Here is a 72,089-nt window from a genome sequence, read left to right on the forward strand (position 1 = left end):
ACCCACATGTTTTACATTTTTCTGATTTTAAGCAACCAAAGTAGAACGGGAAGCAGAAGGCTGGCTACTTTATATTCTACTTTCCTTACTACTTTCGAGCGTTTTGAATCGCTTGGGCAGAAGGTCTGAGTCACCGGCAAGCAGGTACTTCGTCTTCGTCGCATTGATTATTGGTGCATTGACAACGTTAATTGCACTTTGAGTAGTAGTATCCCATTAGTTAACAGACAAATTTTGACACCTCTATCAGTCGAACTCTAATCATGATGGCCAAAAAAGTGAATCAAAAGCGTGCGCGATCAAAGAATGGCACCCCGTAGCGTCCAAAATTGACTCCGTGCGCAAGTTTGTGGAAGTCGTATATAACCGTTTTGGCATTTTGGTCGCTAACATCTTGGCACTATTAGGCAACAATCAAAGCATCGAAAGAAAACCCAGGTTAATTTTTGAGGTTTCATAAGAAGCTAAAATGAAGACAGAGGCCAAGTGGCTACATTACTGCGTTAGCTGAACCGGGATATCGATCCAACCCACCAAACAGTAAAATAATACCTGGGAAACATGAAGAAACAGATCAGGAATTAGAAATCGAATCCACTGGCTTCGTAGTGGCAAACAATTACGCAAAAACTCAATGCAATCATTTCAGGTTAATTTCGACAAAATTTCGATATAACACCCTAGTCTGCAAACTGGTCTAACATCCGTCACCTGTGTCCCATCGATTTTTTTTCTACGCCAACGTGATGTAAAAACTCTACTCTAACAATTTTGTAGCGAAAACTTTGGAGGAATTGATGAAAAACGAAGGTAGAACTTAAATCATGCATGTCTTCGTCCACCATGGTGAAAATTCCTAATAATTGAACACATGAACATATTTGTGCAAGTAATCTGGAATAATTCCCTTTGAACAGATGTAAATGTAAAGAAATTATCTTTCCTAGTTTTTTTCTACAGTCAGTCGAAAATGGCATATTTTTTCAAGTTACGGGAATATTGACCTCGAGTTCGAACCATTGTACTTTTTTAACGTTTAATTAAACTACTTTGGAATGATGGACCGTTTAATTAAAAGTTGAAAAAGTACGATGGTTTAATATAGTATACTAAAAGATCTTCAGTAATTTGTGTACGAATCGTTTCTTCCCAACTTTCAAAATCAGTCAAATCCTTTCGCGGGCCGGATTGAATGTTGCGGTGGGCCGCATTTGGCCCGCGGACCGGACTTTGCCGACCGCTGCTATAAATAATAGTTCAAGGTTATTGTATTTAATCTTTGCTTAGTTTTCTCTTACTTTTCAAATGCGAAACTAGAATTGATTATGTTACTCGACAATTCTAAGTAATCTGTTATACAATTAACGTTCGCGATTATTAATTCCATAACGAACGTGTCAAACTGTGAATTCGCGAGGTGCCGGATCACCTTAAACTAGAAACCGGGTACGCTGCGTGTAAAAGCGTAATAAATATGCGACACAAATACTAACATGGGACACTCATGCATACGTACACTTATGTACTAATTATCCCCGGAAAGGATACACTAACTCTCGAAAATGTATGGGCTTCCGGGGGTATGAAAGGGACCGAGCATTGAAAAAAGATAGCATTCGGATTTTGCCACTCTAAGAAACTTCGCCTTTTTTAATTTGCATATTCGGATCACGAAAGAAATCTCTCTTCCCTCTTCACCCCATTCTGCGGCATAGGCTACTCAAATTACTTGAGAGAGCAACTAGCGGGAAGGTTAATTATTGGTGTCGAACGGTTGAGAAGATTGCTGTTACTCTCAAGGCCGCATCCTTCGCGGGGCCCACAGATCCGTTCGCCGTCGTAACACTAACAATATGGATAACTTAACTTTACTAAAAAATGTCTTCTATATTAGATAAAATAATATGTGATGTAACAAACTCAGTGTTGTTAAACATTCACATTTATTAAATTCAATAGCTAAATATTTGTTTAAGTGGGCATGCTTTTTAGATGAACGCTCGATATTTTGCTGACAGTTCAATCATAGAGCATGTGTTTGTATGGGAAAACCCAAGGTCCTTGAAAGAGAACAGGTCGAAGCGTTTAGAGTAAAATGACAGAAAGCCATGGGAAAATTTTGACAGTTAAAGTGAACATTGTTTATGTTTAGCGATGGACGTTGCTATGGAGCGAATGGAAGTTTTGTTCAGCATTTTGCACTCATTTCCTTTTAGAATATTATCAGAAATAGAAACTAATAAGAATATTACATGGCTGATTGAATCCATGGATCTCATTTATCATTCGTCGCCGGTTTATAAGTAAAGGACGGTATGCATATTGTATCAGTGTGTGTCGATTGGATGTTTCATTTTACTCTCAGTGTTTCATTGAATGTAAATAGGACTTCTTTTACCCAGTTGGAACATGTTAAACTTTTCGTTTTCCCAGCAGGACCGTTGAAAACGGTAGTGGTTTGTGGTCACGGAATGGCAAACAATCAAAAAGGTTATCAATGTTTCTGAATACAAAGTAAACTGCAATTACCTCTCCTTTATTCTCCAGCAGTGATTAACCGCAAGAAATTTAACCAATATAATCTTCCTAATAGTAAATTTGTCCATTTTTCCGCGTTAACTATTAGCCGTTTGTTTGTAAACACTTTTTCATGAAACTGTCAAAAGCGAGCTGAAAATGGCAACCTAGCAACGGGCTTTGCATCGACCTGTTCTCCTTAATAGATCTTGGGGAAACCCGATTCCAAAAAAAAATCATGGCCTGTTGAGAATAAATTCAAAACTTTTTTTGTATAGAAAAACGTGCCAAATAAACAGCTTTTATTCAATCGTTAACAAGGAATCAAAGTTCAACCAGTGAATTCAGTGTGTATTATTGAATACATCGATAACATGCAGCTTTGCACTTTCTTACTTAATATAGATAAAGTTATAAACACTTTTAGTTATCTATAAAATTGTTAAAAAAAATGCTTTGAAATTTAAGTATCGCACAAGGTTATCAACTACGAGCACATGAAGTGTAATGAACCTGGATAACTTATGAAAAATCCGGCATAAACCGGGAAAAACCGGGGAAAATTGAGAATTTCAAACCCTGCATCGAGTGGCCACCCTGTAATTTGTATCGCATACGTTCTTAACGATTGTTTATTTAACGACGGGCATAGGACCCGTCGTTAAAATTAACAAATGAATTCAATGCATTCGTGATACCAAATTCGAGCAAGTTTTAACGACTCTGGTTAATTTTTAACGACTGTCATTTTTTAACCATTTGTTTCGCGAGTCCGGCTAATTTTTTTATTTTCGTGTTTACACCTTTCGTAACATACACAGCTATTCTATTGCGCCATCTATTGGCTCTTGTTGTAATCTTGAGAAAACAGAAAGATTCTGCGAAAGTTTAACTCGAATCAGCTCTAATGGGTCACAAATTCGATTTTAGACAGCTTTGGTGCTCCTGGTGTGGTGCTATAAAATGGCTACTGAGCAATTGCTATGGCTTTACCTGTGCGAAGGATTGATATAACCTTTTTAAATACATGCATATTTGGGATTTTATAAATAAAATAAAGGTACACAGCACCATACAGTGTGACTAATCTAGTGCAAATGATTCTATTTTGGCCATTGTAACTATTTAACTTACGACAGTTGTTTTCTACTACATAATAGGTTGAATTTTCGGATACATCTTGTGTAGGTCGGTAAAACATTTGTTACAACAAATATCGTGTAAACAAATGAAATTTAAGTCATAGCATCGTAGCATTTTTTCTTGTCGCCGAAAAATCAATAAGTAAATTTGACAATATTGATCTTGTGAATATATATTGTGAAAATATTGTGCTGGAGAAGTGATTAATTATTTAACAGAAATAAAATGTATGATTTCACAGTATTGTAAATAAAACTAATTAATTTGGATTCAATGTAATGGCAGGAATCAACAACATTTCCAATATGAGTCAAGCAGAGATAAATCCCAATGAAAGTGTTAAGTCTTCGGGAGGCGACGAAATCGAAAATGTGAATTTAACCATGCTACACCTTTGCAAATTGTTTGAAGAATACATCAATTTGAAAAAAATATTGTCCGAAAATGAACGAGATGCAAGACTGTATCAGATGCTACCATTATATTGCAATGTGGCGAAAAATGAAAATCTGGTGAACGAAAAAACTCCAACTTTTGGATCGCCTCGCTTATTATCGTGGGAAGGACATGCCGTATTTTGTCAACAAATCAGTCAGTTGTTGGCCAGGGAAATCAAAACAAGGTAAGCAGATAACAATAGAATCTAATATAACTGCTGGTACTACAGTTGACTTGAATTTTACAGTTGTACTCTTCCTTGCTAATACTAGTTAATTTGGCCCACTAACAGTAAATGTAATTTTCTATAAATGTAATTTTCAATCAACCCATATGACCGTGTTGCTATTTTGGTACAAGTTTATATTCAATTTTTATTCATGTATTTATGTATTCCGTAAATTTAAAATAATAAGATTATATTTATTTATTTATTTAAATGGACGTAGGGGCCCCGTGCTAGTCGAACTCTGAGCCCCCCCACCCTCCCCCAGGTACAAAATTTAAGTACAATTCTTATTGCTTAGGGCCCCCGACACAGTAGATAAGATCAACACTTCGCCGTTTTAGTACTTATAGAATTTTTGGAAAAAATTGTACATCCTACTTATGTTAACTGTTTCGAAAATTCGAGTCACTCTTCACTGATCATAATCCTGCCAATTATCAAAATCAACAATGAAACAAAAACAATAAAAACAAAAAAAACAACATTTTTATTTCATGGACTTAAGGAATTGTGGCGTTTATTCAACAAAATTATAGTTTCCGTGTTATTAGTATTGTTTTATAAACACCGTTGATTAGTTCAGTATCAAAGAGAGCATTTTTTTTAAATAAAACTATATCGTATGAAATGTCACCAAAACTAATGTGGCCAATGGAGGTAAAATCGGCACCACACTTGGTAGTAGTTCAATGCTTATTTGTAATATGTTAACATTAGCCGGTCTCATAGTACAGTCGTCAACTCGTACGACTTAACAACATGCCCGTCATGGGTTCAATCCCCAAATAGACCGCGCCGCCATACGTAGGACTGACTATCCTGCTATGGAAGGGGGGAATCAATTGGTCACTGAAAGCCAAGCCCATAAGTGGGTACAGGCAGGCCTTGACCGACATCGGTTGTTGAGCCAAAGAAGAAGAAAGAAGAAGAAGCTGTTTTACCCGGTTTCACACGGGATGAAATTAATGTCTTGTTATAATTCAAAATAGAAGAATTTGCAATCCGAGGAGTACAAAACAAAAGATTACAATGATTATTACGATTTTATCCCAAAGCATCGATTCTTCTTATCTGTCGTAATAACAGTAGGTAGTTAAGATCTGCTATCACAATCATCCTTTTGGGTACCACTTAGTTTTTGGTTTATCACGGAGTTTATTGAACCCATATACCATATACAGGCACACCCCGATATATGCTATTGATGCGGAATGGAGGCAATCGCGTATCTCGATTATTAGCGTAGGTCGAATTTCGATGTTTTCGGTCAAATTATACCTAATTTTTGTATCATTCTACTTGAAAAGGTAGGTTTTAGCCATTAAATTAAATATTTGATCTAATTTCAACTAAAAAAAGTAAAATTTTGTACCATTTAATATGGTTTTAAAATTCGACGTAGAACTGTCAAATTAAGCGTATAGCGAAATTGCGTATATCGTGAATGGCCTATATCGAGGAATACCTGTACCTTTTGAAATGGTTTTTAAAATTCGACCAAAAGGGAAGTTATTTTGCTTTTGACATTCGACAAAATAACATACCGTATACGAAAATCGCGTATCTCGAATATGGCGTATATCGGGGAATATCTTTACCCATATACCAGCGCTAAAAAGCTATACCAAGTTCCTGATCCATACCGGTCGTGAAGTTGATCCCATTCCCATACTGGATCTGAAATATATCTTAAACCTATAGGGTAAACATATCTATAGTGGTGTACTACCAATAGTGGTGGTATGGCTCTAAAATGCGCTCTATACTATAATTTAAGAGCAATTAAGTTATGTATGTAATTGTTTAATGTACTTTGTTTTTTTTTTAAATGGCTATTAAAGTTCAATTGGGCCATTCCATTACAGTGATAGAAACACCCCATATTTTATGAAATTTGTTTATTTTCTAACATCTTCCTAAATCCTTAGGATTTCATAACAGAACTCATATTTTTGTGAACGCTTTAAATGACCTCATAACAACGCAATATTTATTGTTTTAACAATGCCTTGATGAAATGTTATTGATTTACCAAACTTCATTGCCTTTTGACCATATTTTCGCATTTTTATGAGTCTTTTGCCATAGTGCCATTATAGGTACACAAAATAGGGATGTTCTTATAGTGGGCATAGTCATGAAATTAGTGAAAACAGGACATTTTAGATATTTTCTGATGATATATTATTGTTAACACTTAATATTGTTTTTTTTTTTACAAAAATAAGCAACAGAAATGAGTTTCTTGTAAGTAATTTACCAACAAAAAAGTCCAAAATTTGCACATCCAACTGAGTGAAAAATCGACTTCGAATCAAGCATACTCTTCCCGGCTTTTGAAGACTACAGTTTTTATGGTCAAATTATGTAAGAAATCAATATTACGGATATGATTCTTACTATTAATATGAAAACAGCTTCAAACTAAGTTGCATGTATAATATACACAGTTCTTGAGGTATCTTTGTTTACCAACACTATAGTAACACCATACGACGACTATGGGAACCATACCACCATTAGAAGAGTGCGGGGGGCGGTCCCGTGGTACAGTCGTCAACTGTAGTCGAACGACTCAAAAACATGCGCATCATGAGTTCAAGCCCAGAATGGACCATCCTCCCGATGCAAGGATTGACTATCTGGCTACGTGGTAATGAATTAAGTCTCGAAACCCTGTACAGGCCGGCATGTCCGCGCAGGACTTTACGCCAAATACAGGAAGAAGACCACCATTATTGTTTTGTATTACCACCATTATACAAATTATATACAACGAAGTCGTCACAAACATATGATTTTTGTGTAAATTTGTTGAATCCGTGACAATTTTGTGATTACGAAATTAAAACGTGTTCCAATTGATATGTGTTAAAATTTTCATTTCCTGATACTTTTAATCTACTAAAGCACATCTGTACCCCAACACATTGCACCACTATCGATACATTTACCCTACCGGTACTGAAATCGTATACGTATCGTTATAATGGCTCGAAGAACCGTACCAGCCTTGGAATTGATCGCTAACCCACACCAGAACTTACACTGAACCCATAACGGTCCTGAAACTGATCCTGACCCTATGCAGATCCTGCAACATATACCTTCCAGTTCTGGAAGTGAACTCCACACTGATCCTTGAATTGATTAAGATATTTCATGGAACTGAGCATATCAGTCATGGAACAGATCCTGATTCCATACTTTTCTAAACACTAAAAACTAAGTCGGCGTTGCGTTTTCTATAGTCGATGTGGTTGCCATTGTATGGATGTAGACTAAGCAAGAACCATCCAAGCTACCGCTGGAAAGTAATGCTGATCAGCCTTTACTAGAATTTTATAATAGAGACTAGTTAATTTGGCCCAGTTACAGGGTTTTGTAAGATAGTTTCCAGGGTATTTAATAACTTTAGGGTGCGTGCTAAGGATTTTTGAAAGGGCAACGCAAATTCCAGGTGATATTTAGTTCCAAGGGATGCATTAAAAAATACTGATTCAAAATTCATACCGATCCTGGGACTAATCCAAAACCCATGGCCATCCTGAAATTTTACAGAAATCGTTCTGGTGCTGGAATTGATTCCAATCCCATATACCGTCTGAACTCACAGGTTGAACTTCGATTCCCTGCCAACTGTTGAATATGTGCTTTTTGTTGGCACGTTTTTCGTTACACAAAATTACTGAAATTTTTCTCATCAAGCCATGAGAAATTTATATTTTTTTCAAAAAACATAAATGTCTCATGGTCTCACGGAGTTTTCTATACAAACGCATGCTCTGTAATTGAACTGTCAACCAACTATCGAGGTTTCAATTAAAAAGTATGCCAACAAAAAAGCATTCAATTATTGAATTCTGACTGTATGTATTAAAATTAGTCTTAAACCTGGCCATGAAACTAATCATAACACATGATCGATCTTTCAACTGATCCTGACACCATACAGGTCGTGGAATTGGTCCCGATCCCATACCGCAGTGGTCTCCAACCTTCTTAGGATCACACATCAAATGACTTTGAAAACACATTAGCTGCGGATTTACAGGGATTACATTTTTTGAACTTAGTTCAAAGCTTTTAGATCAAAAATATGTTAAAAATTTTTTCTAGACATTCCTGTTGAAATTTTTATGGCTCGATTATGGCGAAAAAATGCACGATGTGTATTAAGCTTTTCTTTTCAAAAAATCTTTCGTGGACCATTTTTTTTCACGCCACGGACCACAGCTTGAATAACTGCATTAAAAACCATACCGGATCCCGAACTCATACCGGAACTTACTCTAAACCCATAACGATGCTGGAACCGATCCTGACCTCATGCAGATCCTATTACATATACCTACGGGTACTGGAACTGATCTCAAACCCATACTGCTCGCTTTTATAATTCGGGACTTAAATAGTATCTGAATCTGTTCATCTGTTCATGCCTCGTATGGACTGTTGCCCTGAGCCATGATTGACTATTTGGCTGCGTGGTACTTAATAAGTATCGAAAGCCTATTATTGCGGGTATGAGCTGTTACCCATAAAAAAATGTAACTTTTTTGTAAAAATGTGTCCGTGATATTTTCATTTACAGTTCACGCTCGGTAATCCGTATTTGAATCGAGTGCGGATTATCGAGTGAAGTTTTGATGTGTTTTTTTTTTAAATATTTTAGTCACAGTTCTTCAGTTGTTTATTACATTACCTACTTTTTCATGTTGTACGAAGAATGTTTATAATATAAAAAATAGAAGGATATTTATCTCTTTAATCATATTTCACTACTTTTGCCCAAACATTGTTTCATCTCATGAATTTGATTGTCAAAAGAGCGGATTACTGAGCATATACAGTATCTGAACCTACAGTAGCGGCTACCTAAATATTCTGATTTTGAGGCATCCTCGACAGTTTCTCTGTACACTTATTGGAAAACTATCCTAACACATCGTTGATGACATTGTTTAGCTCTGTTTTAGCTAAAAATTAGACCAATATACGAAAAAATCCCAAAAATTACGCAAAAGTGTGCAAGTATAGAATTCTGACTGGAACTTGCATCCAGTGCTGCAAAATGTCATGCGTATCACGAGATTTTCACTAACGAAAACAATGAACAAATCCGTGGTAGCTTGATGTTCAGGAGTGTCCGAAACCGCTCACGGTCTCGCGCCTTCGTCTGCCAGTCCGTTATCCCGGCCTTAATTGCGGAAGCCTCCACGCCATCTTGCCACCTCAATTTGGGCCTACCACGCCTCCTCTGTCCTTGTGGACGGCCTAAAAAGACTTTACGGGCTAGGTCATCCGTTTCCATGCGTATAACATGGCCAGCCCACCGGAGCCTAGCGAGCTTTATACGCTGTATGACAGTGAGGTCGCCGTACATCTCGTTTAGCTCGTCATTTTAGCGGCTCCTCCATTGTCCTTCCACACATACGGGGCCAAGTATCCTTCTGAGCATCTTCCTCTCGAACGCGGCTAAGAGGGTTTCGTCAGATTTGGACAGTGTCCATGTCTCAGAGGCGTATGTGAGTACCGGGACTATATAGGTACTATATAGTCCCAGCTTCGTTCGTCGCGACAGGTTCTTTGAGGTGAACTGCTTTTTCAGGCTGTAGAATGACCGGTTGGCAGCCAGCATCCTTGCGCGCAACTCAGCTTCCATGCTATTGTCGTTGCTGACCTTTGACCCAAGATAGATGAATCGTGGGACGACTTTGTGCGTTCACCTATCTGCACGTCACGCCTACATAGATTCTGATTATTTATTGGTAGGCCCGCTGATTTTGCCACCATCAGTTGGGTCTTTGCCACGTTTATCTGCAATCCGAGGTTCTCTGCCGCCTGATCGATACCTTGGTAGGCTTCTGCTACATAGGAGAGCCGCAGACCAATGATGTCTATATCATCAGCATATGCCAGGATCTGGGTTGACTTATAGAAGATGGTTCCCATAGTCTCCACCCTCGAATCACGGATGGTCCTCTCTAGCGCCAGGTTGAATAGGAGACAAGCAAGCCCGTCTCCCTGGCGCAGAACTTTGGTGGTAGCAAAAGATCCTGAGAGTTTTCCATCCACCCTCACCTGGCAAGTGACGTTGGTCATAGTCATTCTAACTAGCCTTATCAGTTTGGCCGGGATTCCAAAAGAGCTCATAGCGACGTACAGTTTTACCCTGGCTATGCTATCGTATGCGCCTTTGAAGTCAATGAAGAGATGGTATGTGTCGTTTCTGTATTCAGCCATCTTCTCCAAGATCTGCCGCATGGTGAAGATCTGATCAGTGGTTGATTTTCCGTTTCGGAATCCTCTTTCATAATTTCCGACTATCTCTTCGACGTGCGGGACAAGGCGATCTTGAAGGATCAGGGAGAATATTTTATAGGCGGTATTCAACACCGTAATACCCGTGTAGTTGTTGCAGTCTAACCTGTCTCCCTTCTTGTATATGGGGTAGATGATGCCAAGATTCCAATCACAAGGCATCGATTCGCTATCCCACACCTCAGTGACAATGTGATGAATCTCGTTTTCTAGTCGTGCACCTCCATTCTTGACCAGTTCAGCTGCAATTCCGTTGGTTCCGGGTGCCTTGTTCTATCTAGGATAGCCTTTCGTGTTTCTTCTATGCTAGGTGGCAGTAGCATGACACTATCTGCTAGTGGCGCTTCTAGCTGTTCGTTTAACTGGTCGTTGAGTAATTCATCAAAGTACTGAGCCCACCGCGAGAGGACCTCTGGCTGGTTACTAACCAGATCTCCATCCATGTTGCGACAGCAGGCTACCTTAGGTACAACGTTGTTTCGGTGACCTGCTATCGCTTGGTAAAACTTTCGAGTCGGTCCGTACGCCTCTCTGGTTTGATCGAGTTCCCACATGTTTTGCTCCTCCAAAGCATGCTTCTTGGAGCGGTGAACTCGTTTCTCTTCGCGTCTGAGCCGTGAACATTCCTCTGCGCATGCCCGCGTTCTGTGCCATTGCTGCATTGCTCGATATGCAGTATTCTTACGTTCGGTCACTTGTCTGCATTCATCGTCGAACCAGCCAGATTTGGTGTTGCCACGACGTGGTGGGAGTATATTTCTTGCACAGTTTATTATTTTTGTTTTTAGAGCGTTCCACCTCTCGCTCGTAGTTTCATAACTGTTTTCTGGTAGTATAGACTCGTCTAAAGCGGCTTTGAATTCCTGTTGGACAGTAATGTCCCTTAGAGCGTCCGTGTTGAGCCGAGGCTGCGTGTTTTCTCCGCCCCCATTGTCGCGGGGGCGGGCGATTCTACAACGTATTACTAAGCCAACCAAGTAGTGATCGGAATCGATATTGGCTCCTCGATATGTTCTGACATTTAACAGACTCGACTGTCGTCGGCGGCTTACTAACACGTGATCGATCTGGTTGAGGTTTACTCCATCCGGGTGCGCCCATGTTACCTTATGGATTTTTTTGCGCGCAAATTTGGTACTTCCTACAATCAGATTGTTCGCTGCGGCGAACTGGACCAATCTACTACCATTATCGTTACTGTGCTCATGCAGACTGTGACAGCCAGTGTGTTGAAGTCCCCCAGGATGATTTTGAGGTCATGCCTGGGGCACGCATCTGTAGTTCTAGCGAGGCGGCCGTAAAAAAGGTCCTTCTTCTCTTCCTGTTTCTCTTCGGTAGGGGCGTGAACGTTTATGAGGCTTGTATTAAAGAATTTGCCTCGCATGCGCAGGGTGCATAGCCTATCGTTTATAGCCTTGAAATCTATGATTACGGATTTCAGCCGGGGACCTACGGCGAAACCCGTACCGAGCACGCGCTGGCGGTCGTGGCAGCTGTAGTATATGTCGTAGCAATGCTTACCACGCCTGTTTTGCACAACGTTCCCTAGCCACCGAATCTCTTGTAGAGCTACGAGGTCCATGTTCAGTGTGGCTAGGGCATCATCAAGTTTTTTCAAGGCTCCGGCTTCGCTTAGAGTGCGTACGTTCCATGAGCCCATTTTAAGAGTAGTCCTGGGGCATTGCGTAGGGTCGGTATCGTTGGTTCCGTTTCGATGATTCCTGGTGCTTTCTGTAGTCTGTAAATGCATGGGACTGGGTGACTGGCCCCGCGCCCACGTGACCGCTTTGTTTAGCGTAGGGTTGCCCCCCCCTGACGTTCAGGAACCCGGTTTCCCGGGATACCCACACCCCTCCTGGTTCGCCATATGCCACCATCCGCAAAAGGGGTTGGATCAAGCCTGTGTACCCAAGCTTGGATATATGGTGACACATGTTACCACTCTGCACGACGAGGACGTGTCGGAATAGGAGTTGGATGGGAGAGCCTGTATTATCCCTCACTGGGGCTTCGGATCCCATCCCATTACAGAGCAACCACGAGCTGAACACGACATGTGAATTTTTGAGTCCAACGCGATACTCTGACTGACAAGCTTAGCTTAATGCCGGCGCAAGCATAATCATGACTCTGACGTCTGACGTCTAACTGCTCGGTCGCATATCGCTGTGCTCCGCGTTTCTCCAAAAATATTTAAGTGTATTTTCTAACGTACCCAGTTAATACTCGTTCAATTGACTACCAAACTGCTTCCTGTTACTGTTGCGCGTTAGTGTGTTATTTCATTGACCCACGACTGTGTATTAACGTTTTTAATCCGGGTTAACGGTGGTGTGATCAAAACCGCGCATAATTTCGCGATGGCGGCTATCTGTTTCGCGTGTGCTATGCCACTGGGTGCTGCCGACTGTATCGTCGGCTGTGCGTACTGTGAGGCTACTTTTCACCGCGGTTGTTGCAGGCTGCCTTCCGAGCTGATTGATGCGGTCCTGACTCACATCGATCTGCACTGGAGCTGCACTGGGTGCACCAATATCCTGAAAAATCCGCGATGCCGATCAGTCAAAGAGATCGGGGCTCAGGTCGGTTTTCAAGCTGCTCTCACCTCAACTGTTGCGGCTGTGGGGAAGCTTATTGAACCGATTATCGCCGAGGTGCGCAGTGGATTTACTCTACTGCAAAATGCACCCATACCTCAGCTTTGCAATACCGATCCTCGGCCCGTTGCGGGTAGAAAGCGGCGGCGTATCATCGAGGATTCTATGTCCCCTGATGTCAACAAAAACGTAAACATTCGTCAAAATAACATGTATTCAGCGTCATCGCCAAGCGCGTACACTAACACTACAGTCGGCATCCCACCCCCGTCTACGCTACCGGAAGAACTCATGGGAACCGATACGCTATCGTCACCGCTTCGAGCAGCGTTTCCCCAGCCGGCCACAGACAGAATATGGATCCGACTATCTCGCTTGTCCACTGCCGTCACCGTGGAGCGAGTGGTCGCTTCTGTGAAACGCCGTTTAGCCACCGATGACTAGCATACTGCTTGCTGAGGAAGGGAGTCAGTGTTGACAGCGTAAACTGGCTTTCTTTCAAAGTGAGAGTACCGGCCGCCCTTCGTGACGCAGCACTCGCCCCATCGTCCTGGCCTGTCGGTATTGGTGTACGTGAATTTTTACAATCCCGTCAACGAGAGCATGGACACTCATCGTCACCAATCACCATCAAACACCGTTCTCTCACACGCACACCTGTTGTTATCGATCGCCGTTCGATGCCTCGCACACCAACATCCACTATCTATCACTCACCGGCACACGCATCAACTTCACAGGCTCAAACACTATCATCACCACAATTGGGAGAACACACGCTGAATGACACCACTCATGGTCCTAATTCAACACTCATTGACGGCCCGCTTCTAATTCGCCGCACTTCCAACACCAACTTACAACAGACCACACTTGACCGTTTCTTTCACGAATAGACGAACCTCTGTTAAGTCTGCACAAACACCTACCTGTTATGTTCCTGCTGCTAATGCGATTCGCACTGCCCGTTCCACTGCCTCTGTTTACTATCAAAACGTGCGGGGACTGCGCACGAAGGTCGATGAGTTTCGCCTGTCGGTGTTGGAATCCAATTTCGATGTAATAGTGCTTACGGAAACCTTGCTCGATCCTAGTCTACCTTCGGCTTTGCTGTTTGACGATAGCTTCCGAGTCTACCGATGCGATCGTAGTGTTGACAACAGTACATGTTCCCGCGGTGGAGGTGTGTTGATTGCGTGCTCTCAGTCTCTGACGTCACGGGAACACACAACGGTGCATCCATCGCTTGAGCTAGTGTGCGTTGTAATACAACTAGGCAATTCCCGACTATTCATCATTGCTGCATACCTCCCGCCTAGACTTGCCGCAAATGCTGCCACGCTCCGTGAAATCGAAAACTGCATTCGCTCATTATGCTCAACTATGCATCCCGGAGACGGTTTACTCCTGTTAGGAGACTTCAACCAACCTCTCGTCTCCTGGTCAGCCGCTCAGCATGATCCGGATTTTCCATTTCTGCATTATGAGCCACGTACGCGATCGGCTCTCTCCGCTCTGTTTATGGACGAGATGCATCATAGCGGACTTTTCCAGATCAATGGTCATCTTAACATCAGCGGACGCGTCTTAGACCTGGTGTTTGCAAATAATGCTGTTGCTTCTGTTTGCCTTCCGCTTGAACTTTGCCTCACCCCGCTGTTAGCAATTGACACCTATCACCCTGCGCTTGAGTTGGCCATCCCGCTACCACGAGAGGAATCAGCCGTTCCTGCGCTAACATCACGCCTTGACTACGCGCGGACGGACTTTAACAGGCTCCTGCCGATGATCGCCTCGTTCGCGAATGTCTTCGATTGTTCCCGTTACGCCACTCTTGACCTCGCTGTGAAAGATTTTGAGCGGTTCATGTTGCAAGCCCTGAATGAATGCACGCCGGTGAAACGACCTAAACGAGGCCCCCCTTGGGGTGACAGAACGCTGCGCAGGCTCAAAACGGCTAAAGCTGCCGCGTATCGCGATTATTTGTTGCGTAGGTGTCCCGCTGCATTGCGCAACTATAATACTGCGCACTCTCTTTATCGGCGCTATAACAGGTTCCGCTACCTGGGGCACGTACGGCGTACGGTTTTGCGCTGCCGCGGCAATTCACGTGTACTGTGGAACTTCGCAAACAATCGTCGGAAATCCTCTGGTTTTCCTAGCTCCGTCAGTTACAACGGGCACAACGGCAACAATCCGTCTGCTGTATGTGATATTTTTGCCTCGCGCTTTGCCGCCACCTTCCTTCCAGCTGTAACTGATGAGAGGCAGATAGCCGACGCATTATCAAACGTACCGGTGGATGCTATGGCCGATATAAACTTGCCGATCATCGATGAGTATTCAGTCTCGAAAGCGATTGACAGGCTGAAATCTTCGTTTGCTCCAGGGCCTGACGGGATCCCGGCTTCCACGCTTAAGCGTTGTGGCACCACCATCGCGCCTATCCTGGCCTCGATTTTTCGCGACTCGCTGCGTTCGGGCATCTATCCTGCCTGCTGGAAAACTTCGTGGCTTGTTCCAGTGCACAAAAAGGGGGAAAAATCAAATGCATGTAATTACCGTGGCATTACATCGCTTTGTGCCTGCGCTAAGGTCTTCGAGCTCCTGGTGTACGAACCTCTCCTCGCAGCTGCCTCGAACTACATTAGCACAGCTCAACATGGATTTGTCCCTCAGCGTTCAAGCACCACCAACCTGGTTGAGTTCGTTAGCCTCTGCCACAGGACCATCGATGCCGGCTCGCAGATCGACGCAGTCTACACGGACATCAAGGCTGCCTTCGATAGCGTTCCGCACGCCTTGCTGCTCGCAAAGCTCGAAACGCTTGGTCTGCCTGTGCAGCTGCTGGCCTGGATGCGCTCCTATCTTGCTGGTCGCACATACTGCGTGAAGATGGGACCCCATACGTCGCGCCGTATCGATGCTTCTTTGGGGGTGCCGCAGGGGAGTAACCTTGGACCGCTGCTGTTTGTCATTTTCATGAATGACGTAACACGGTTGCTCCCTCCTGACGGCCACCTACTGTATGCAGACGACGCGAAGCTGTTCCTGCCTATCCGCGAGCGGTCAGACCAACTCTGCCTTCAAGCCACTCTAAGTGCCTTCCAGTCATGGTGTTCTTTGAATGGTCTTGAATTGTGCGTCGAGAAGTGTGTTGTCATTACATTTGCGAGAAGGCGGTGCCCCTTAGTGTATGACTATGCGTTAAATGGATCTACCATTGGTCGCAAAAGCTGTGTCACGGATCTAGGAGTGCTCCTTGACGAAAAGTTGAGCTTCCACGACCAGCTAGAGCACGTTGTCACTAAGGGTAACCAATTGATCGGCTTACTAAAACAAATAGCCCGAGACATCACTGACCCGATTTGCATCAAGACGCTATACTGTGCTTTGGTGCGACCAGTGTTAGAATACGCTTCAGTAGTATGGTGGCCTACAGCTGCTCGCCCCCTAGCTCGTTTAGAGTCGATCCAGCGCAAATTCACGCGGTTCGCTTTGCGCTCCTGGAGTGTCCAACTTGACTATGAGGGACGGTGTGCGTTGCTTGGCATCGAGACGCTGAAGCAGCGGAACTGCAACGCTCAGAGGCTGTTTGTCGCGGGACTTCTTGACAATCGGATCGACTCGCCCGCGCTTCTTTCGAGGCTCAACATGTATGTCCCGCCGAGATCGCTCCGAGCTAGATCGCTACTTGACGTGGAGGAACGCCGCACTCGCTTTGGCTCCTCTGATCCGATTATTCGTATGTGCCGTGAATTTAATGTTATTTGTGATCGTCATCAACCTGACATGTCGCGCACAGCATTGTTAAATAGTATTCGTGTCGTGCGACCTTTTACATGTTAATTATGTTACTTAAGACTAAGCGTGACAAATGAATGACCGAAATGTGACTATGTTATAATGAATGAATGTAAATGAATTCGCTTCAAGTGGGCCACTTGCGGTCCGTTGAATTTTAATTAATAAATAACAAATAACAAAATGATTTTTTCTGGCTGTTAACAGTGCTGCAAAATGCCACTGTTTCAGTCATCAACACTCATGACTGGAACGAAGCTCAAATCAGATCACGTTCACAACTGAGATGATCATTGACTATACTCAAACAGTTCGAGAATCAATCACATGCTTGGTGACATTTAGTTTAGCACCCAACTTCTGGTCACTCACTTGGTCACAACATTTTTGTCGGCGATAATCGCGACATTCTTGGAATATACTTGGCGCGTGGGCTCTAGCAACAAAATGAGCATGCTTTCTCCCTCTATCTGTTTTGATTATATGTCGGGTCAAACAGAGCGAGAAAACATGCTCATTTTGTTTCTTGGAACCACTCGCACGCAATGCATATCTCCCGTGACCATCGCGATGATCACCGACTGCAAATGTCGCGACCAAGTGATTGAACACGAGTTGGTTGTAGACAATGACACCAAGCATTCAATGGTCGCACCAACTGTACGAGGCTCACCTCTGATCTTCGCAGTTGAGCTCGTGACGCTGAGATGATTTTGTTTCAGCCAGAATTTGTAATGACTATATCAGTGACATTTTGCAAAATTGATCACAGCAAAAAAAAGTCGTGATATAGTGACTGACCAAGCGATGGTCGCAAACAAGTCATGAGCATGTATTAGTCACACCAATCGTTCTGAGTATCACCTCTGATTGTCACAATTGAGTACGTGACGCTGATATGGATTTTGTTTCAGTCAGATTTTTTATGACATTGATAGTGACATTTTGCAGCACTGGCAGCGAGTGTGAGCGATCGCTGAACAAAAAAACGCACACAGCGCAACACGAAAGAAACAAACACAAGCAAAACGAAAGGATGCTCGCGCATGGGCGCGAGCATTGAGAGAGCGCACCGTGTATTTTATAAGGGAGCGGGAGAGAACCGTGGTACAGGTTCGGACAGAATGATAGGACCCCAGTGTTTTCATTGCAGCATGCACCCGTTGGGACAGGTTTATGTGTGGTTTGTGTGTTTGTGTTTGTGTGTGTGTGCATGTGTGTGTATGTGTGAGTGTACATGTGTGTGTGTGTATGTATGTTTGAATGTGTATTGGTGTGTGTGTTTGTTTCACAAGTATGTCGTTTCGGATAGATTTGTTAGTAGTTTTTTTGTGTTTTGGGTTAGGTTTTTGTTGTAATTAGCAGGACCACCGCCCTCGCGAGCAGTGATCCCTATTCAAAAATGCAATAAGCTCAGTTTTTGATCTTATTGCCGTCACCCATGATGACATTAATCATGCGTTGACGCATCGACATCACCAGATTCTGGATCGTTTTAGGTGGAATTTTACTCCACACCTCTTGCATGTGATCGAAGAGGTGATCCAGATCTTCCGGTATGTTTTTACCCAGCCTCTTCTTGAATATTGCCCAGAGGTTCTCAATGAGAATGATTGAGCTAAGGGCAGGCCACTTCATTGTTTTGACATTGTTGACAGCAAGCCAAGTTTGGACAGTCCCGGAAGTATGCTTAGAATCGTTGTCTTGCATAAACATCCAAGACCGAGGAAGGTTCTTCCTAGCATGCGATAGCAAATGAGTATCAAGAATGTCTCGATAGCCAAAACGATTTAAATTACCGTGGATTCGAACCAACGGACCCATCCCATAGTAGGAGAAGCATCCCCACACCATGAGACTACCACCGCCATGCTTGAAAGTTTTGAAGCAGTATTTCGGATCAAGAGCACAATTAACAGGGCGCCGGACCAACCTGCGTCCGTCCGACCCCTGTCGATTGAATTTCGACTCGTCTGACCACAAAACCCTGCGCCAATCCTCCTCATCGAAGAACATTTGCTCAATTGCAAATAACACCCGTGCGTTTTTATGCGCAGGTGTTAAATTGGGCACTTTGCGTGGCACTCGCGCGAGTAGCCCGGCACTGACCAATCTTCGCTGAACTGTTCTCGGCGTCACCGCCAATTTCAGTCTGCCTCGGATCTCTGGTGCCGAGCTAAACGGATGTTTCTTCGATATGTTTACGATCTTACGGTCTTCCTCCGCCGTGGTCTTCCGAGGACGTCCGGGTGACTTGCGCGTTTCGGTTGTCCGAAGCGCGTTTGCCACAAAGGTGCGCGATCGTTCCATCACGAACTCGATCGTTCTGCGCTTAATGCCAGCAGCCGCCATTCGCTTAATGATATGGCGCTGATAATCGGTACAATGTTTACCTCGACCCATTGTTACTAAAATTGCTTGCTTAGACCGTCAAGAACACACTGGTTAAAAACTTGGACACGATTGATGCCGTGCACTGCCTGCATTCTGCTTTTATACGCGATGAATCACATCGTTGTCGAGCAGCAAAAAAGCGTATTGATAAAAACTATCAATGAGTAAGCGAGTGAGCATCTACCCATTCAAAACCAGAACAGAATACTGCCGCGCTCATGAAACAAAACGCCCATTGAAAAGAATACCTGCGCTCTTGCTCAATGCACACACAAAGTTTTCCATGCGCACACAACGTTCAACGCAGAGATGCACGCATGCCTTTCAATGGCGTGCACTGGTGAAACACCTGTGAGGGAATGCCGAGTTCATTGGTATTGTGCGCGTTTCCATTTCGCACCGGTGCCGTATTCACATTCATGAAACAGCACACCTGCGTTCTCGTCCGAGGAACAAGCGCTGCTGTCGATGCAAACTTTAGCTTTTATCCAAGTGTGAACGCACGCTGTTTCACATGATAACACACATTATCAGAATACTTTCAACGCAATATGACATCATGGCAAGCTATGTTTTTCAGACACAAACCCGCGCACTTGCAAATACACATTAAAAAGCACACTCTCTTTCTACTACACACACACACACACACACACACACACACACACACACACACACACACACACACACACACACACACACACACACACACACACACACACACACACACACACACACACACACACACACACACACACACACACACACACACACACACACACACACACACACACACACACACACACACACACACACACACACACACACACACACACACACACACACACACACACATACAAATCACACATAAACCTGGCCCAACGGGTGCATGGTGCGTTGAAAACACCAGGGTTCTATCTTTCTGTCCGATACTGTACGTTACTGTTAACAACAAGTAAATTAAACCAAATGACGAAAATGTTCCACAAATTTCAGTTGCATGGATTTGAGTAGTAATGCTGCTGGCGGATGTGTTGCTCCGTCGCAGCGCCCAACGCCGGTGCTTTACACCGAGTCGGGTATATTTTTCCTTCGTCGACCGGAGAGTGCCTCCGACTATTAAGAAACGAGCGATTCTGAGGTTTGTGTTCGAATGCGCTTACTTTATTTAGGTTTTCATCTCTTATATGCTATTTAGTTGCTGACCGCATATAGGTCAGCTAACTGTAACTATGACTATTTTGATAACAAGTTTTATTTATATTTAATGCGACATGTGACATGTTTATTTATTTATTTATTTATTTATTTATTTTTATTTTATCAATTGCTCGGCCACGTTGGGTTACAGCAATAGTGCTTACTGACTATAGTATACAATTATTCACGAAGGAGTAGGAAGGAGTTTATGGTACGGAAAAGGAGCGAAGACGGGATCGGTAGACAGGATAGGAGAGGACAGCAGGAAGGGAAGGCGGAAGTGATTACATTAGTAAATGCTGCTACAGCTTGATTTATGTCACAGTCCGCATCAGTAAAGGACCAATCGGTACCGGCTAAAATATGATGAAGCTTTTGGTAGTCCAGTTTCCTAAAATTGAACATACGAGCCGTAGGTATTCGTTGAGAGGATGCAGGGCGAGAGTGCGAAAGGAGCACACTTGTCTCATGAGCAGGATGATGATTGTCTAGCGCGACGAGTGGAACAGGTGAAGCTATGACGGGGGAGCAGCGCTCCAAGAAAGCATAGCATTGGCAGCATTGACCTTCTGTCCAATTGACTTCCGCGTATATTTTTTATGCCAGATAATTGCAGCAAACCGTTTACCGACATTCCATCAAGCAGAGAAACATTTTCACGAGATACACCAGTAGGAATGAAGTGATTAACCCACGATGCAAACGGTTGCCAGGAGAGTGATGGTGAATTAAAATCACCAAGTAACATCATAAGATCATTTGATTTAAGTTTGCCAGCAACGAAACTAACACTCTCATGCAAATCGTCAAGGACTTCTTCGGAAGAACGCAGATCGGGTGGAATGTAAACGGCGCCGATATAGATTGCAAGGTTTTGAAGCTTAACAATTGTCCAAACAGACTCCAGCGTGTCGAACGGCAGTGATAAAGTTGACGTGTTCAGCACGGAAGAGCAGGCAATGAGTACACCACCACCACGGCAACGGTTACTGCTGAGAGAATTTCGGTCGCAGCGATAGATGACATACGCATCCTCCGAGATAAGAGAGGACGAAATTGAGCCATCGAGCCATGTTTCAGTTAACATCAACACATCCATATCAAGTTCAGATAGACAGAGAGGCGTAACTCGTCTAGTTTTGTTCGCAATCCTCATACGTTTTGATAGTAGATGTTTAGTAGATCGATCGAAGGGATGAGAGAGCGAGATGCGCCGGGAGTGCTCTCGCTGCAGGTTATTAACGGCGAAAGAGAGTCGGACGGATTATGTGTATTAGATGCAGGGTTAGCTTCCATCAATTCGGGAAAAGTCGGTAGTTAATGAGAATCTTCAGCCGGATCAGCCGGTTTACGCTTGCTGAAAGTACTGCGTATAAGGCAAGCTCATAGGGCCATGATCTGGCGAAATAGTGAAATCAGCGTTTCGCAGTTGTGTCGTGTGGTTGATAGAAGATGGCGATGAAGGATGATCCGATTCACGAGTAATAGGCGCAGAAGGTGCAAGGGATGCTGCAGTAGTGGGTCGCCAAACATTGACGGAGCGGGGATTAAGGTCGATGAACTCCTTAAAAGAGATCCCGCGAGGCCAGGTTGAAGCAGCCAAAGCAATAGCCCGGTGCGAATCCGGTACACCAATTTTAAAAGATACGTAGGAGAGCGTAGAAAGATCCCGGTCGCGCCGTACAAGGCTATATACCAAGATGTCGTCTGTCCCTATGTTAGAACAGGCCATTTCACGGATCGCTTCAATCGGAGTATCAGGAGCAATACGGGAGATAAAGACCCAAGTACGGGGTGGGCGTTCAGGAACGGTCGTAATATTATTGCAGGACAACCCTGTACCCGATGAAAGCATAGCGCGTGTAACGGTATTGGTAGGCGATGGGTCGGGAGAGCGATCCATCAATCGACGTTTAGAAGGATTCTCACCAACAGCTTGATGGGTGAGCTTAGAGGCCGCAACTGGAATCGTGGTCGTTGAGTGCGTAGCAGGAATCGCAGAATGGTGAGCACTCGATGTAGTGGTATGCGTGGCAAGATGAGAGTTGAGCTTGTTCATTAGTGAGTTGAAGGAAGTGAGAAGCTCACGGTGCATGAGATCAAGCTCCTTGATGCCATTCTTAACTTCATCAAGCGTTGTGAGTAGTGGAGCCTGTGAGTAGTTGCGTTCCATTGAGTGAGAAGCAGTAAGTGAGTCGATGAAATCTTTCACGGAACGAATAGACGATGCTGATTCCTGTTTCATCAAAGCTATCTCGTTTCTAAAACAATCCAGTGAAGAGGAAAGTTCAAGTCGCAAGCCAGCTGATGCTGCCTGCACAGAACGTGAGGAATCGCGGAAATCGGACTGCAACGATTCCAACAGGTAGGCAGCGTCACGAGAAAGGCCGTGCGAGAAGCGTAAAGTGTCAACGGCCCGCAAACGCTGAGCACAATCCGCGCAAGCCCAGAATAAATTTTGTGACTTTTTAAAATCACGCCGGAGTGGGGTTGAAAGTCCAATGCACTTATCGTGGTAATAGTGTTCACAAATACCGAAGCACGGAATTGGATCGTTGCTAATAGCACCTTCACATTTCTTACAGATCACAGACGCCATCGCAAAATAGCGCAAAGTTCGACTGAACAGTGAGTGGTCACAACAACCGCAGGCGGATTGCAATGTTTATATGTTGAACCGTACAATTCACAGGTGCCGCACAAATTTTGTGATACGGGAACGCGCGAGTGCAAATGAACCGAACTAAAACAATTCAAGCCTTAATCAACAAGAAAATCGCGGTAAAAATCAACTTGGAAATAGGAGAGTGAGAGAGCACAACCAGCCGCTTTGAGTGACAAGTGACAAGTGATCCTACGTGGTGCCTGGCAAGAGATTCGGAAGGTAGATTCACGGCTACTAATTTACATTTTATGCTATGGTGTGAAAGCTGACCCCTACTGCGAGGAGTGTTTTTTTTTAATTTTGTATATGAAAATATCGCTAGACGATAACTGTATTGGGAAATTATCAACTGTTTTACGCAGATTGAACAACTCCTCGTTCGATTCGACCTGTGATCCTTCTATTGTGAAATAAGAATTAGAAACTTCTTTAGCTGATAAAAATTCTACAACATGGTTATCTGTAGTGAGAAACCATGCGTTTCTGAATCCCATCATCAGATAAAAATCGCATCTCAATCGTAAGCCAGACCCAGTTCCTATAACCTTAGGAAATTTTGGTGGAACAATTTTTGTTGCTTTCTTTAAAGTTTCGATTTCTTTTGATCTTGTAATTACCTGTTCGGTACATCTATTACCCGAACGCATTAAACGCTTCAGTAATTGTAAATGATTTTCAAAATCATACGTGGAAATCTCCTCCATGGAGCCAAACCTATCACAATCGTCATAAATATGAATGAGATTATGAACGTTGCTTGTTATGTGTTCACGACCGTAAATATTTGCGAAACCTTTGAGTAATTCTTTAAATATCATTTTAACTTGAGGCCAAAGGTGTGCTTTCGTGGCAAAAATTGTATGTGCACAAAAATATAGAAAATAATTCTGAAACGCTTCTTCCCACATAAAATCATTGTATATAATAAAACTAGCGTAAAACAAAAATGATCTATATTTAGTTCCTTTCCAAAAGTCACTGAATTTTATATGTCTAAAACGTCTTTGAATATACCCTGGAAGCTGGATCTTTATTAGAAATGAAGAAACAGTTTCCTTTTGCGTATCCGTCCATTTACCGAATCGAGCTATGATTGAAAATCCCTGTAGTAATTTTCTTTGACACTCCTAAATCTCTTAAATGTAAACCATCGGCAATGATAATATCCTTTATCATATCAAGCTCATCTATATCCTGTAGAGACGATTTCCAAGCTTTATGATGTTTCTGGTCCTCTCTTCCACGAAAACCTAAATCAATACGCAACTGAGCATCTGCATCTTCAAAAACAATCTTTCTTCCTACTTGTGTCCCTTCACAAGTACATTTCAAGTAGCTGTTTCTGCCAACGTAACTTATTGTAGCTAAAATGAAAAGTGAATGTACATATTGAAAACAATCATTAACCTAATACTTCACGATATTTGAATTCATACCTTTGGCAAAACAACGAGCAGGGGAATCGGCAACAAACATGTGTAATTTGAATCGCACATTCTTTTCACCGAACTGCAATCCTCTTTTTTGTAGGTCGTTAGCTTCTGTTACCAGGGGCCGCAAAAAAACCTTCCACATCATCCGGCTTCGTATGACCGCAAAATACTCCTAGTAACATAACCGGTGCTTCCGGTAATTCCATCACCTTCATTAGGTTTGGGCAAAGCTGCCTAGCTGAACTATTAAATAATGGGAGCCCATCAATAAATATCTGCGCTCTAAACCGGTCGACGCGTGGAGTAGTATTACTGTAAGGATAAAGAGTATTAATTAAAAAGGAAGACTTAGTTGAAAAAAGAAAAAAAATAACAAATTTTACTTACTTAAAATGTGTCATCAGCACATATTCTATTCCCTGGTACCAGAAATGCCCGCTCAAGATAGGTTGAATTTCTAAGCCTACTTGGGTTGGCGTTTTCAATAAAGTCCGCGCATCTGCTGGAAGTCTAAGCTTAAGCTTCCTGCGAAGCAGTGCCAACAGCATGTTTATCGTGGACCGAGGTAGATTTTTCGTTATAGCAATGTAACGCAGCCCTTCGTTGAGGGTGATATTGTCGAAAAAAACTGTATGTGCTGTCTCTCTCTACATACACATCTTCCACGTCGTTATCCGCGATTTCGACGTTATCGTCCAGCAAACAATTCTCAGCATTTGCATCCAATACTGCATCACTATGGTCAACATCTTCACGACCACGGAATGCATCTTGAGATTGATGATCTTTTTCGGCAAAGCTGTTAGAATCTATTTGAGCTGGGTGTAGAGAATAGAATAAGAAATAATAAAAAATATAGAAGATTCATGTATAGGCAAGTGTCAAATGATAAGCATCCTAGGAAGAGAGACGGAGCCAGAGAAAGTAAGCACAAACCCAACCCGACAGACAAAGAGAACGAAATTTTCAGGCGAGGGGTAGGTAGAAACACGCGGTGGGGGCCCGGCCCAAGATCGGATCCAAAGTCCGTTGTTTTGGGCTCGAAATTAAAAATGGCGGATGGAGCGCTACCACGGAGAGAATGCGCTCTCTTGCTTGCCTTTAAAATACACGAGGCGCTCTCGCTGTAAAGAACGCTCGCTCGCGCTGTTTCATCGTATTTTCCTCATACCCCTTCCTTCCCGTTTCTTTCGGCTTGCGCTGCACTGAACTGGTACCCCCTCCCACTTGATTCCAGCGAATTGCGCTGCGCTGGACTGACACCCCTCCCGCTCGTTTCTTTCGTAGCGCGCTGTGCGCTTCCCTTCATTCGGACTTGGTGCACCCGAATCAAAACAAAAACTTGAACACATCAAACTTGGTTTATATTTTATCACATTTATTGCAAATAAAGGGGCATTTTCACACATAGCTTCACACAATCTTGCCACAAAATCACACACATTATTTATATAAAAAAAATCGTCGTATTTAAAATAGTCGCCTAACTGCATGGATACCGTTGTTGATGTTCAATACAGCAAACAAATATTAAAATGAAGCAACGCAAATCACACATTTAGGATAAACGATAAAAAATAAGCGCAGCTTCATTTCAATGTGCACAACACTTCAACACTTAGCGAAACTTCGATCGCCCGGGACTTAGGCTAAAACGCGCGCAGCCTTTCACGGCGAACCCTTGAGCTGAACTGACGATTTCGTGTGGTGGCAAGAAGGGGAGCGCATAGAGGAACACTCGCTGCACTAGTGCGAGCGAGACACCGATACCCGCATGCCGCTGCGAGAAAACCAAACTGAGCGCGCAGGCTGAAAGTGAACGCACACATTCACACATGTGTAATTGTGTGAGTGCAAAAACTGTGTAGAAACCAAAACACACTCGCGCCTCCGAGCAATTCCGCGAATTTCCAACCGTCTCCCCATGCTTCTACATGCCCCTCGCCTGAAAGTCGCACACTTTTTCATTCTCATTGCTAGTAGGGAAGCGGCATCGCTGAGAGAGAATAAAGCTTTTCCCGTTGTTTCCCCCCCTGACATACCCACGAACGGTGTGTTTGTTTCTACGCGATGCGTTATTCTCTGTTGTTGTTGCCTTTAACGCTGTTACAAGAGCAAGAGCTTGAAGCAAGAAGCGTTTCACACCATCACCGTCTCATCCAAACATTGGTGTTGTGATGCGTTTATTTGTACCCCCGCCCCTATGTTCTTCTTACCCGTACCGCGCACCCCATACATTCTGACTTAGAATTTAAAGCAAAGCGAAATGGTCTAACTGAATTTCGAAAAGATGAGTGATGGATATTTCATTACGATTCAGATCACATATGTTCAAAATAAAATTAACAGAAACTTGAACTAAAATTTAATGACAATATTATATAATATATATAGATATATATGGATATACTATATATATATATCTGCTACTACTGCTACTGCTCGATAGCAAAGTTATGAGCAGGTAGCGTGTAACATTCTATGTAAGCTCAATGAAAGCTCAAAGCTCAAGCGTTACTTAGCGAGTGCTCGAACCACAGTATAGCACTGTGGGTTCTGTATTCGGATGTAAACAAAAACACACACACTTTTTTTTAAATTTCGATGCACATTGTCCAGTACAACGATAAAATGTATTTTATTTAGCTATTATTCAATACTTACATGACCCAATACATGGTTTTACACGTTTAAATACGATTTCAACCATCACTTTGGATGGTATCAACGGATGCCGACGGCGTTGTTGTCTCTGCGCCAGGCACATGTATTGTTGCCGCTTGTAATGCTCGGGTAAAGCTATCGATTGTTGAATCACACACGATTTAACGCACTAATTAATTGTTGATGCATATCTTGTAGATAGAAATACAACGAAACACACCGCACAAAACGCTTCTTCACAGCACTTTCCGTACATAAACTCCACTTGCAGATTCGGTGATACAATGTCCCCTGTTTGCAGTAAAAAAAGAAATAGAAAAGATTAGAATGCGTAAATCAACATATTTTGTATTACTTTCCTTTTCCTGTTATTTTGTGGTGTGTGGCAATGTTGGTTTGCTTCAAGTGTGTCAGCGGAAAGTGTTTTGGTCCAGTTGAGTATGCGCGGATGTTCTAGTTGTTCACAGCCGCCATTCTTGATTGTTGTGGCAACTGCAACGTACATCAGTATCATGCATGTATTATTTTTACATTTCATTGTGACTCAATTTGAAAATCCACACATATCATTTCTCCCGCGCAAATTCCTTAGGCATTCTCACACACATGCACACACTAGTGACGGGCATTTCGGAGGCTCCTACCTGGCTCCAGAGTCGGCTTTGCACCCACGGCTCCGTAGCCGGCTCCGGGCCGGTTTCGAACCAACGACTGCACAAAAAGGATCCAAAGCAGCACAGTGCTCCGAAACAATTCCTTTCCAATAAAGTTTCAAACAGGAAAATCTGTTGCATAATGCGGAATGTAATTAAGTTGTAGTAAAATATGAAAAGTAGTGAAACTTCGAAATTACCTGGAGCCGATCAGAGATGGCTTTGGAGCCGTTTTGGCAATCACTAACACACACACACACAACCATACACGGGTGATGCCGGTGCGAAATATCGTAATAAAATGATGACTTTCCTGTAAATTAATGTATTAGAGCATTAAGGGATGGTTTAGTTACTGTAAAATGCACAAAACACTTACACTTAGTTTTCTTAATTCAGTTACTTACTTAGTTTTTACGAGAATCCTTGTACAATTTCACGATGTTTCCTTTTTCCATTAATAACACGCTGTATGACCGTATGTGTCAATCGCAACTACCGGAAGTATTATCTGTTTCCTGTGAAAAAATTGTATAATTAAGAAATGTAGATGGGTACATATGAGTGGTATAATGTAAATAATACTTCCCATCTGATTGTATTCTCGCTGCACTATACTATCACGTCATTTCGTTGAGTGACGACCAGCAATAAATATGATGCGTCTCCGTTGGATGCACAAATGTAATGCTGTTTACAGTGCTATCCTATCCAAGCTCTGGCGATGATAAGATTAAACGTATAATAGTTTATTCACATTTAATCTAATCGCTGGAATCTTTTGACCTTACCGGCACACATACCGTCAGCATTCACCCACATACATAAACACAGATGAAAACCTCCTCCCACCGATGAATAATCCATGGGCCGGTGCGTTTCCTGTGAGTTATTACGAATCAATGTTACATGATGAAATTATTTATGTAATATCAAGATCTATTAAGGAGAACAGGTCGATGCAAAGCCCGTTGCTAGGTTGCCATTTTCAGCTCGCTTTTGACAGTTTCATGAAAAAGTGTTTACAAACAAACGGCTAATAGTTAACGCGGAAAAATGGACAAATTTACTATTAGGAAGATTATATTGGTTAAATTTCTTGCGGTTAATCACTGCTGGAGAATAAAGGAGAGGTAATTGCAGTTTACTTTGTATTCAGAAACATTGATAACCTTTTTGATTGTTTGCCATTCCGTGACCACAAACCACTACCGTTTTCAACGGTCCTGCTGGGAAAACGAAAAGTTTAACATGTTCCAACTGGGTAAAAGAAGTCCTATTTACATTCAATGAAACACTGAGAGTAAAATGAAACATCCAATCGACACACACTGATACAATATGCATACCGTCCTTTACTTATAAACCGGCGACGAATGATAAATGAGATCCATGGATTCAATCAGCCATGTAATATTCTTATTAGATTCTATTTCTGATAATATTCTAAAAGGAAATGAGTGCAAAATGCTGAACAAAACTTCCATTCGCTCCATAGCAACGTCCATCGCTAAACATAAACAATGTTCACTTTAACTGTCAAAATTTTCCCATGGCTTTCTGTCATTTTACTCTAAACGCTTCGACCTGTTCTCTTTCAAGGACCTTGATGTAATATATTAAACTTACTCAATATTCCATGGCTATTTTACACTAAAATCACAAATTATTTGATGCTTATCCGCATGGCCAACCTTACACTTTGTTTACGCACTTTGACAACTGCGCGAGTAGAATGACATCGTATACACGTACACCTTGCGCAAGAAACAGTTTTCGCACCAGCGAACTGTAACAAAGTTTCTGTAATATTTTAAGGCTGGAAATAGACGAACCGAGATCATCGCGGTACCGCGAAAATAGCGTATGACTTGAGCTGTCAGTTATGTTATAAAATCTGACAGATAGGCGAGATAATCGCGGTTCGTGTATGGAACCATCCGAGGTCTGGTGACGATTGAATGTGCCAAGAAGAAATATTTTTCTATCAATTTGCGAATCAAATTATTTATTTCACATAGTTTATGCAAAATAAAATACAAAACTCATTTCTCGACTTGAGTTTTCACACAAATCCGCCAGAAAAAGTAAAAATAATCGGTTCGCGCTACCGCGAAAATCTCAGCAATACCGAAGTTGGGTATCTCTGCGAAACAGCAGGCGCGATTGGAGGCGCGGAAGATTTGACAGCTCTACTGTTCTACAACTGTTATAAACAAGGCGCGAATTTCGCGGTACCGCGACGATCTCGGTTCGTTTATTTCTAGCCTAAAATTAAATTGGAATAAATTATGTGTGCGCAACAAATAACCAGTTTTTTGTTTAATAAACTGTTTGAAACTGTGTTAGCTAAACTATAAATACAATATGAGCTAACCTGTACAGTCCCGAGTTCCCGAGTTACGCGGTTTCTGTGTTCCCGGCGAATCCGCGTAACTCGAATATCCGCGTATGTCGAATTTCTCATTTTTTGAATAAAATACTATTCATTACTCAGAGTTTTTGATTTTATTTAGTACTTTTATATACTTTATCATCTATTTCATATGATTTGTGCGAAAAATTCTAATATTTCTGGTCGTTAAGCGGTTTCAATTTGTAAGCAAAAATGAATTTTTACCGAACTTGAAGCAAATTGTACTGATTGGACATATGGTCTGTCAAATTTAGAAAACCGCGTATCTCCGAATCCGCGTAAGTCGAGAACCGCGTAACTCGGGAACAGACTGTATACACATATCCCCAGGTTCGCAGTGAGTTCGCAACTGCGCAAACTATAAAGTACGCTATGTGTATACGTGTTGATACTTCATGCTTTGAAATTTACGGTACACCATTGTTGTGTTGTGATATATTTGTGTTGGTTGCAAAAAACTTAATTAATAAAAGCTAAATAGTTACCCAAAATTAACTGTGATTCTGTTTCTAGTGATATTTTTTGTATAAATGGAGACCAAAGTTAAAAATATACGTATCATTATTGATACAATTAATTGTCCTATTCTTTCAAGTTGTTTTTACTTTTAGCAAAGCGAAATCACCGTTACTTCTGACGGCTTAGAACCAGGAAGTAAAGTTAAATTGCCAGTCGGTCAAAGAAAACACACCATTCGGATGATTGTGGGCGAAAAGGAAATATTGTGTTATCCTTTGCCAGTAGATAGTCCTGATAAAGAATTCACGCATATCGTCACTGCTTCAAAGCCGTATCGGAGTGTATCTATACCTAGAACATACGATGTCGGTGAACCAAAAATGATGTTAACGAAAATATCTCACTTAAATTCCGGACCGTCATCAAACATGCTGGAAGATATACCGAGTACATCACGGCAGAATTTGAGGCCGATACAGGTGCCTCGGCCTACCGCTGCTCTGCCGGTCTCTGCTGAAACAGGGCAGCCTGGTACGTCACGGCAGAATTTGAGACCGATACTGGTGCCTTGGCCTACCGCTGCTCTGCCGGTCTCTGCTGAAACAGGGCAGCCTGGTACGTCACGGCAGAATTTGAGGCCGATACAGGTGCCTCGGCCTACCGCTGCTCTGTCGGTCTCTGCTGAAACAGGGCAGCCTGGTACGTCACGGCAGAATTTGAGGCCGATACAGGTGCCTCGGCCTACCGCTGCTCTGCCGGTCTCTGCTGAAACAGGGCAGCCTGGTACGTCACGGCAGAATTTGAGGCCGATACAGGTGCCTCGGCCTACCGCTGCTCTGCCGATCTCTGCTGAAACAGGGCAGCCTGGTACGTCAAGGCAGAATTTGAGGCCGATAAAGATGTCGTTTTCCCCGGCACCGCCGTCTCTAGTCGAAAACAACCAGAACAGCATTCCAGAACAAACACATCAGATCTGCACGACCAGGGCTACAAGTTCCGTTTCAACGCAGACGGAATCAAAGCATACTTGCTCAATCGCATCATTAGAAAAAAAATGATCATTTGCATCAATATGTGGAACACGCAGTGCATTCAAACGTCATTGCTCCTCCCAGACAGAACCAAAATGAATTATTCCAATTCAGTCCTCTGCAAAGCAAGGCTGAAATAGATAAATTCGATAAACAGCTTGGATATGATGCTGTTTTTAAAGAAAATATTTTTAATTTTGTTTTGTCGATGGTAAATGACACCAGAAAAAAATACATATTGTATCGGGCAATTGATATTATTTTTTCGCGAAGCTTATTTGCCGACTGTAGTTTCTACGGGATGCAATCGTTCCGGCGCGAAAATAGGAATAAGAAATTACATCAACATAGTTAGGTTGTTCAAACGCTTGAGCGAACTTAATGATATTCTTATTCAAAAATTTTTTGAATCAAAAACAAAAAATGCAAAGCGGCGAATAGGGTTGATAGGGCAACGAAAACCGAGTCCCAGAGAGCCAGTGCTTTCGCAAAATTGGTAATTGCCATCCGAGAAGGAAGATGGTGATGTTGTTTAAATGTTGTAATATTTGTAAGCAGGTTAGGAATTAATATTGTCAAAAAGTTTTTTTTCAGTTTACTGTTATTTATTTCACAGTTTTTTTTTTATATTTACACCTACTGGGTTTAAAATTCCAATAGACAACTGTCCAGGTGTTTAAAACAATCGTTCACTTGAAGAGATAACACAGCACATAAAGACGCTTATTAAAAAAATGTGAACATATGTTTATTGGACTGGTAAACCCTTTCGTCTATGGTCTATCTATTCTTCGTTGTCAAGAGTATGAACTAATGGAAAGAATAACATATCGCCGTGGTCTTTCAAAGGAACAGATACAAGTTTACATAAAATGTCGGATGGGGTATACTCAGTTATTTGGGCCTATATGTTTCTTATCTTACCCTTACTGATTAAAAGTTGAGCACTAGAAAATGGAATGGTGAAATATTCTTCTTTAATAATAAGCTTCTTTCCATGTATCACTAGAGAAGAAGCTACGTTTGCTGCTGAACAATACTCTGTGATTTCGTGTTGTGTAGTGAGAAACCAACCATTTCGATTACCTTTCTTTAAAATGAAATCTTTACATCTCCAGGTTTTTCCATCCACTTCGAATCAGAAGCTTCAGAAGCTGTAGTGCATTTTCAAATGGATATGCTGTCATTGTGTAGGCCGGTCTCGTAGTACAGTCGTCAACTCGTACGACTGCCCATCATGGGTTCAAGCCCCAAATAGACCGTGCCGCCATACGTAGGATTTACTGTCCTGCTATGGGGGGAAATCAATTAGTCACTGAAAGCCAAACCCACAAGAGGTAAAGGCAGGCCTTGACCGACAACGGTTGTTGAGCCAAAGAAAAAAAAATGCTGTCATTGTGTTGAGTGGCCCTTTATCCTCAACCTCGCTAGCCACATGCAACAAATTGTGTATGTTGCTGCTAATGTACAGTGGCCGGCAATATAAAGTGGCCACTACTTACAATTGTACATTTTTTCCATTTTTTTCGTGAAAAATGAAGTTATTGTACTGCTTTATTTTTTGAAACATTGTTCGTGATATGCTTAAGAATGCGCAGTACCATAACATGACAAAATTGAGAAGTTTGTTCCAAGAAAATATATTTTTTTCCAAAATTGATCAAAATCACTGTGCCAAAATAAAGTGCCCACTTTATTCATTCTATACAAAATATTTTTCTGAACAAATATAACACCAAATTTATAATTTATATGCGTTCCTCTCGCATTCTTTACATTTTCGAGGATCTTTGACATAATTTATTTTGTTTTATTTGCACATATTTGGCATTTGTTCTTCCTAGGAGTATTTCAGAGCTTTAACATATTTTGTTTTTCCTAATCACGTCATTCTCACCACATTTGCATCAAAATTTGCACACGAAATCTCGATAGGATTAAAGTTAAGACTAAGTAGGAGCCATTAAAGAAGTTTTATTCGATTTGAATGAAAAAAAAAACATAAAAAATTCTTCGTGTATAACTTGAGTCGTCTTCCTGTTGTAACATAAATGTAACATATTTACTATATCCGTATTTTTCACAGAAGACAGATAAATTCACACAGGATGCTTATACAGGTATAAGCTTTCATTATGCCGTCGATTCATACTATGCTCCCCATTCCTCGCATAGAAAACCCCTCCCTAGTCATCACATTGCACTCTTCATACATATTGGTTTGTTGGATCGCGTCTAGATATTTTTGAACATCAGTTCTAATTTGGACTCATCTGTCCAAATATCAGTTTTTCAACAATCTAACGATATATCTGTATGTTCTTGATCATATTGAAACTAATAGGCTTAGTTAGATTGCTGTAGCTCGAGCGAGGAAGTTTAAGGACGCCACAACTAACGGGCAGTAAATTACGAAAATTGCAATGTGATAGCTAGGGGGTGTTTATCTTTAGGAGTAGCGTAAAAACTGGTGTGAATCGAAAGTACAACTATGGCTGATATCTTTTTTAACATTATTTCATCAATACTTTGGGATATTTCTTTAAAAAAAATGAGGTTTGAAAACTAAAAACATGTTCCTACAGGCAAACATTTCAACACACACAATCAATACAAAAGACATTTCTCAACTAGTATCGTATGAAACACCTTGCATGTCCTACATGAAGTCTAAATCTTGGTTCCATCGAGAATTTTAGGCAGATTCTATGTGCGAAGGTGGATAAAACTGGTGTCACAAACATTTAAATTGAAATTTAAAGCTCTTGATAACGCTTGAGAAGAACCAGATGCAAAAACTAGATGCAAAACTAGACAAACCTTTCTGTAGAATGAATAAAGTGGGCACTTTATTTTGGCACAGTGATTTTGATCAATTTTGGAAAAAATATTTTTTCTTGAAGCAACCTTGTCATTTTTGTCATGTTATGGTACTGCGCATTCTTAAGCATATCACGAACAATGTTTAAAAAAATAAAGCAGTACAATAACTTCATTTTTCACGGAAAAAATGGAAAAAATGTAAAATTGTAAGTAGTGGCCACTTTATATTGCCGGCCACTGTATCTGTAAGGTACGACCGCAGAATCCGATATCGGTCTATAGACAAGGTAAATAGGCCTTTCTTGAACGCGGTAAACTGCTTCCGCAAAGAGTGCGATTTGCGAGAAGAATAGAAATGAGAGCGACAAAACGAGAGAGTGTGAGAGATAGAAAGAGAGAGAGTGGAGGAAAGGTTAGTAGCAAAAAGGAAGTCGAACAATACGGAAGCAAATAAAACTAATTTTTTATGCGATCTTATCAAAAGTGCATGTAAAAAGGTTTTGACAAAAGATTTACTTTTCGAATCGTAGCGCAACTCAACAGTATCCTTCCCCATATATTTTAGCAAAGTCAGCCACAAAATGCTTCAGCATTTGACCTGCCACAGACCATAATCTTTTGTAAAATTTTGATGACAAAATGGTCACTGCACAGAAAAATAGCATGAAGTGGTTGTATGCTTCAGGGCTTAGTCGATCTTGTAGTATAACAAGACTAGCATAGTGCAAAAATGAACTATATTCAGAGCCTTTCCAATATTTAATATCGTCTAATTTTCGAAACTTACGGTGAATTTCTGAAGGCAAAGCAATATTTTCCAATTCTCGGGAAATAGCGTTGAGATCATCGGCCGACCACTGCTCAGCTCCAAACAATCCAAATACGCAGGCCTGTAAAAATTTGCGCATAACACCTAAATCGATGAGGTGCAAACGGTCGGCGATAATAACACCATGTCAAAATGAAGAAGTTTTTCTAGAGGTGATGTTTCCTTATGGTGTGGACAGGCACGACCTCGAAAATTTTCGTTAGTTCGAGGCGGAGCACACACTCCCGGGAAACAAACTGCACGTGAAACTGGGTGCCGGTAACCAACCACAGTACACTTCATGCAACCGTGTTTCCCTACGTGTGCTGTCACACCTACAACGGAATAAATGTATCAGAATAATTAAATGTGTATATATATATATATATATATATATATATATATATATATATATATATATATATATACATATATATATATATATATATATATATATATATATATATATATATATATATATATATATATATATATATATAATTATGGGATGCGTTACCCCAGCTAAGCTCCTCGATCACCACATGTAAACCTAAACTTCAATGCGTATCAACCGGGGCGATGCAAGCCACGCGAGGTGCAGAACGTAGCGAATGTCAGGATCTCGTCCTCTTTTGGTGAATAAACGCTCGACGAACAACACGAATATAATTGGCGCAGCCGTTCGGAACCAACCAGTGAATGCTAAGTGGTGATTGTTTTTTTTAAATAAAAATAGTAGTGATTGGTGTTAAGTGGTAGTAGCTGAGTAAAAAAGGCTACGTTTGGAATCCGCCTACGGCATCCGCGATATTTTGGAGAATCCGTCGCGTGAGTTGTGATCCCCCTTGACCTCTCACGAAAACCACGTGTTCCTGGTACACGCTTCCCAGCACGACCTTCGTAAGTACTAACTCTTACTAGTATTTGTAAGAATAAAGTACAGCTACGACAGAGGCACCGACCCTTGAGCAATTGTTTTTTCTTACCGCTCTATTTCAAATAAAAAAAAAGAGTGTATAGTGTTTGTGTGCGCGTTTGTGTGTTATATGTGGGAGGCTAGAAACAGTTATTCTGATTCCGAAACGGATTCGATATCTTCCGAATCAAGTAAAACCAATACCATTGAACTGTCTTTAGATTCTTTGACCCTGCGTGAGGTTAGCATGGAACAAATTTGCGAGCAATTGTCTGCCATGGAAGGTTACCTGCAAAACCTAGCAGAACGTCAAGGCTCGTTGGAGGCTGCGATAAGCGAAAGGAACAACAGAGAGCAATGCCCTGATGAGTCTAAAGAGATACCACATGTGCACGCGCACACTAGTCGAGCGAATTTTTTTACTATTCCCGATCCAATAAAAGAGCTGCCGTCTTTCGATGGTAATAGAAAACAATTAATGGGATGGATTGCTAAAGTCGAAACGACTTTAAATGTTTTTAGAGCAATTGTTCCCGTTGATATTTTCAACTTGTACGAAATTGCGGTTAGTAACAAAATCATAGGTAGGGCAAACGATGTATTATGCCAACAAGGCAGCCCACATGATTTCGAAACCGTAAAAGCATACTATTAAAAGCTTTCGGTGAAAAGGTTTCTGCATTTTCAACCTACAAAAGCCAGTTATGGCAATTGAAACTGTCGGCTAATATGTCAATCCACAAATATTATTCTATTTACAACGATTTGGTAGATAAAATAAAAATCATTGCTAAGCAAAATCCAATTTATCGAAACAATTGGGAAGCTATTAACTGTTTCATAAACGAGGATGCTTTAGCCGCTTTTATAGCCGGGCTAAGTGAAGAATATATATAATATATAATATATAATATATATATATATATATATATATATATATATATATATATATATATATATATATATATATATATATATATATATATATATATATATATATATATATATATATATATATATATATATATATTTTATATTATTCTCTTCGAAAAGGATTATATCCAATATTGTGTCAGATATTTTGGTTCTAAAGCAAAATAGTCTATCGCTTAAAAATTATATCAGTGTGTGTGAGGAACTTTATTATGAGCTTAACACAAATATTTATCAGTGTAGTAGGTTTGGTGATACGTTTGGTCACCATGTAGTATGTTCGGTTTTTGATACGGTCGCCATGTAATCTGATGAGCGTACAACGGTACAACTGATCAACGCGTACCATCGCGGTAGGTCAGTGTTTCGCTGACAAGTATCGAGGTTGAATAACACTTTGTTCGAAGCGGACTTTTCGACACTTGATCGTCCAGGCGATCATAGAAACCTTTAGGTGGTTTCCCTTGCTGGAAACGTTGGAGTTTAGAGGCCTTACCTTGGGTAGGGGGACATAACTAAACTCTTTAAATGAGAAGTCGATAGATGTTGGATGGGCATAGTCCTATCCTGACAGTCCGAACGAATCTGACTTGCCATGGTCGGAATTGGTTTTATTTATACTCAATGGGCTTCGTACATTTGGTTTTGTAATGTGTTTTTGTCCTAATTAAAGGTTATTGATAGGAAGTACAATTCATACATTGTATTGGAGTGAGGTGTCTATCAATTTGTGCCTATGTTGCGCTTTTAGAGTTTTTACAAAGGTTCTGGAAAGTTTCAACTGTTCTAGCCAAAGAACGAGTGCGTTTGTCGATCTTTGCCTACACTGCGCTTTTAGCAATAAGTTGCTATGCGTCTCTGTTTGTCCACTTTGCCGCAGTAACCCCTGGAATGCTTATATTGCGCGTTTCGGTTGTTTTCGATAAATGTGTCTCAATTGTTTTTTTCTATGAACGGTATGGTCTGGGTGTGTGTTGCTATGGTGTGGATTGATTTGCTGATGTGTTATAATGAATGTGTTGCAATGGTGTGATTTGGCTTTCCGAAGTGTGTTACAATGTGTCTATAGCTAATAGTGTGTATTATAATAAGTTCTGTATAGCAGATATGCTACATCAGGACCAAATCAATGCGGGGCATGAGTGTGCAATTATGCGTGTGATGACGATCACTATAACGAACGCGTTTATCGATGGTTTAAATTATGATTTGCCTAGACTGGTTAGAACAAGTAAACCTGAGTCACTAGAAGATGCATTTAAGGCAGCAAGAGAATTAACAGAAGTACACGTTAGAGAAAAACAAAGGATCAGTCGACAGATAAACCTTCGGTAAGAACGAATCATTCTGCACATTATAATCGAAGTGATACTAATGAAGCAATGGATGTTGACCCATCCACGCCAACCACGTTTTCATGTCGAAGAATGAACTAATGTCCATCAGAATGAATGAGATGAAGTTAATGATGATTTAAATTTTCACATGGCTCAACAGCAAAAAGACCAAACATAGCTAACAGTATACAGTATCGGACATTAAGATAGAACCCTGGTGTTTCCAACGCACCGTGCACTTGTTTTGCCACGTTACTTGTGTGTGTGTGTGTGTGTGTGTGTGTGTGTGTGTGTGTGTGTGTGTGTGTGTGTGTGTGTGTGTGTGTGTGTGTGTGTGCGTGTGTGTGTGTGTGTGTGTGCGTGTGTGTGCGTGTGTGTGTGTGTGTGTGTGTGTGTGTGTGTGTGTGTGTGTGTGTGTGTGTGTGTGTGTGTGTGTGTGTGTGTGTGTGTGTGTGTGTGTGTGTGTGTGTGTGTGTGTGTGTGTGTGTGTGTGTGTGTGTGTGTGTGTGTGTAGTAGTAGTAGAAAGAGAGTGTGCTTTTTAATGTGTTTTTGCAAGTGCGCGGGTTTTTGTCTGAAGAAACGTTGCTTGACATGGTTTCATATTGCGTTGAAAGCATTCTGTTTATGTGTGTCATCATGTAAACAGCGTGTGTTTACACTGGGATAAAAGCTTAAGTTTGCATCGACAGCAGCGCTTGTTCCTCGGACGAGAACGCAGGTGTGCTGTTTCATGAATGTGAATGCGACACCGGTGCGCTCAATAGCAATGAACTCGGCATTCCCTCACAGGTGTTTCTCCAGTGCACGCCATTGAAAGGCCTTCGTGCATCCCTGCGTTGAACGTTGTGTGCGCATGGAAAACTTGGTGCGTGCATGGAGCTGGTGCGCAGTTGTTCTTTTCAATGGGCGTTTTGTTTCATGAGCGCGGCAGTATTCTGTTCTCGATTTTGAAGGGAAGACGCCTACTCGCGTACTCGTTGATAGTTTTTATCCATGCGATGTTTTCGCTGCTCAACAACGATGTAATTCATCGCGTATAGAAGTAGAACGCAGGCAGAGCACGGGATCAGCCGTGTCCAAGTTTTTATCTAGCCCGTTCTTGACGGTCCAAGCAAGCAATGTTAGTAACAATGGGTCGAGGTAAACATTGTACCGATTATCAGCGCCATATCATTAAGCGAATGGCGGCTGCTGGCATTAAGCGCAAAACGATCGAGTTCGTGATGGAACGATCGCGCACCTTTGTGGCAAACGCGCTTCGGACAACCGAAACGTGCATAGACAACCGAAACGCGCTTGGACAACCGAAACGCGCAAGTCAACCGGACGTCTTCAGAAGACCACGGCGAAAGAAGACCGTAAAATTGTTATTATATCGAAAAAACACTGATCGCGAGGGCAGTGGTCCTGCTTATTACATCAAAAACCTAACCCAAAACACAAAAAACTACTAACAAAACTATCCGAAACGACCTACTTGTGAAACAAACACACACACCAATACACATTCACACACACACACACACATGAACACACACACACATTCACACACACACATGAACACAAACACACAAACCACACATAAACCTGTCCCAACGGGTGCATGCTGCGTTGAAAACACTAGGGTCCTATCATTCTGTCCGATACTGTACCATTTGTTACAATTCGCACCAGCAGTGGGAAACTATTAAACTTTCTCATAGATACCGGAGCAAACAAAAATTACATACGTAAAAGTTTAGTTAAAATTGAAAATTGTCGCACTACAAAACCATTGGCTGTACACAGTGTACATAGGTTGTTCAAAGTGGATAGATTTGTGGATTTCAATCCTTTTCCTGGAAACCCTTGTTCGGAAAAAAGCAGGTTCTATGTGTTTGATTTTCATCCGTTCTTCGATGGTCTGTTAGGTTATGAATCTTTGAAAATACTAGATGAAAGTATCATAACGGCAAATAACACTTTTAAAATAGGCCAAACTATTATTCCTTTACATACAAAAAATTGTGAAAACGAAATTACGAATTTGGAAAAATTTGAATATAAAATTACTCCTGTACAGACCCCGTACGAAACTGGTGATTTTTATTTGGAGAAGGAACTTGAACTTTTTTCTAATGTTTTTATTTTGCCTGGAGTGTACAGTTCAAGAAATCATGTCGCTAATGTTGCTATTTTCAATTGTAATGCGTCAAAAATGGCTATAGAGATCCCAAAACTGATGGATTTTGAAATTAATAATTTCGAGATTCCATCTGAATCAACATTTATTTCTAATTTGTCCAAAAATAATCTCGATAATTTTCTTGACAACATTAAAAATGATCATTTGAATTCAGAAGAGATAAAGAAGCTTGAAAAACTGCTATCAGATTACAAAGATATTTTTTTTGTGGAGGGTGATAAATTAACATTTACCAATGGTATCAAGCATCACATTAATACAAAAGATGACATACCAGTCTACACAAAATCATATCGCTATCCATATTGTCACAAAGAAGAGGTACAAAATCAAATAGATAAACTGTTAGAGCAAGGGATTATTAGACCTTCCAATAGCCCGTGGTCCTCACCAATATGGATTGTCCCAAAAAAGAACTTTTTACAAGGCGTACCTAAATGGAGACTCGTCATAGATTACCGTAAAGTCAATCAAAAGACAATAAGTGCCCGTTACCCCATTCCTAACATCACGGAAATATTGGATAAACTTGGAAGAAGCATTTATTTTACGACCTTAGATCTCGCTTCTGGATTCCACCAGATTGAAGTTTTTGAAAAGGATATCCCAAAAACTGCGTTTAGTGTCGATAATGGTCATTATGAATTTCTTAGGATGCCATTCGGACTGAAAAACGCACCGTCCACCTTACAGAGAGTACTAGATGACATCCTTAGACCACATATTAGCAAACAATGTCTCGTGTATATGGACGATACAGGGTTTTGAATCATATAATGGACTACTTGATCCACTCGGTGGAATGTTTGAAATGGTAAGGGGATGTTTGCAACGTTGCTATGGAGGTTTACAGGCATATAGGGGAATCTGTCAAACACTTAGGAGAAGTGTGCAAAACAGCTATGGAGTTTTGCAACCAGCTATGGAGCGCTCGGTTGTAGCGCTGTAGAAATTAAACCTAGAATTTTTCAAAAAGCACCGCGTGATGATTTACGAGTTTGGAGTGATTATTCATATGTTTTAGCATCCTTAGGAAGAAATTGTAATTAATCCGTAATAAAATTTATGCCCAATAACTACTCACTATGTAACTGTTTCCTACGTCCTATGCGATCCAACATTCAATTCTTGTATTTCTTCACATCGTCAACATTTTCTGATGTATTTAAATATGAAGATTCTTAAGGCTGTGTTCAAAGTATTGAAATAAATCGTTTGAAAAATAACTACTCTCAGTGATTCTAGATTGGTTCTTTGAATCAGATGTAATGAGGGTAAATAAAAGAAGGGGGTAGTTTGATTACAAGGTAGTACTGAACACTATTTAAATATATTTATTTGAATAAAAGGAAATATATTGCTGCAGAGAATAAATTGTAGCGTAGAGAAAGTAACATAGAAGAATGTGTACAGTAAATTTAAATTACAACTGAAAATTAATATCCTACAAACATATGTTTAATCATTAAAAAACATATGAATAATCACTCCAAACTCGTAAATCATCACGCGGTGCTTTTTGAAAAAAATTAGGTTTAATTTCTACAGCGCTACAACCGAGCGCTCCATAGCTGGATGCAAAACTCCATAACTGTTTTGCACACTTCTCCTAAGTGTTTGACAGATTCCCCTATATGCCTGTAAACCTCCATAGCAACGTTGCAAACATCCCCTTACTATTTCAAATATTCCACCGAGTGGATCAAGTAGTCCATTATATGATTCGAAACCCTGTATCATTGTATTTTCAACCAGTCTACAAGAACACATGATTAATCTCAGAGAAATATTTGAAACGCTAAGAAAATATGACCTAAAAATTTAATTAGAAAAGACCAAATTTCTACATAAAGAAGTTGAATTCCTGGGGCATATAGTTACTCCTGAGGGCGTTAAACCCAATCCCGAAAAAATTTCGATAATTCAAAAATGGCCTATACCGAAATCTGAGAAAGAATTAAGAACATTCCTGGGAGTTATCGGATACTATCGAAAGTTCATACAAGATTTCGCCAAAATTACCAAACCATTGACTGCACAATTGCGTAAAGGTGATTCTGTCGTTCTTTCAAAGGAATACGCTGCTGCGTTTGAAAAATGCAAGGCAATTCTTAGTAGTAGTAGTATTCTTATTTATCCAAATTTCACAAAAGCATTTGTTCTTACTACGGATGCATCCAAATTTGCTATTGGAGCAGTGTTTTCCCAAGGGCCTATCGGACAGGATAAACCCCTTGCTTTTGCTTCTAGGACACTCTCGAAACACGAGGAAAACTAATCTACAATAGAAAAAGAGCTTTTGGCAATAGATTGGGCAAATGTTTGCAATATTTCAGACCATATCTTTTTGGAAGGAAGTTTATTTTGTACACTGATCACAAACCTCTTACTTACGCGATGAATTTAAAAGACCCCCACAGTAAGCTAATAAGATACAAGCTAAGGTTGGAAGAGTTTGATTATGAAATTCGTCACAGGCCAGGAAAGCAGAACGTTGTGGCGGATGGATTATCTAGAGTAAAAGTTCTCGAAGAATTAAACAATTCTACTAAGTCAGCTCATTCGGCTGAAAGCGACGATGGTCAGTTTATACCTATGACCGAACTAGCATTACATTTTTTTAAAAATCAGATGATTTTAAAAATTGGCAATAGTTCTGAAGAAAACAGCGTAGAAATATTTTCTCAGATCTTTCGCCACACAATCATTAGGGCAGCGTTTGACGTTCCAGTAATAATTAGAATTTTTAGAGAATACCTTCACCAAACAAGAATCACTTGTATAGTTTGTCCAGAAGCACTAATTAATCGTCTACAGGAAGTTTTTCAATTTATTTTTCAAATTTTCCAAAGTCCAAAATTTGAATTTCACAAAAAATATTAATTGACTTAATTGAAGAAGAACAGCAGAACGAAATAATAGAGATGTCACATGAAAGAGCTCATCGGGGCATTGACGAGAATCATAAAACAATAATTCAAACTTATTTTTTTCCGAAGATGAAAAACAAAATTCGAATATTTGTGAACCTTTGCAAAATATGCCTCCAAAACAAATATGAAAGGCATCCATACAAAGTTAAATTAGCAGAAAGTCCTATCTCCAGAAAACCACTTGATTTAGTCCATATTGACATTTTCATATCAGCACCCGACATGTTTCTCACAGCAGTAGATAAGTTATCCAGATATGCTATGATAACTCCTTTAACATCCCGTTGTATAACTGACGTGAAACGAGGATTGATTAAATTAATTACCACATATGGTACTCCGAAACTCTAGTTTGTGATAATGAGCTGTCTTTCAAGTCCATCGAAATCAGAGGATTACTGCAAAGACTAAATGTTGATATCCACTTTACACCGTCAAATCATAGCGAAGAGAATGGAATAGTTGAACGATTTCATTCAACTTTAACGGAAATATTCCTTTGTGTGAAGGAAAATACAATGAATTATCTGCAAAAGAAATTTACAAAATATCTACCACTTTGTACAATTTTTCCATACACAATGCGACAAAAATGAAACCAATAGAAATATTTTTCGGAATTAGAGAGGGAGAGGAGTGACCAATGAATTTAGAAAAAGTTTTGGATCAGCGAAACGAAATTTTTGATGAAGTTATTTTAAAACTTCAGAATTTTCAACAAAAGGTTATAGCAAAACATAACTTGAAAAGGGAAAATGATCCTGAGTTTAACGAAAATGATACAATCTATAACAAAAGGCAAGGTATAAAAGATAAGAAAAAATACAAATACAAGAAAGTGACTGTAAAAAAATAGACGGAAGTCATTTATAGACGACAAATTTAGGAGATTACATAAATCCAAGGTTAAAAGAAAAAGGAAAGTGTACGTATGAGTTTGATAAAACTTTTGAATGCGAATTGTTTAACAAGTGTTGTAAAATAGGCAAATTGTATTGGTATAATTAATCGAATAAGAATCTTGTATATTTTGTAAGTAGTATGTTAGGATAAGAAGATTTGTAAATATTGTTAAGTGCTTGTCGATCGAGGACGCTCGACTTTTGCCCCTTGGAGTAGTTATAGCTAGTATAACTTTATTCAAATAAGGTTGTGTTGAACTATTGCTTCAGCATTTGCACCGGAAATTCTCTGACAGCAGCTAGTTTCCGCTGCCAGTTGAGCACATCAGTCCGGCCTCTTTTATTACAACCGTCGACAAGGAAGGACGTTAATAAAGAACGGGGAGTAACAAACGATAACTATATAACAAATGTATATATATTATTCTTAAAACTATTATTATTAAAAATTCTTAAAATTATGTTTACAGAAGAATGCGGTGCATTCGTCTTCAGCGCCCAAAAACGAAGACAGTCTAGCAAAGAATGGTCTCTAAAATTGAACATTTCGTGGCCAGGGTAATCTTCTTGCTCTTCTAGACTGCCTAAGTCATCGTTAGCTACATCAAGTATGATTTCCTCTTCTGGAACAACATTTCCTGTCTCATCCATAACCCAGGGAATGTCATCTACAATATGGGAAATATTATAAGTGTGCACAACTGTCGCCAAATGTGTTTTCTTCCGAAATGTTATGATCCATCAGTCAAAGAAAGGAAGGTGTTGATGAAAGGCGGAAACACGAATTGAGGCCCCTGGCAATGGTAACTGATGACCGGGAGGAGCGGGTACTGAGACACAGCTGTTGGAAGATTGAACGGTATACTTAAATTGCCTGCGGATGGGGGGTGGGGGGGGAGGTTGGCCATGGGACCTCTACGATCATCGGTCACAGGCCCTAAAATTGTAGTCGCCATGGGGGGAGGGGAGGTGCAAATGGTTCTCCAGCCACGGAGCCCCAACGACCATCTTTCCGGGGGGCCCTTATCGCTAATACTCTGTCCAATTGTAGACATACGGCATACTACAGACTAGAGATCTTCGGTGACCGCCTAGTCCACCTACTGTTAGGTCCGCCGTTACCTGCAGGGTATGCATCGAGCAGGAGACAGTGTGGCAGTATGCAAGTTGCACGCTGGATAGGAGCGGGCCCGCGACACCGCCATCATTCCGCACATCTGTATGCCCGTCGTGGGTTCTAACCGCGTATGAACCGTTCGCCGTAGCAAGAACTGACTATCCGGCTACGTGGTACTCAAGTCCTGAAAAGGCCGGCATGACCGCGTTGGCTATTACGCCAATAATAATAATAATAATAAGAACAACTTTCCATAGCAGTCTACACTCGGGGAAGGTTTTTTTTTGTATTTTGGTGCTGCCGGGCTACCGCTGTGGCGCGACAAATGCACGGAATGCACTCGACCAAAACATGAACCTACCGATCCGAACCCATTCCAAGGCATTGCCGGTCAATCGGCGTCATGATAACTACTCCAAACCAACAAGCCACCAGATTCTGGACGGACAGGTGCAGCACCATACGCGCATGCCGTAATAAACAAATCCAGAATCCTCTTTTGTATGGATTCAATTCAAAATGTTGCTTCCACTTGCGCCCGCTAGCTGAATTAGAAATAAATGAGCAATATATCACACGCACGTTTGCTTAGATCGTGTGTCTTTTTAATACCCCCAACAGCAGAGCCGATCGCAAAGATGCCAATGCCAATGGTTGTGTTGTCTCTCAGGTAGCGAGATCGAAAATGCATGGACTTTGTAGCCGCAGCGGATGAAAATGTACCCATCAGAATCAAATAGTTTAGGGGTTTCCAAACGCACACACACACACAAACACGCGCGCGCAAACTCCCACACAAACACGCACGCGCAAACTCACACACACACACACACACACACACACACACACACACACACACACACACACACACACACACACACACACACACACACACACGCGCGCACACATGCATGAACGCGCGCACGCACACATGCATGAACGCGCGCACGCCAGCACGCACGCACGCACACACACACGCACGTACGCGCGCACGCACACACACGCACACACACACGCACGTACGCGCGCACGCACACACACACGCACGTACGCGCGCCCGCGAGCATGAAAGCGCGCACGCCAGCACGCACCCACGAAAGCGCGCTCGCGAGCACGCACCCCCGAAGTCGCGCAAGCACGCACTCCCCCCCACTAAACCCCCTCCCCCCCTCCTATCCACACGAGCGAGTACGGCTACCTTATCGGTAGAACGGCTGCTTCAGCTTTCTTGTAGCGCATCCTCAACCAAAGCGCCGGGCGGGGAGGGGGATCGCGAGATGATAGAGTGAACGGTCACTTTCCCCGCGCTGTGTGTGTATTTGTCGAGACCCAAAAACTCGAGACAGATTTCGGCAAATTAAAAAAAAAATTATAACCACTATACACTGTGCTACATGATGCTTAGAAGGTCGTTGAAGCATCAAACATGTTCAAATTTAAAAAAAAAATAGATTAGTATTAGACGTTCTCCTACGCTTGTTTTAAATAGGCCTCTTCACCCTCAACTGGCAGGGGCATCGAATGGTCTCATCAACAGCGGCACGAAATAAAATAAACCATCAATACACCGATAACACTTTGAATCCCAATCCAGCTTCTCCCATAGCGTCTCAAGGTCACACACAAATTAATAAACGCTAACACCCACCAATAACACAACCGCGCAATGCACATATATGAATCAACGCATACACCACAACAACCAATCAGCTGGCGGCGGAAGGCACGGGCAGAAGCGCAAGTAAGGCAGGGCATGGTAAGGGAGGGAGAAGAAGCGGATGAGAAAATGGGCGCCAATAATTTAAAAAAAAATTTGACCGTTTTTTTTTGCTCCATCGCCATAAGGGCGGTGGCAACGCTCATCGGATGCGATTTTATCGGACGTGATTTGTATGGGATTTGACAGATAACGTCGGACGTGCGATTTCGTCGTCCGACGTTATCTGTTAAATCCCATACAAAAATTTGACAGGGCGTCCGATAAAATCGCATGCGAAAAAGCCTTGCCACCGCCCTAAATAGTTCGTCCATTTCGCCAACAGATGGCGCTAACCCTGCGCAGGCCTGTGCAGGAAACTGCTCGAATTTGCGCAGCGGGAATTGTTAATTATTGTGTGTTGTAGTAAATATCATTAAAATATGCTTTTCAGTTTTATTTCTGTTTAGCCAATTAGAACTACGATCCGCTCATAGTTTCTTTCGCTCTCTCATCAGATTGAAAATTTTACCGACACCGCAAATGTGGAAGCATTGCGACATGAAGTAGGTTGGTAAGGCATGGCGGAGTGAGAGCGAGGATCTCACACACAGTTGTTACAATAACCCATCATCGCAATGAAGGGAGCAATCGGTCATGGGGGGATGGTGGAGTGTGAGTGTGTCTCTCAAGCTCAGAGCGAAACTTTGCTTAACATCTCAACGATTGGAGCGTTCAGGGGTGGAGACTTATGGAAGTGTGCGAGTGTGTCGCATGATTGCTCGCATGTGTAGAGCGGGAGTAGCGAGAGGCAGAGTGTAGAGGCGATTTCTGCCAAGAGGGTTAGCAGGAATTTGACGCTTAGATCGTTGCTCGCGAATTTGCTCCGCCAATTTCTCATAAGTTCGCATTTGGCTTTTCAGTTGTTTAATCGTTTTTGCAGCGATCAAACAGGTTTTGTTCATCGGATCGTCGTCTATTCCTTGTACTATGTACTCACAAAGCGATTCTTCATCGACATGTCCCATTTTCCCGATTTCGCACATAGCGTAGATATACTCTGAACATGATTCATCCGTCTTCTTTTTTCTACGGCGAAATGATTCGTGTATCGTTGCACTGGTTACTTTCTCCTCGAATTCTTCCACAAGCGCGTGCTTCAAATCGATCTACCACGATACTTCGGATCCACGACGAATGCTTCTAACAAAAGCCTTGGCTGCCCCCTGCATAACTCGTTTTGCGTAAATGAGCTTGTGAAGATCGTGCCATTTGAACAGTTTGATACTTGTCTTAAACTCGATCACCCATGCGCATACGTCTTCCTTTCCGGAGATTGTTGGCAAATAATCCTGCACATCTTTGGACGGACGTGAATGGACACGCCCCGGGCCTCACGATCTACGCTCTCTCGTGACGACGTGCTTGACTGTTCTACCGCATCTAAATAATCACCCACCCTCGTGGTGTCCTGATTTCCACTTTTACTGTGCTCCACTATTCTGCCAGCTAATTCCTCCTTAGAACCGCTTGTGCCTAGCCCTAAGGCCTCACACCTTTTTACCAAGCCCACACGGGTAAATTGCTCCATCAACTCTACGATGCTCGCCGGGATATCCATAGCAAAATTGCGTTATCCCACTTCTGACACCAAATGTAAAAAATCGAAAAGAACGCTTCATACAGACACTTGTTACTCTTGCGGCCAAATAAATTCTCCTCGTTTATTCCAAATCCAAATGTATCTATATGTATATCGCTATATGTATATGTATATATATCTCTACATCATATAAAATATAATTTATCATCTCACTACTTACAGAGCGTTTAATCGCAACACAGAAACTGCCTCGAAAATCATTGCATCATTTCTAGAACTTCATTATTCTAAAAGCAGTCCAGAATCTGGACATGGATTGGTTCTTTTAACAGCTATTAGTTTAATGGCAACCACAGCTAACAACATTTATTTACAAGAGGTATGTATACACAACATTTTCTGAATGTATCATTCTTTCCAGTTATTTCATCAAGTTCGGTATGTAATAATTATTCCAATGTAATTCTCTTCTCTATAGGTTATGATTAACGCATGTTTACCATCTACATTAGTACGATGCATATATCTATTCTTGGATCTTCCAGAAGAACATAAAACACCTGCTTTAATTGAACATGTTCCCCGTGAACATGTTTTTCAACTTACAAATCCAAAGCATAATTGTTCATTCATAGCATTTTCACAAGTAAGTAGAAATAGTAAGTGATTTTCATTGACATCTATGTAATATACTGCTATTTAATTGCATCCTTCATAAACTCACATATAATAAAAATAAATGATGATGTAGAGCCCACCTGTTACCTGACAACGGATTGAAAGGAATGATTTTAGCAATAGGATATTTAATTTACTAGTTTGAAGAAAATAAGTTTTTCGGAAAAATCTGGGAGCATCCATGATAGGTGGACACAGTTAACAGTCTACAACATAATTGGCCACCTAAGGTCTGTCCATCTCAAAACCAAACACATGGGTTCATTGCAATCTGATCCCCGCCTGTGTGTCTATATTAATGTCATCTCTTTCTCATTTTTTATATGAGAAATAACATTGGTCGTGATCTTCGATATATTTTTATTATTTACTAGCTGATCTACCCGGTTTCACACGGGATGAAATTAATGACTCGTTTTAATTAAAAATAGAAGCATTTGCAATCCAAGGAGTGTAAAACAACGATTACAATGATTACTATGATTTTATCCCAAAGCTTCGACTCTTCTTATCGGTCGTAATAACAGTAGGTAATTAAAATCTGCAATCATCCACTTGGGTGCTACTGAGTTTTTGGTTTACCACGGAGTTTATTGGACACATATATATCATATATCATATACAGGCACTCCATCATATATGCTATTAAAGCGAACTGGAGGCAATCGCATATCTCTTACATTATCATATGTCGAAATTCGATGTTTTCGGTCAAAATATAGCTAATTTCCGTATCATTCTGCTTGAAGGGGTAGATTTTAGCCATTAAATTAGTCATTTCATCTGATTTCAACTAAAAAATTGAAATTTTGCGCTATTTTAAATGGTTTTTAAAATTTGACGTAAAGAGAATTTATTTTGAGTTTGACATTTGATGTGGCAAATTAGTATAAGAGCTGTCAAATAAATAAAATCTAAAGCAAATCAAATTAAGATAAGCTAAAAAGTTATCGCGATTGCGAGGCCTCGTGCGAGCAGGCAAACTGCTCGAATTTGCTTGCTGGGTTTTAACTCCAGTGTAAACTGCACTTAACACCGAGTGTCAAAGCGCTGTATACAACAACAACAATACTGCTCTTGGCATGGGATTTGAAAATTGATAATAAAATAAGTTTAGTGCAACGTCTGAAAATGATGTGAGTCTTAAAACCTATTCTCATACCACCATAAGATGTGTGCAAAGTTTCGTTGAAAATAAACCAGCCGTTTCGGAGGTTGCTCGCAACAAACACCGTGACACGCGATTCTTATATATATATAAATAGATAGAAGAAGATAACTTTTCTTTTCATTAAATCCAACACATGCGTCAATCCTTGCTAAGATCAATTACAAGACTGTCGTATTACTTGTAATTGATCGTAACAGATATATCGGCTTTCGCTATTTCACTCTCTCTACGATTATCCTTATTCATATTTTGAATGCGCCGTTATTTTTCGTAAGTCCTTATTGTCTCTTGACTGTTAACAGTTTTTTGCTTTGTAATAAATCTGTATTTTTTATGTTCTATTAATTTTCTGACTGTTGCTTGCATAGTATGAGTATGAGGTACACAGCCTGTTCCCGAGTTACACGGTTCTTGACTTACGCGGATTCGGAGATACGCGGTTTTTTATGTAGAAAACGTGTTATGGTGTTATGTAGAAATATTACTTTCTTTTTTATACCTAAATATCTTTAAGATAATTTCGTCCTTCTCGAACCTTTGAAGGGGAAAGTGGAGGGACCATCATCATCATTCACGATTCTAGTCAGTTTTTTGTATGGAGTTTGACAGTTGGAGGCTGAAATCATGTAAACACTCCATACAAAACCACACTTAAAACTAGCCTGCAATTTTCAGTCTAGATTATTCTAGCCTCTTCTTCTTCTTCAGTTTGTCCAGGTCGTTTGACGGTTCGGAACTGAATTCCAGCTTCCTGGGCCCTTCAGTACTAGTCCGCTATTGTGTTAAACACAACTGTAGAATCCTCCTCTTTTAAATAATACACACGGTATCGTTGATGTTTCCTCGTCACCGTTTATTAACCATCTCCTTGATTCTCACCAACGTTCTCTTTATATAACTTCCAACAGTGACTACCCTACGGACAAAGAGCGGGTAATTTTTATCATGGTGTGCGTAAAAACCTAGAGTTAAGCCGATGGAAGATTTCTTAGGCTTAAAAAAGGGGGCGGGAACGGGTACCACGGTTCTCTCCCACTCCCATACAAAATACACAGTGCGCTCTCTCAATGCTCGCGCCCATGCGCGAGCATCCTTTCGTGTGCATGTGTTTGTTTCTTTCGTGTTGTGCTGTGTGCGTTTCTTTCGTTCAGCGATCGCTCACACTCGCGCGTATTTTTTTGTTATCTGAAGCTAAACAAAAAAACAAACACGCGTCGATCTTTTTTTCATCACTTTATTCAAACATTTACATAACTTTACACGATTTCACACATTTACATACACAATATTAAACTAAAATAAAATCAATCGCTCCATCGATGCAAACGTTGAAGTGGCCGAATATCTGCGTAGATCCTGTTATAAACATAAAAAAGGTACGAAATGAAGCTGCGCGATGTACATAACATGCATTACGAATAATTCGCGCAGCTTCATTTCAATTCGCACAACACTTGAACACTTGAACACTTGACAAAATCATAACACCAATCGTCCAAGACTTAAGCTGACGCACGTGCGGCCGCTCGCTGCCGATCCTTGAGCTGTACTGACGATTTCGTGTGGTAGCAAGAATGAGAGCACACAGAAGAACTTTCGGTGCAGCAGTGCAAGCGAGACACCGACATCAGCACAGCGCTGCGAGCAGATCAAACTGAGCGAGCTGGCCGAAAATGAACGCACACATTTCCACATGTGTAACTGTGTTAGTGCCAAAACTGTGTCGAAACCAAAACGCGCTCTCGCCTCCGTGTATTTCACACCGATTCTCCGCTTAACTCTAGGTTTTTACACACACCATGATAAAATATCCCGCTCGTTGTTTGTAGGGCAATGTTCTCTCCCACAATTCCCTCTCTTTTAGTCAACGTTCTCACACTTCGCCTCATTCTATGTTTGTTCTCTCTCTTGTATACAACACTGCTTGTACGCAACTCTACATCCTTTTTCTCCTCTGAAGTGAATCCAATTTCAAAAGTACTACAAAAAACTTATATTGTATTTTAATATTTACATTGATATACGAGAGAAAAAAAAACTGTTATCTTAATCCTTTAGCCTATTTGGAATTCTGCGAACTCTTATTGGACGTTTACCTACACTTTGGTTATCATCTTTTTGTTTACTATTTTGTGAATTCTTTGTTTTTATCGCTTCTACCAGTGTCGCATCTTATATAAGTGTGCAACAGGCCGGCAATATTTAACTCCTTCATCACTTACTACTATAGTATCGTTTCCAACCCTTTTTATGACTCTAAATCTTTCTGTTCAGGCTTAGGCACGGAAGCCCTGCCAGTTGATTCGTGTTTAACGAAACACGAAGATCATTCGTTGAGTTCGGAGCGTTCGGGCACGATCGATTAGTTTATAAGTATAAGTGAATTGCGTGAAATAAACTCTCTTCTAATTGTGCAATACAAGGAACAACACCCGGTAATTATAAAACGCTAGAAAAACTTTAATAAACTAGAAAAGTTCCATATTTTGGCTCTGCCTTTCCTTGGTGATAGTTCCTATATCTAACTATATCTCCTACTACAATGTCAGAAGGTTTGGATCGTCTCTTCTCATCCACATAGATTTTTCCTTTCATTTTCCGTATCGCATCTCTCTCTTTCACATCTTTGTCGCGGTTCCAATCTGTTGCTGTTTTTAATGATGGTAATAGTCCCTTAACTGGCCTTCTATTTAATAATTCTAGGGGGGCTTTACCTGTTATGGAATGTGGTGTAGTATTGAACATATGTTCATACTCTTCAATAGCTTTACGCCAATCACTGTTTTGTGCTTTTGCAATTCTTAATGTTCTTAGTATTCCTCTATTATTTCGCTCTACTGGTCCGTTCATTTGGGGCCAATAGGGAATTGAATTTACTATCTTTATATCTGCCGGTCTCGTAGTACAGTCGTCAACTCGTACGACTTAACAACATGCCCGTCATGGGTTCAATCCCCAAATAGACCGCGCCGCCATACGTAGGACTGACTATCCTGCTATGGGGGGGAATCAATTAGTCACTGAAAGCCAAAGCCACTAGCGGGTACAGGCAGGCCTTGACCGACATCGGTTGTTGAGCCAAAGAAAAAAAAAAAATCTTTATATCTTTTGTTTTGCAATACGTTCTAAACTCTTCACTACTAAAGGGAGGCCCATTGTCACACCTGATCGATTCGGGGAATGTTTGAGCTTTGCATATCGTTTCTATAGCTTCAATAGTTTTACTTGCTGTAATGTTTTTCATTTCCTCAATTTTTAAAAATCTACTATAATAATCAGCTAGTACCAGGAACGTTCCAAATTCTTTTACCGTAAAAAAATCTACTGCTATGTCTTGCCATGGTCGTTCAGGCATTTCTTTCCGTATCATTGGTTCTGCTGTGCCCATTTTCCGCACTGCTGCACATCCACTACACGTTTTGACGTACGACTCTATTTCCCTGTCCATAAATGGCCACCACATTTTCTCTCGTAATTTTCTTTTCATTGTTACCTCTCCTGGGTGTCCTGCATGAGCTATATGTAATGCTTTTTGTCTCAGCTTTCCTGGTAGAACTATCCTGTCATCTCTCACAACCATACCTTGTATAATTCCTTGTTCTTTGCTGAACGCCTGATAATGTGCCAAGTTTGGGCCCCATGTCTGATTTTCTATAGCTTTGACAACTTTCTTCATTGTCTCATCTTGTGCTGTTTCTGACCTGATTTCGCTTAATGTGATCGCCTCGTATTCATTGTCAATAGTATAGACGTAATGCTCTGAAGCTTCGTCAAATGGTTTGTTGATATCCCAATGTGATCCCAATCTCGATAAACTATCAGAAATATTACAGTTTCCCGGAATGTATTTAACTACAAAGTTGTATGGTTGTAATCTCAAAGCCCAACCTTCCGCTCTTGAGCATGCCCGTTTACCATTTTGGTGTTTTCCTTCAAAGATGTATTCTAACGTCTTATGGTCGGTGAAAATTGTAAACTTTATCCCAAAGAAGTATGGATAAAATTTTTCCACTGCCCATACAACTGCTAAAGCTTCCCTTTGAGTTTGAGGATAGACTCTTTCTGTTTTCGTTAGACCCTTTGACGCGAAACTTATAATGCGAGATTTTCCTTCCTTATCTCTCTGGGTAAGAACAGCTCCTAATCCCGATGGAGATGCGTCAACATATAATTCTGTCTCATCCTCGGGCTTATAGAACCCCAATTCACGAACATTGTTGGACAACTCTGTACGCAGGTCATCAAAAGCTGTTTCCTGCTCTTTGCCAAATGTCTCTACTTCTCCTCTAATAAACTTACGTAGAGGTTCTGACCTACTCGATAGATGATGGATAAATTGCCCTACAAAGTTTACCAAACCTAAGAAACTTCTAGCTTCCTCCCTTGTTGCTGGTTTTCTAAAATTCTTAATGGCTTCTACTTTATCTTCAGCGGGTGCAATACCTGACGAACATATTTTGTGCCCAAGTATTTCTAAACTGTCAGCTCTAATTACACATTTCTCCTTATTCAAGGTTGCGTTATTTTGTTTTGAGACTCCTAACATTTGCTTTAAGCGTTTATCATGTTCTGTTTTATTTTCACCTGCTACAACTATATCGTCAATGTAAATTACCACTCCATCTATTCGTATTAACATTTCAGTCATAATTCTTTGGAATATTTCTGGGGCACAATTAATTCCAAACATTAATCTCTTGAAACGTATAAGCCCTTTGCTAGTCATGAAAGTGGTAACTGCTCTTGAGTCTGGGTGAAGTTCAATGTGGTGATATGCCGAAGTAATATCGAGTTTAGAAAATATTTTGCATCCACGTAACTTGTTTAACAATGTTTCAATAACTGGTAACGTAAAATGTTCGCGTTGGATAGCTTGGTTGGATATTTCATATTGATACAAATTCTTATATCATCTTTTCCCTTTGGTACTACTAACATTGTGAATATCCATTCCGGAGGGCCTAAGACTGGTTCAATTATGTCAGAATCAAGCATGTTTTGAATTTTACTGTCTACTTTTTTTTCTAACGCAATTGGAACTCTAATATACGATATTTTTTTGGGGATATTGCCTTATTAATGGATAATCGGATCTGAATATTTGGAAATTTTGGAAAAGGTTGTATTTTTTCTTCTAAATTCTGTACCTCTAAACCTACTTTCATCACTTTTAACTGCTCGGCAGTAGTTTTGCCTAACAATGATTTCTTGCTATTCTGCACTACAAAGAATTCCGCATATACCGTAGGCTTATTTTGGTTAACTGTTACTAATGATTTAAATTTAAGAATTATTTTTAAGGGTTGTTTGCTCGCATACGCAGTTATATTCTTGTTGCAGTCGTACGTGATATCGTGAATATCTGCTTTGAATTCTTGTAATGTTTTCCATATTTCCTCCGCAACGGTATTCACAGACGCACCTGAATCTATTAAAAATTCAACAGGAACATGATCCAATGTACATGTGACCATATCGTTCTCCCAAAGCCGTGATGTCGTTAATCGCTATAATAATATTAATTATTTTAATTATCAAATCTACAAGGATTCTACGAGCCCTCATTATTATTATATTACCTCATTAAGGTTGTCTACCGCATCTGAGTTTCGTCTTTGATTTCGCTGCATATGTCCTGATGATTCTGTTTTCGGTTTTTTTCATTGAAACCTATTCTTTGTGTAGAATATACAAAATCCCATCTGTATAATATGGCCACCTTGGCAGAGATCATACCTTTAGTTTAAGTACCGTGTAAAGATATTACCGTCTCGCTCTAACAACCTTGACATAAAATGTCATATGAACTGTCAAAAACTAAAAAAGAAAAGCTAATCTACGTTGAAGAATCACCGCGCGGCTACATGAGGTACAATATACAGCGGAATGAACTATTTGACAGGCGAAATATCTGACAGGAACAGCTAAAGGGTTTGGGGGGACACAACATCCGATTTCGAAATTCCATTAAAAATAATATCTTCTTAAGCAGAACATTCCCTAATTGGAAGAAATGATGAATTGTTGACTCAAAATTGACGAAGTACTCGATATTGAAGTTATTCAATAGATTTAGTTACGATTTTGTGCACATTATTTGTTTACATTGCACATCAGCTGGTTGCTGTGATGCTTTATCTGTCAGATATTTCGCCTGCCAAATAGTTCATTTCGCTGTATATTTCAGATCATGTGGCCTCGCGGTCAGAGAGACAAAACGTGTTTTAAGACTTATGTAATTTTACATTTGTTACATTTCCTCCTTCCGTTTTGCAACATGTACCGAAATGTCCTATGCGCCCGCAAGCATTACAACGAGCTTTTCTAGCATAACACTCATTAGAATTTCCGTTATGTCGCCATGACCCACAACGGTGGCAGCTAGTATCTTGCCATTTTCTTTTTGTTATCATTGGTTGTTGTTTGACGTATGTAATTGACGGTTCAATTTCTTTGTCCTTAATTTTCATTTTCTGGCTTATTAATACTTCCCTGTTAATTGCATAATTAATAAGTTCATCTAATTCCATTATGTCTTCTAAGCCTTTGTCCTGAACTCTTTCGTCCTTTGCTCCTATTGTTATTTGATGTAATATTTCTTTTGTTACTCGGTCCTGAAAGTCACATCGAGAAGCTTGTGCCCGAAGACGCAGAACATATTGATTAACGGACTCTTCATTCTCTTGCTTAAGTGACCGAAACACTTCTAACTCTATCCTTTCATTTCTTTTCCCGAGAAAGAAGTGGTTCAGTCGCTTGATGGCATTGTCGTATTCCGGTACTGGTAATTGTTTAAACGGTATCGTAACTGCCCTTGGATGTTCTTCTCCTGGCACCGCTGCTAAGTTGAAATATATCCGCTGCAAGCCCCGACCTCCACCTGCCAGCATGTATGCTTATTTCTCGCTTTGTGTTTCGATTTTCTTCAGTGTGACAATCAGTTCAAATGCTCTATGCCATTCTTCCCACTCGCGACGTAAATCCGATGCATCCGCAATATAATTGAATGGCTGCAAAGGCCAATGTTCTGTATCCATCTGTAATTATTTTTTTTTAATTATAAATGTTAGTATTTGTATTAATTGTTTATTTTCCCTTTTTTAATTTTATGACATTTATTGCTGTTATTATTTTCCATACTCAAAATACACTACTGAACCAGCAATAATATTCCGCAATAAACTTCGCTCTATCTCTTTCATAATAACTTGATCAATATGAAATGCACCTACACTCACACTTGTATGTAATTTAAAACCTATGTGGAATAATATTTACTCAAATTTCATTTACTAATAATTGCTACATGTAGTAAAGAAAATAAAGAAACAATAAAATATCAATCTACTGCCCCGCCTTGGGCTCAAATCGCCTTGGGTTCTCAACTCTCGCTAAATGCGTTGGTTCTATTGTCACTGATTGTCACATGTTTATTATGCCTCACATTCACACACACACACATACACGCATTGTCTAATCGTTCGATTTCTTCACACAATAGCTGCTGTCTTACTGTTCCAAAGAACTTAAAATTTTCCTACTCTCACCGCGAATGCCCGTCGGACCACACATGCCTGTTTCTTTTTTTCTTTTTTTTTCTAAAAAATCTGTCATGCCTGAGACGTGCAGATGGTCACTTGTTTATTATATCACACTCACTCACACACAAACACACACACACGCTGTCCCATCGTTGGAATCCGTCACACAGTAGCTGCTGCCTTACCACGCAAACAATGAGACCCCAAATTTTGAGTGATTCAGGCCGAGGGGTATGAGGAAGCTTGAGGAAGCACGGAGAAGCGCGCTGCGATGAGAGTTCGCATTCTGTTTTACACGCGCGCTTCACTAACACCAATACAAATACCGTGCTTTGACGAGCCGTCTGTGAATATGTGTGTGTCTTCTTTCAGCGAGCTCAACTTGGAGCTGCTCGTCACATCGTGTTGTCTCGCTCACACTACAGCATCGAACCATCGCTCCGTATGTCCCCCCTCCTACGCGTACAAAACCACCAGTACAGCGCGACGCTTTGACGGAGATGGTTGTGCGGATTTTGTTCTATGTCCCACGCGCAGTGTTTGTGCGTTGATGCGCATTTCGTGCGCCGGTGTGTTTTGGTGAAGTGTGCAGTGAATAAACAGTGTGCACAGACGCACATGCAGTGCGTGGATCCACAGGTAAGAATTTACTGAACAGAGTCAACGCAGATTGTCGACAAGTTTCCCGCAGCCTGGCTCGACCCGGTATGACGTCATTGGATTCTAAATGTGTACTTTAGTGTGTACTTTATGTTTCAATAAAGTGTTTAATGTAATACAAAATGACCGTGTTTGTGTTTAGTTTTAGAATAAGTGCATGAAAGAAAACGAAAAAAGAAAGAAACAACTATCTTTACATGTGTTGGTAGCATGGCTCGAAAGAACACAAACACATTGAGAACTGCAGAGCGCACCGTGCGTTACGGGTGGGGAGGGGGAGGGCTCGCGCGAGGGTGTAACTCATTCGTCGAAGGGGCACTGTATTTCGACAGCGTAACTCAAATCACTCAAAAATACACTCATTTTGCCGGACGGGTGCTGTTCCAAAGAACTTAAAATTTACCGACTCTCACCGCGAATGCATATTGGGCCACACATGTCTATTCATTTTTTCTTTTGTCTTCTAAAAACTCTGTCGTGTCTCAGTTGTCCAGATGGTCACTTGTTTATTTTATCACACACACACACACACACACACACACACACACACACACACACACACACACACACACACACACACACACACACACACACACACACACACACACACACACACACACACACACACACACACACACACACACACACACACACACACACACACACACACACACACACACACACACACACACACACACACACACACACACACACACACACACACACACACACACACACACACACACACACACACACACACACACACACACACACACACACACACACACACACACACACACACACACACACACACACACACACACACACACACACACACACACACACACACACACACACACACACACACACACACACACACACACACACACACACACACACACACACACACACACACACACACACACACACACACACACACACACACACACACACACACACACACACACACACACACACACACACACACACACACACACACACACACACACACACACACACACACACCCACACACCCACACGCTGTCCCATCGTTCGATTCCGTCACACAATAGCTGCTGTCTTACTGTTCCAAAGAACTTAAAATTTACCTACTCTCACCGCGAATGCACGTCGGACCACACATGCCTCATTTGTCATGTTCAATTTTTTTTTCTTTTGTCTTCTAAACAATCTGTCGTACCTCAGTTGTCTAGATTGCCAATTGTTTCTTCGGGCACGGACTATTTTTACCAACTTCTAGCAATACAATTTGACCACACGCTCTGTTTGACCATTTTACATTATTCGAATTTGTCCTTTCTTTTGCAACATTTTCATTCCATTCCACTCTGCACACTTTGATATCGCACATTTTCTAATTTCCTTATTTTCATTTACTTTATATGACTTTTTTTTTTAATGTAACGGTTCCACACTGGTTTCGGTTACTTTTCGCTTTATCAAATTTTCTTTGCGCTGCGGTATCCTACCGGTCTCGCTTTGCTACGTATTTTCCAGACTCTTTCTGCTATGGAATAGCCGGACTCAAATACGTGCTACGGGATGTACCGGTCTCACAATTTTGCTACGGATATCCGGACTCTTTCTTAGGCGCTACGGTGCCACACCGGTCTCAGCCACTTTTGCTACGGTATATCCGGACCCTTTTTGTTTTAACCTGTCACATCTTCGTTTGTCTTTAATTTTTTTTTATTTATTTATTTATTTTTTTTAATTTTATTTTTTCTTAGCTTTTAAATTCTCACTCTTTTATTATTCTCTTGTTAGTCGGGCCATCTTCTTTTTATCACCATTAATTTTATCACCATTTTCTTTTTATCTTTCGTCTTCCAGGCCTTGATGAAGTTTTGTTCATTTATTTCCAGCTGGTCTTTTCGTTCCATGTCGAATTTGTGGCAATAGAAGACTCTGTGACTCGCTGTGTCCTCTACGTTACAAATTGCACATGTTCCTCTGTCTATGAGCTTCATTTTGTGTAGCCAGAAATTACCATAATCATGGCCCGCTAATAATCTATTAAGTGTTTTGATGTCCTTTGCTGGGATTTTTAGTTTATGGTGCCACATTTTGTTTTATATTGAGCTTTGGTATCTGGCAAAATTTTTCCCTTTGCTTCGGCATAGTTCAGTGTACAATGTATTAGTCTCGTGGTTAGCTCTCTGTTGGAATAAATTAATAGCATCTTTTAATCTTATTTTGTTATTTATCGCAGTTTGTTTACTAAGACTATCTTTGGCTAATTGGTCGGCAATTTCATTTCCAGCTATTCCGACATGGCTTGGGATCCATTGGATTATTGCTCGAGTGACTTCACAGTTATGTAGTATTCTCTTAAGGAGTTCGTCTATTCGGTTTTCTTCTTAGGCTGTATTTAGTGTTTGGCATGCTGATAGACTGTCTGTGTAAATGGCAATATTATTCCAGAGCTACACACTAACCGTTCGGGTGCGGACGAGCTAAATCGGGTACTACCCCGCTGCGCAAAGCGACGCAAGAAATCATGGAGTTCTGAGAATTTTATCATGCCTTCCTTTTCTCTCCAACGGCAAATTTGTCAAGCAGCTCGTCGAGCTACCCGTCCCTGGCTCCGCCTCATACCCCTCACCTGAGCTCGCTGCCGAAGGTTTGGATGTGTTGGTGCGTCAGACGGCCAATCGCTGTCAGCCGTCGTCCGTGCTTTTTCCCTCCATAGCGCTATCTCTTTCTCGCGTGTGGACAATGCTCATGAGTTGCTGTGGCGCTTAAAAAACCGTTTACACACATTGCTGCGATGCATTTGAATTTTCACAAATCAAACAAAAAAAGCGCAATAAGTTCAATTGCTGCAATGTAAAAATGACGAAGGAATCGCTAGCTCACGCTGTAGGGTTTGCTGTGCAACGCGTTGAACCCTAATTCGCATTGACACGTTCAGCCCGGCGCTGATTTTCATCAACTTTCCGTTGTACCAGCATCAAGAACAAGGCTGGAAAGTTCACTGGCAGTCTCTGGGGCCTGCCATCGATCTGAACGTGTTAAGCATTAAACATAACTTTGTTACACTAAGCTTTTGCTTTCGTATGTTGTAGATTACACAGATATGCTGTGCCGTCTGCGCAAGGGTATGAGCGTGCGTGTGTGTGCACAACTGTCGCCAAATGTGTTTTCTTCCGGAATGTTATGATCCATCGGTCAAAGAAAGGAAGGTGTTCATAAAAGGCGGAAAGACGAATTGAGGCCCCTGTCAATGGTAACTGATGACCGGGAGGAGGGGGTACTGAGACACAGCTGTTGGGAGATTGAAAAGTATACTTAAATTGTCAGCGGAGGGAGGGAGGTGGGGTGAGCTGTGGCAATGGGACCCCTACGATCATCGGTCACAGGCCCTTAAACTATTGCCGGCATGGGGAAGGGGGGGGGCAAATGGTTCTCCAGCCACGGGGCCCTAACGATCATCTTTCCGGGGGCCCTTGTCGCTAATACTCTGTCCACTTGTAAACATACGGCATACTACAGACTAGAGATCATCGGCGACCGCCTAGTCCGCCTACCGTTAGATCCGCCGGTGGTTCATGACGGTGTTTTTGTGGAGGTTCATCCCCCGCGTATGCGTATGCTCCGGGCAGAAGACAGTGTGGCAGTATGCAAGGTTCCCGCACCGTCATCTCAGTTCTTAACGGCATGCCCGCCATGGGTTCTAACCGCGTATGAACCGTCCGCCGTAGCAAGGGCTGACTATCCGGCTACGTGCTACTCAAGACTTGAAAAGGCCGGCATGATCGCGTTGGCTATTACGCCAATAATAATAATAATAAGAACTGCAACCCCCATTGCATAGCAGTCCACACTCGGGGAATAATACCCCCAAAAGCAGAGCCGATCGCAAAGATGCCAATGCCAATGGTTGTGTTGTCTCTCAGGTAGCGAGATCGAAAATGCATGGACTTTGTAGCCGCAGCGGATGAAAATGTACGCATCAGAATCAAATAGTTTTGAAGTTTCCAAACGCACGCACACACACGAATACGCGCGCGCAAACTCACACACACACACACACGCACGAACGCACACATGCACGTACGCGCGCACGCGAGCACGCACGCACGAAAGCGTGCTCGCCAGCACGCACCCACGAAAGCGCGCGCGCGAGCACGTGCCCCCGAAGTCGCGCACGCGATCACGCACCCTCCACCAACCCCCCCCCCCCTATCCACACGAGCGAGTACGGCTACCTTACCGGAAGAAAGGCTGGTTCAGCTATCATGTAGCGCATGCTCACCCCTTGCGCCGGGTGGGGTGGGGGATCGCGGCATGATAGAGTGAATGGTCACTTTCCCCGCGCTGTGTGCATGTGCGTGTGTGTGACGAAACCCGAAAACGCGAGACAGATTTCGGCACATTCAAAAAATATTTTATTGCCACTATACATTGTGCTACATGATGCTTAGAAGGTCGTTGAAGCATCAAACAAGTTCAAATTTAAAAAAATAGATTAGAGTTAGACGTTCTCCTACGCTTGTTTTAAGGCTTCTTCACCCTCAACTGGTAGGGGCATCGAATGGTCTCATCAGCAGCGGCACGAAATAAAATAAACCATCAATACACCGATAACACTTTGAATCCCAATCCAGCTTCTCCCACAGCGTCTCAAGGTCACACACAAATTAATAAATGCTAACACCCACCAATAACAATACACAACCGCAATGCACATATATGAATCAACGCATACACCACAACACCCAATCAGCTGGCGGCGGAAAGCACGGGCAGAAGCGCTGCAATTACAAGTAAGGCAAGGCAGGGTGAGGGAGGGAGAAGAAGCGGAAGAAATTAAACCAAAAAGCGCAATAAGTTCAATTGCTGCAATGTAAAAATGACTAAGCCATCGCTAACTAACGCGCAGAACCCTAATTCGCATTGACACGTTCAGCCCGGCGCTGATTTTCATCAACTTTCCATTCCACCAGCATCAAGAACGCAAGCTGATTGTGAAACCGGCATACTGGAAAGTTCACTGGCAGTCCCTGGGGCCTGCCATCGAACTGAACGTGCTAAGCATTAAGCATAACACTAAGCTGTTGATTTCGTTTGTTGTGGATTACATAGATATGCTAAGCATCCTGCGCATGGTTGTGAGTGTGCGTGTGTATGCAAAACTGTCGCCAAATGTAATTTCTTCCGGAATGTTATGATCCATCGGTCAAAGAAAGGAAGGTGTGCATGATAGTGGCGGATTAGGGGAATCGGGGTCCCTAGGCGGAATGACGAGTTGAGGCGCCTCTAAATGGTAACTGATGACAGAGAGGAGGGGGTACTGACACACAGCTGTTGGGAACAGTATACTTATATTGCCGGCGGGGGAGGGGGGGGGTGGCCATAGGACCCCTACGATCATCGGTCACAGGCCCTAAAATTGTTGTCGCCATGGGATGGGGGGGGGGGAGGTGCAAATGGTTTTCCTGCCACGGAGCCCCAATGACCATCTTTCCGGGGGCCCTTGTCGCTAACACTCTGTCCACTTGTAAACATACGGCATACTACAGACTAGAGATCTTCGGTGACCGCCTAGTCCGCCTACCGTTAGATCCACCGCTGGTTCATGACGGTTTTTTTTTTTACTGTGGATGTGCATCCTTCCCAGGTAGGGAATGTTCCCAGCAGGTAGGCTGCGTATGCACCGGGCAGGAGACAGTGTGGCAGTATGCAGGTTGCACACTGGATAGGAGCGGGCCCGCGGCACCGCCATCATTCCGCACATCTGCATGCCCGTCGTGGGTTCTAATCGCGTATGAACCGGCCGTCGTAGCAAGGGATTAGCCACCGGCTCCGGCTACGTGGTACTCAAGTCCTGAAAAGGCCCGTATGATCGCGTAGGCCATAATGACAATAATAATAATAATAATAATAATAATAATAATAATAATAATAATAATAATAATAATAATAATAATAATAATAATAATAATAATAATAATAATAATAATAATAATAATAATAATACTAATAATAATAATAATAAGAAGAAGAAGAAGAAGAACTTAGTATAGCAGTCCATACTCAGGGAAGGACTGCCGGCAATCGGCGTCATGATAACGACTACAAACCAACAAGCCACCAGATTCTGGACGGACAGGTGCAGCACCATACGCGCACCGTAATAAACAAATCCAGAATCCTCTTTTGTATGGATTCAATTCAAAATGTTGTTTCCACTTGCGTCCGCTAGCTGAATTAGAAATAAATGTGCAACATATCGCAAGCACGTTTGCTTAGATCGTGTGTCTTTTTAATACCCCCAACAGCAGAGCCGATCGCAAAGATGCCAATGCCAATGGTTGTGTGCGCATGCAAGCACGCACCCCCCATCAAACCCCCCTCCCCTTCCGTTATCATCAGCTATCATAGAGCGCATCATCATCCAAAGCGCAAAAAAAAATTAGATTAGTCTTAGACGTTCTCCTACGCTTGTTTTAAATAGGCTTCTTCACCCTCAACTGGCAGGGGCATCATCAGCAGCGGCACGAAATAAAATAAACTATCAATACACCGATAACACTTTGAATCCCAATCCAGCTTCTCCCACAGCGTCTCAAGGCCACACACAAATTAATAAATGCTAACACCCACCAATAACAATACACAACCGCAATGCACATATATGAACCAACGCATACACTACAACAACCAATCAGCTGGCGGCGGAAAGCACGGGCAGAAGCGCTGCAATTACAAGTAAGGCAAGGCAGGGTGAGGGAGGGAGAAGAAGCGGACGAAAAAATGGGCGCCAATATTTTTAATATTTTTTGACCTTTTTTTTTTTGCTCCGCCGCCATAAATAGTTCGTCCATTTCGCCAACAGATGTTGCTAAACTTGCTCGACCCAGCGCAGGAATCGCTGAAGTCCAGCGCGGGAGACCAGCCAAAATCTGCGCTGGCCAGCGCAGATTTTGGTACATTTCCTGCGCTGGAAACTGCTCGAATTTGCGCAGTTGGATAAAAACGAGAGAATTCGGGAGGCAAGGCTTCAGTCGATGTACAACCTTTGTAGAATAGATTTCACGTCAACAAAGAGAACTTTACATTTGGTGTCAGAATTGGGATGAGCACGGATGAGCAAGGATGTGCACGGATGAGCGCGGATAAGAAAATAAAAGAAAGGACGTGATATTGGAGGATAAAGGTGTATGCGACTCGGAATTTGCTGTGGACGAAATTCCTACGAACGACGTGTGTGTGTGCTTGGAATAGCTGCGCAATAGCTTAGGCGTGTTGAGACCGACACGCAACCGGCTAATTTGGATACGTGTGTTGTGTGCTATGCTGTGTGAAGAGCATACGACTGGAAGACGTGTGTTGTGTGCTATGCTGTGTGAAGAGCGTACAACTTGACGACGTGTGTGTGTGTGTGCGTGAGTGTTGAGACGAGCGCGCAACCAAAGTCAGGAAGACGTGTTTTTGCTTGTGTGCGGCGTTCTGGGGCGGATGCGCAACCGGTATACGCGAAGACGTGTGTTTGCTTGTGTGTGCGCATCGGGCCAATTTGAAGTCGTGTGTTCGCTTGTGTGTACTCGTTGAGACGGTCGCGCAATCGGCAAACAAGAAAGTCGCGCGTTTGGGAATGTGTCTGTGTTGAAGGATGAAACGGGCGCAACCGAAAACTTTAAGACGTGTGTTTGCGTGCGTGCGTGTGTTGTGCGTTAGGACAGGCACAGATCAACCAATTTGAAAACGCGTGATTGTGTGTGCGACGGGTTCAGACGAGAGGGCAACCGACGAAATAACGGGTGTGTTTGTGGGTGGAGAAGAGCGAACAATAGCCGAAACAAAACGTGTGTGGTCGGTGCAGTGCAAACAAAGGTTTCTTGCGTTGAGTGAAATACCGCCAAAATGTCGACGGAAAACGACACTGCGGCACCCGTTGCGGCTTTGATCGAGGAATACACCCAACTAGGGTTGGTGAAACAGTGCGAGGAACGGGGAATAGCTACAGGTGGAAACAAAAAATAACTGGCCACTCGTATTGTCGAATACGATGAACAAACACAAGATGAAACACTTAATCGAACTGATGCCGCAGCTTATGCCGATGCGGAAACAATACCAGAAAGGGAACAGCCGGGAACACAGCCATATTCCTTCAGGGACATCGAAGAAGGGATTGAGGCGTTCAGTGCTGGTTCCACCTAAGATATTCATCGATGGTTGAAACATTTCGAGGAAATTAGTACGATGGCAGGCTGGAGTGCTGAACAAAAACTTATAATGTGTCGCAAGAACTTACGGGTGTGGCTCGTAGTTTCTTAGGAACTCTTGTGGGTATGACGACGTTCCAAAAGCTGCGACAAGCACTGATCAACGAGTTTGGACGTAAACACAACACGACGTAAGAAAAAAGAAGAGTCTGCTTTAGAGTTTGTTTACTCGATGCAGGAATTGGCAAACCAAATAAAGTTGGACGAAGCAAGTTTGATCGAGTACATTGCGGATGGGTTCACGGAAGATGAAAATCAGCGTGGATTGTTTTATGCGTCTCAAAACATTGCTATGCTAAAAGAAAAGATTCGTTTGTTCGAGAGAGCAGCAAGCAAAAGGATCGAACCGGCAAAGCATGTGTTCAAAAGAAGTGAAGACAATACGAAGAAGCGCTTTTGTTATAATTGTGGTGACGCCGGGCACCAAGCACAAAAGTGTCCATCGAACAAAAGTGGTCCGAGATGTTTTGAGTGTAACGGATTTGGACATCGTGCAAAGGAATGCAAAACAAAGAGGCCAGCAATTCCAGCAACGCCAAACACTACCGAACAAAGGAGCCTGTTTCAAGTGTGGTCGTATGGGACACCAGGCAAAGAATTGTGACAATAACTTTGCTGTGCAGTTTACTGGTGTTCAATCACAATTGGTAACAAAACAGAAATTACCACTGAAGAGTGTATCAGTGTACGGAAAGGAGTTTGAAGCATTGTTGGACACGGGAAGTGAAGTTTCACTAATAATAAGTAATGCGTTTGAGGAACTTCCATCAAATCGCAAGGTTTGGTCCAATTCGGAGAGAACACTAAAAGGTTTGGGTGGACATTTGCGGAATGGTCTCAAAGATACCCAGGTTCCCATCGTGATAGATGGCTTAACATACGAAATCCAACTTATTGTTGTGCCTGAGGGAGCAATAAACGCACAATTTATCATTGGCATGGATTTTTTGTAGACGGTGGAGTTTACGACCAACAACAGTGCGATCACGATAGCACCAAAACAATCTAATGAGTCAGACGTTGCGTGGATTCAGAATATTAGAGATGAAAGTGAAACCTATCAGGTGCATCCGAAGTTTAAACAGGTGATTAGTGAAATGGTAGTAGAAATGCAGCAGAAAAACAGCGATCGCTTGACCAACAGTGATAATCTAAAAGAGTGTCCAGTGCAGTTAAAAATAACGTTGAATGACATAGCAACACCGTTTAGGAATACTCCCAGTCGTTTGCCTGATATGGAAAACGAAATAGTGAATAAACAGGTGGCAGAGTGGTTGGAAAAAGTAATTATTCATCCGTCAAACTCCGATTATGCTAGCCGTGTTGTGCTGGTTAAGAAAAAGGACGGATCTAGCAGAATGTGTATAGATTATCGGTAATTGAATACCATGGTGTTAAAAGACGCTTTTCCAGTGCCTGTAATAGATGAAGTGTTAGAAAAGCTGCAGAGTGCGAAATACTTTTCGGTGATGGATTTAGAAAATGGTTTCTTTCATGTTCCTATCGAGCCCAGTAGCCGTAAATTCACAGCGTTTGTGACGAAAACAGGGCTGTAGAATTTTTACGTGCACCGTTTGGTTTTTGCAATTCGCCTGCTGTTTTCATATGTTATGTGAACTATGTGTTTCAACCGCTTTTGAATAGTGATGTGATGAACCTCTATATGGATGATATTATAGTGCATGGTGTTACAGCCGAAGAATGCCTTGAGAAAATGAAGAAAGTGTTTGAAAAAGTGGTGGAGTATGGATTACACATTAAATGGAAGAAGTGTCAGTTTTTACAAACTTCCATCTCGTTTCTTGGTCATTTTGTGGAAAATGAAACCATATCACCCGGGCAAGAGAAAGTGGTAGCGATAACAAAATTCAAAGAACCTTCTGATGTCAAGGCGGTGCAATCATTTCTAGGGCTGACAGGATTTTTTCGAAAGTTTTTTAAACAATATTCTGTGGTTGCGAGACCGTTGACCGACTTGTTACGTAAAGATGTGAAATTTGAAATGGGTGAGTCTGAAGTTAGTGCATTTAGAGCGTTGAAGGAAGTGTTGGTGAAGGAACCGATCCTAGTGTTGTACAATAGGGAAGCTTATACAGAACTACATACGGATGCGTCCAAGAACGGGTTCGGAGCTGTGCTACTTCAGCAATTTAGTGGAAAGATGCATCCAGTTTTCTTTTGGAGCAAGAAGACCACGGAGGGAGAATCGAAGCTTCACAGTTATATATTGGAAGCAAAAGCAGTGTATCTGGCAGTGAAAAAGTGTAGGCATTATCTTTTGGGAATACAATTTAAGTTGGTAACAGATTGTATTGCTTTTAAGCAAACATTGCAGAAAAGGGATGTGCCTCGTGAAGTGTCGGCTTGGGTCATGTTTTTGCAGGACTTTTCTTACGTAGCCGAGCATCGTCCAGGGCGTAATCTGCAACACGTAGATTGTTTGAGCAGATACCCGAATGAAGTGTTACATATTGTGAGTGCAGCGATCTATCGTATTAAAACTGCTCAACAGCGCGATTGTGGGCTTAGAGCCATCGTGGAAATGCTTTCTAAAGGACCATACGATGATTTTGTAATGAAAAGTGGAGTTCTTTACAAAGTGTGTTATGGAAATGAACTACTTGTAGTTCCACGAAGTATGGAGAAAGATATTATTCACGACGCGCATAATGATGGTCATTTCTCCGTGAAAGGTACGACACATGCTATCAAACAGAAGTATTGGATACTTCATCTCGAACGAAAGGTGGCGCAAGTAGTGAATAGTTGTGTGAAGTGCATTATGTTCAACAAGAAGCTTGGTCACAAAGAGGGCTTTCTGAACTGCATCGACAAAGGAGATACACCACTGCATACCCTGCATATGGATCACGTCGGACCAATGGACGCGACAGCGAAGCAGTATAAGTACGTACTAACGGTAGTGGACGGATTTTCGAAATTCGTTTGGCTCTTCCCTACAAAGACGACCAGCGGAGAGGAAACGTTGCGGAAGCTGGAGGTATGGTCATCGATCTTCGGCAACCCGGCGCGCGACATCAGTGATCGGGGTTCGGCATATACATCGCAGATATTCAGCGAGCATCTAAAGAAAAATGGTATCGATCATGTCGTGAGTACTACTGGGGTGAAAAAAGGTAACGGGCAAACGGAGAGGGTTAACCGAATTGTACTAATTATTTTGTCAAAGCTATCATCTGACGATCCCGCGAAATGGTTTAAAAATATAAATAAAGTTCAACAGGCTATTAACGCACATAGCCACGCATCAACGGGACGATTACCATTTCATCTGATGTTTGGGATACAAATGAGGAGTAAGGCGATTGATCAATTAATATAATTGTTAGATGATGAGTTATATGAGGAATTTGATGAAGATAAGAAAAGAATGAGACTCGAGGCGAAAAACGCGATTATAAAAGCTCAACAACAGTATAAAAGACAATATGATAAAAAGCGCAAACCGGAAAGGGGTTATAGTGTAGGAGACTTAGTAGCTATCCGTAGGACTCAATTTGTGGCGGGACGGAAACTTGCGAGTGAATATATCGGGCCTTATGAGGTAGTTCAGGTGAATCGAAATGGGCGGTACAAAGTCAGGAAAGTGGGTAACGCGGAGGGTGCGAACATAACGACGTCTAGCGACGATTATATGAAGCCTTGGGCATTTGCGATAGGGACAGACGACATAGATTCAGAGATAGAAGAGGGAGAAGAAGAAGGAACTTCCGAGACGGAAGAAACATCAGGAGGGCCGAATGTGAATTGAAAAATGGGTTCGACAACCCTGATGGTATAATGAACTATAAAAACGAGAGAATTCGGGAAGCAAGGCTTCAGTCGATGTACAACCTTTGTAGAATATATTTCACGTCAATAAAGAGAACTTTACCTATATATAATTGTTTACGTTTCATGTTTTTAAATGCCCATAGTTCCGAGTAAAATATTTCAATTGCGTTATTTGCATATGCGTTTCACCGATAAACGAAACGATTGACAGGTGCTGTTTTTGTGTGTATTGGTAGGGAATTAGATCGCGGGAATAAGCTGCCATAATGATATTCCTTCTTGTAACCGACCACGAAGGAGAAACGGCTCTCGACAGCGCGCGTTAAATAAAGTATGTAAAATTGTGAAAGCGTGTTCTGGTTTTCATAAAAATATAACACAACGTAGGGGTTTGCGCGATCATAAATTGGTGCCGTGACCAGGATTGCTGCGGAAATTTAATTACATAACTTTTGTGCCTGTTTGTCCGTTTATTTGGTGCTCCGTCCCTTTACAGTACCGTCTTTCTGTGAACATTTGTGACACTACTTTCTCCTTCGTGATTTGTGAACATTCTTTTCGGTTAAATCGTGGACCTTACACATCGTTATTTCGCTAGTTGCTGATTCGCGTTTTTTGGTTTAAAGTGTTTGTGCGCCCGTGTTTTGTCCTGTTACGTCTGTACGTTTGCTGCGTAGCAATTGCGACAGTTTTTCGGCCACACCTTTTTTGGACACCATTTTCAAAAATCAGGACTAAGATTTTGTGCGTTACGTTTTCCGTGAGTGT

The 72,089-nt window shown here is 41.6% G+C and overlaps 1 protein-coding gene and 2 long non-coding RNA genes across 6 annotated transcripts; 2 read left to right on the forward strand and 1 right to left on the reverse strand.

Moving 5' to 3' along the window:
* The first annotated feature begins 3,580 nt into the window (after nt 1–3,580).
* LOC120900097 lies at nt 3,581–24,950 on the forward strand. Its single transcript, XM_040306689.1, has 3 exons — nt 3,581–3,705; nt 3,902–4,282; nt 24,842–24,950. Exons 2-3 carry the CDS (start codon nt 3,939–3,941, stop codon nt 24,918–24,920), a joined length of 423 nt encoding a protein of 140 aa, XP_040162623.1. The 5' UTR covers nt 3,581–3,705; nt 3,902–3,938; the 3' UTR covers nt 24,921–24,950.
* LOC120900101 lies at nt 23,126–24,266 on the forward strand. Its single transcript, XR_005739152.1, has 3 exons — nt 23,126–23,161; nt 23,232–23,274; nt 23,339–24,266. It is a non-coding gene; the product is annotated as an uncharacterized LOC120900101 (long non-coding RNA).
* A 2,327-nt stretch (nt 24,951–27,277) lies between the features above and the next one.
* LOC120900099 lies at nt 27,278–29,781 on the reverse strand. 4 transcript variants are annotated; one of them, XR_005739147.1, is made up of 5 exons: nt 29,691–29,781; nt 28,853–28,943; nt 28,469–28,779; nt 28,053–28,374; nt 27,278–27,900 (listed from the first exon to the last, which is right to left on the reverse strand). It is a non-coding gene; the product is annotated as an uncharacterized LOC120900099 (long non-coding RNA). The 4 variants fall into 4 exon arrangements; XR_005739145.1 differs by having other exon boundaries at nt 27,283–28,193; nt 28,262–28,374; XR_005739146.1 differs by having other exon boundaries at nt 27,280–28,374; nt 28,865–28,943.
* Nucleotides 29,782–72,089: the final 42,308 nt, after the last annotated feature.

This window comes from Anopheles arabiensis, chromosome 3 (assembly GCF_016920715.1).
Source record: "Anopheles arabiensis isolate DONGOLA chromosome 3, AaraD3, whole genome shotgun sequence".
NCBI classification, from domain to species: domain Eukaryota; kingdom Metazoa; phylum Arthropoda; class Insecta; order Diptera; family Culicidae; genus Anopheles; species Anopheles arabiensis.

Coding starts and splice junctions, on each gene's coding strand:
- LOC120900097 (XM_040306689.1), top strand. CDS start 3,939: ATGGCAGGAATCAACAACATTTCCAATATGAGTCAAGCAGAGATAAAT. Junction 4,283..24,841: donor GCCAGGGAAATCAAAACAAG/GTAAGCAGATAA, acceptor TCTTTTTTGTAG/GTCGTTAGCTTCTGTTACCA.